General features: G+C 34.0%; 3 protein-coding genes and 1 long non-coding RNA gene across 5 annotated transcripts in view; 3 read left to right on the top strand and 1 right to left on the bottom strand.

Annotated features, from left to right (window-relative positions):
* Positions 1-1,450, bottom strand: part of LOC139886058 (uncharacterized) — a 4,621-nt gene extending 3,171 nt beyond the window's left edge. Inside the window, exons 1-3 of one of the 2 annotated variants that reach the window (XR_011772245.1) lie at positions 1,269-1,450; positions 1,061-1,109; positions 1-35 (exon numbers count right to left, since the gene is read on the bottom strand). The exon at positions 1-35 is cut by the window's left edge and continues 160 nt beyond it. This is a non-coding gene — a long non-coding RNA (uncharacterized lncRNA). Of the gene's footprint in view, positions 1,110-1,268 lie in introns of both variants that reach the window. The other variant, XR_011772244.1, reaches the window with a different exon arrangement.
* Positions 1,451-7,563: 6,113 nt separating this feature from the next.
* LOC139886060 (uncharacterized) lies at positions 7,564-17,379 on the top strand. The gene is made up of 2 exons (XM_071869797.1): positions 7,564-7,684; positions 16,666-17,379. Exons 1-2 carry the CDS (start codon positions 7,568-7,570, stop codon positions 17,161-17,163), a joined length of 615 nt encoding a protein of 204 aa, XP_071725898.1. The 5' UTR covers positions 7,564-7,567; the 3' UTR covers positions 17,164-17,379.
* Positions 17,380-21,735: 4,356 nt separating this feature from the next.
* LOC139852453 (uncharacterized) lies at positions 21,736-23,415 on the top strand. The gene is made up of 2 exons (XM_071841754.1): positions 21,736-22,007; positions 22,077-23,415. The coding sequence occupies exons 1-2, from the start codon at positions 21,736-21,738 to the stop codon at positions 23,413-23,415; spliced, it is 1,611 nt and encodes a 536-aa protein (XP_071697855.1).
* Positions 23,416-26,710: 3,295 nt separating this feature from the next.
* On the top strand, positions 26,711-27,343 carry LOC139852470 (heterodimeric geranylgeranyl pyrophosphate synthase small subunit 2, chloroplastic-like). Its single transcript, XM_071841769.1, has one exon. It carries the CDS (start codon positions 26,711-26,713, stop codon positions 27,341-27,343), a length of 633 nt encoding a protein of 210 aa, XP_071697870.1.
* The last annotated feature ends 44,746 nt before the right edge of the window (positions 27,344-72,089 follow it).

The following is a 72,089-nucleotide window of genomic DNA, read 5'->3' on the forward strand; positions in this document are numbered from 1 at the left end:
ACTTGCGCTCTGTATGAAGGCTTCGGTGGCTGCACCTAAAAAGTAAATTAAAACAAAAACTTTACAAATTACAAGTTTAAGATTAATTGAATGAATAAGCATACAACCTTCCAACAGTTTAGACATCGAATAAAGTGAATGGTTAACCAAATTAATCTAGATACAGGTTGGTTATAAGGCGTTCAAGCACAATATACACGAATTTTCAAAATTCCCTCTTTCTACATCAGACTTCTAAACTATCATATTCAGTAAATCATAAATCTCTATCTCCCAAAGATCCCAGTAAAGTTTACAGGAAGAAGTATAAGCAGTAACATCTCATAAATATGAAAAGAAAATTAATCACTACCTACGTCCCCTATCAGTCGCGTCACTTTATTCAGCAATGACTTTATTTAATATAATTGAGAAACAGAATTGTCGAAAGGTAATACAGGGCAGAAATCGCTTACCTATAAAGCTCGAGTTGAGGAAAGAATATGTCCTATCAAAAAATTGTGTACTACCATAATGAACAGACATGTTATGCATCTTGCAAGATGATATGATAAACCTTACTCTAGCATGTGAAAGAGATATTATAAGATGCATCATACATATACATCATATCCTCATCATCATTCTTTATGACAGATAACCGTGTTAAATTACTCCGTGTAAATATGACAAGTAGAAGAAGGCTCAACTACGTCTCGTTATGATACTTAACATGCAACCATCATTATATATCTCCCTTTCATCAGTTACATGAATTATCATCAGTTACGTGATGCTATGAAGAACCTCGTTGTAGCGAGTGAAAGAGATAAAATATGTTAACAGTTTGGGCTAGTATGCATCATACATAGATCATATCATCACCATCATTCTTTATAACAAATAACCACCTGAAGTAGAAGAAGGCTTCAAACTACGTCTCGTTTTAATATTTAACTTTTACCTAATAACTTCTAACCAACAAATCAAGTTTCAGAAGAACTAAAAAACAGAGACTTGATAAGGCAGGTTTTTAATAAACAAAAATAAATTACAGGACTCCAGGCACAAGTATCCCTACCATCATTATATATCTCCCTTTCATCAGTAATGTAAGAACTATACATGATCTGCAACAGATAGAAAGTTAGGCAGTTAGTCAGTTACTCATATAACATACAAAAACAATTTCAAAGATGTAAAAGTAAAGTAATGTGTAGCTCAATCATTTAAAACAATGACAATATGAGATACAACTCATGCAAGACTGACTAAGAAAAAAAGGTTACCTCTCGATTAGCATTTATCATAAACAAGCAACCACACAGTCTATTTCATTGAGATGGAAAATCTTTACTCAGCTTGAGTACCTAAATCAAACATCAAAAAATGAGATAAAAACAAAGACAACCAAAAATATACCAGATTATCAATTAAAGCAAGTAAACTAATGATGTGAACATCCTGATGGTCGAGTGGAATTTGTTCAGAGCCTAGCTAGAAAAATCATGTTTAAGATTATTTGAATAAATGAACAAATACAACATTTGTACAGTTCAGATATCAATAAACTCAATGGTCAATCAAATCAAAGTACATACCAATGTTAGAAAAATCAAACCTTTCTCATCAAGAACGATTGAATGTTAAAATACACATACTGTTTTATGCTATTGCGTGCAAGAATCTCCGAAAAATGAGGGAATAGAAAAATTACCAAAAAAATTATGATATCCTGGTTAGAGGGGACGCCAAGACTTAGCAACTGATAAAACGTTTTCATCAATAGTCGAGTGGAATTGGCATAAAATCATGAAGCTTAACTTATTTTGACTGAATTTGAGCTCTGTCAGCAGTTTTCAGCGGCTACATGAGCAAAATATAAAAAAACATATAAACTTCCTGCAGTTTAGACATCGATAAACTCAACGGTTCACCAAATCAATTTACATACCAATCTTAGCAAAGAAGTTACACAGAGTTACACATAGGCATTCAAGCAAGATATAAAAAAATTTTAGTGCATGTATCAACAAGCCAAATAATAGAGTAAATATCAGAGGAGAAAATAGGAGCAATAACATAAAACATGTAATGAATATATCAATAGTGTTAATCATTACCTACGTCACCTATCACTTTATTCAGCAACGAGTTCATTTACAAGTATGTACAACCCGTAATGAACGGCATAAAATACTTCGTCTCTGGTGAGCGGATGACATATAAAAAATGTTATCAGATTATGCTAGTATTGCATCATAATACATGTATATCACATCCTAATCATCATTCTTTAAAAACAAAAACTTTATTTTTTGGTGAAAATGAAATGTAGAAGACCGATTCACTCTATGTATCGTGTTAACATTTAACATTTATCTTATAACCTAAGACCTAAACATCAAGGTGTAAAAGAAAAACCAAACCAGATAGGCGGGTGTTCGAAGAACTGCGTTAAGCAAAAGATTAACAACAGACCTCTAGGCAAGAATATTCCTCCCATCATTATTCATCTCTCTTGCATCAGTTACTTGTATTATCATCAAGTGCACAGTCCTAGCAAGTATAACAGAGTTTATACAATCCCATACTCATTTTGATCGATCCCAATAGGCACCAATGGTGGAAGCAGGAATTTTTTTCAACGGGGGCGAAATTTTTTTTAAAAATGTAGCAACTTTTTTTGGGCAAAATATGGAGGCTTTGGGAGCAAAATATAGAGGCTTTGGGGGCAAAATATAGAGGCTTCTGGTTGGGGGCAAAATCAAAAAATTCAAAATTTTGGCACTAAAAAAACCCAAATCCACTGGGGGCCCCTGCCCCTACATATTTTCGCCCCTGCCAGTAGCCAAACCTGCTGAAAAACAAAGTTAAAAGTTCCAAACTATGATATTAATTTTTTATTAGTAATATAGTGAAGTTAATCTACAAGAAACACCTTACAAATTACAAGTATATGATTAGGTAAGTGAATGAACATACAGCATACCTACAGTTCAGGCATCAATAATCTCAAAGGTTAACCAAATCAATGTAAATACCAATCTTAGCAAACAAGGTTACGCACAGATATACGTTACTAGGCGTATAGAAATCAAGTCTTTCTCATCAACAACATCTGAATGTTAAAATATACAAACCTTTTGTGCTATTTCGTTCAAGAACCTCTGAAAAAGAAGAAGAAAGAATAGCAAAAAAAAAAAAAAAAAATCACAACTGTATGGTAACCTGGTAAATCTTTGATCTTTCTCATCAATAGTTAAGTGGAATTGGCACAGAAATCAGAAACCCTAACTTTGATTAACCTTGTGCTCTAAATGTTGTTACACATAAATACACTTAACAGGGGGTAGTGAAATCAAATATGTCTCATCAAGAATGTTAAAATAGATGAACCATTTAATGCTATTTCTCATGAAAAGACAGAACTTCAAGCTCATCATTTGCCAATAAAGTAATTGCCCTAGGTTTAGCGGAGAGATTCGCCGGTTCCGGTGACGGTAACGGTGAGTGAAGAAGCGGGAATGGTTTGGTCGATGGTGATTTATGAAGGCGTTTTTAAGAGAGTAGTTGCCTTAGGTTTAGCGGAGAGAAACTCCAGTGCCGGTTCCGGTGCCGGTGAAGGTGCCGATGTCGATGCCGGTGAGTAAGTAAGCGGGAAAGGTTTTGGTCGGTGGTGGTTTTTGATGGGTTTTTTTGTTTTAAGGGGGGTTTCTATGGCTTATATACGGAGTATATATATAGACAAAATTGTCAAATTCGTCCCTGTGTTCGTTCATTTTAGCGCAAATAGTCCCTTCCAATTATTTACTGCAATAATAGTCCTTATTTGTATTTTGGAATCCCAAAATAGCACCTGACCCTAACTGCGTTAAACATCCGTTAAACAATTGAGCTTCAAACTTTGGTGTAGAAGTTTCCAACTATGTGAGTGATAAACTTGGCATTCAATATCACCGCATATGACCTTCTAATTTTCTATAGCGCATAAAAAAGAAAATCCGTAAAGAATAGCACCGTATTTCTCCTGGACAAAGCAATCATATGAGTCATCACTTTGAAAGACCAGGAGAGCAAATATACGATGAAATTATAATTGTAACTGAAACTAATATATGAAAATTAAAGTGCTTACACGAGTGTATACATGCGTTAACCCATGTTGCCCACCAATTTACAAAATCCACTAACATCATCACAAGGTTCAATCGAGGGCTCTCAATTAAACGTAAAACGGTAGTCCACATCCACTAATTTTATTAGGAGTATTTATTTGGCAGGTACTAGATGAGGAGTCGCGTGTTACATAAGAAATCCAAGATCTCGGTACTGACAATTACTACACCGTCACCACAAAAAATCGGCCACATCATCTCCCCCCATTGTCCCGTCACCGGAAAACGGGATTCACTGTCTCGTCGTCTGCACTTCCATCTTCGCTAATAAATTCCACGACGTCTACGCTGCTACGTGTCTTACCCCAGCCGACGCGCGTCGGTGACTGTGAGATTCTTTGTCGGCGATTGTGAGATTTTCCGGCGAAAGTGTTGAACCGGTGCATCATCATAATTATTGGCATGACGTTATGGTGATGAAAGGGAGAAAAATTGTGTGGAATTTGAGTAAAAAAAGAGAGATACAAATTAGGTGTTGGTGATTTTTTTTATACACCTTGTGGTAATGTTCATAGGGAAGTATTTAGAATATACGTGGTTTTTTATAAGGTGGGATGGTGGTTGGTATATTGAGTTGAATTGATTTTGTTGGTGCCGAAAGTGTTCTTTAGACTAAATGTTATGTTGTTGATTTTATATTTTGTCAAACGGGAACAAAGAGAAGGAAATAAGAACGACTATATATGATTTGTGATTCCTTGTTCTGGTTAAGCATGTACAGTAATTGCAACTTTGAATTAGAGAGGGATAAATAATCATGTGCTATACATGTGCCTATACAGATAACGGACGTTTAGCACAATTATGTTCAGGGACTATTTTGGGACTCCAAAATGCAAATAAGGACTATTATTGCAGTAAATAATTGAGAGGGACTATTTGGACTAAAATGAACGAACACAGGGATGAATTTGGCAGTTTTGTCATATATATAAGTTAAAATATCCGCTTAACATCTAAGCTACATTAATTACCGTTAGGCTGCTCCCAACAGCTCGTCCAGGAGCCAGCCCAGGAGTCCGCCCAGCAAGAAGTTGATGGCACGAATCCGCCCACCACCCCGCCCAGCCCTTCGCCCAGCTCCCTCGTCTCTCCGTTCGTCTATTTTAATCACATTTCAGGACTGTGCTGAATTTTGTGGTACTTTTTGCTAGTGGTCTTGTACAATTGATTAATTAATTAATATGGTGGGTGAGGAAGGAGTGTCACTGTTGGGAGTGTTTAGTCCTCAGTTTAGTCCTGAGAATGAAGTGGGATGGAGGTGCTGATGTGGCGCTGAATGATTGGTTAGTCCTGGAAGAAACTCTGTCACCATTGGGAGCACTCTTAGAAGAAAAAAAATGTGATTTTAACAAGCTACGCGTAATTGCCTTTATAAAATTTTGTAAAATTAACTTTTTACGTGTTGTGTAATGTTTATTTATATAACCGTTGAGCGTAAACCAAATTAAATTAGTTAAGTTTTTTATAATTACATAATAGTTTAATATATATATATATATATATATATATATATATATATATATATATATATATATATATATATATATATATATATATATATATATATATATATATATATATATTTTTTAACAGCGATTGGGATCACCGGACGGGGACTAAACCACCCGTTGCGATCAACTTCCGTCTCGACTATGCCGATGCAGCAATAATAATCCCGTCCCCATCGCTGCCCGGGAGAAAACCTTGAAACCTCGAGAGTTTATCGCATTTCACATTAAAAGCAGTGAATTAACTGTGTATCTCCTTATTCCAACTAAAGATATAATAAAAGATATTAGTTAACTACTACAATATGCTTTTAAATGGGTACAATTTTTTTCACAATTTGATTCGAGACATGTTGTTACAGCAACTATTCAATTTAATTACCTTTAAGGAAAAAAAGACCAACTACATATGGTACAGGAGGCTTTAGTGGGTGTTCACGGGTTGAATAATAGTGGTCTTAGAATTGGTGTCGTTAAGGAGTTAGTCGGTTACTCGGAGGCTGGAGCTTAATATCAAGCAGATCCTTCTATTATGCTTGATAAATTAGATATGTGAGTATCGCTGGTGTTAGAAATTATTGTTCTTGTGTCAAGAAAACTGTGCAGAGACGTATTTAAAATATTGACTTAACTTACAACGTCTTACTATTGCGACATATAAGGAAATTGGTATTGGTAGCTTTTTTATGAATGGTGTTGTAAAGGGTTAAAAGAGGTCAAAAAAAGAAGAAGCAAACTGAAGGGATTCATTCGTTTACAATAGCAATACGAGGATGGGGTTTTAGAGGTTGGTGCCGAGGCGGGGTGTAAAGATGATGTTATATTAGGTGAAGACAATGGCTCGTTTTTTGCTTGGATTAGTGGGCTGTTGTCATCGGAGGCATCATATTCGAAAACAAATAAGGCGTTCGAGTTTTCTAATCCATCGGGTAAATCGGTCACGTTCGAACAAGTTCATGAAAAGCTTTCAAGGCTTAGAAAGTTGACCAAATAAGGTGTTCAAGTTTTCTAACTCGTCGTATTGGTAGCTTTCTAAAGCCTGGCGATTTTATCACATGATGAAAGTCTTGTAACCCTAAATTGACGAGAGTTCAATATGATAGGTACATATCGAAGTAAAGAAATATAGTTGTGTAACGTTCAATTGTTGATAGCAAATTAACACAATTAGCACCTTACGGTAGTTGTAAGGTTTAGGTTGTATTTATTTATAGCACAATTATATAAAGATTTCAATATAGTTTGGATTTTTTTAAAAAAAATAGGTCTTAAACACATTGTTTGAAATCGGATAAGAAAGAATACGAAGTTGAATCAGAGAATGAGTAAAATGACTATATTTTTTTTTAAAGGCAAGTCCCCCAAAGTGTAGAAGGTGGGGATTGAACCTAGGTACCTTTGGAACTTTCCAAGCATCTTATTACCAAGCCCCCTAGAGTTGTAAATTGACTATTTTAACCTGTCACATGACAGAAATCCAACATTAAAGTATACAGTCGTTAGTAGTATGAAAACTCAGCGAAACAATTGAACAATTGTATGCTACACAGATTCTCAATGTGAAAAAAATTTAGATTTCAATTGAATTTTTTGACATAGTATAGTGATTCAGTTTGTCATAAATAAAGCATAAAAAAATAAGATAATGTTTTGTCTTTTAGTTTTTTTGGATAACCCTCGTATATGCGGAAAATAAAATTCCATATACCCATTTCCATATATTATTATTATTTAATATTTAAATTTAAATTGGAGCAAACACACCCGCCACGTGACATCAACGTGGCGATGGTTTTTGATACGTGTAATAACCGAAACTCGACACAAATTCTAAGTTTTTGAAGTATCTATTTAAACTCGTCAAACAAACCACCTCAATTAAGGATTAAGTTCGCAACAATGTACGGAAGAGCTATCAAGTTGGTAACTAACAAAAGTGTTCAACAATCTACCATTAAACTTAGGTTTAATCCCTCCAATTTCTTTTCCTCTACATCCACCCAACATAATAACAAGGTACCTACATTCACTTTTACTTTTAAAACTTCATAAACATCATAATTGTATACGGAGTATACTGTATGCATAACACTATGTCACTGTATATATGTTGTTCCTACGTAGTTGTTGCAAAATGTAAATTATTTAGGCTACTGATTCTAAAAAAGTTGTTCACTTAGACCATATTTATCCCTGAAGGGGATGATGGGCGTGTTGCTGGGTGGGGTGGGGTGGGGTGGGGTGCTTGATGAGCGTGCTGTCATACCGGTGTATAATGGGGTGGAGTGTTAAGTGGTGTGTTGAGTGATGTGTTAAAATCTGATTGGAAGTTGTGTGAAAAGGGGGATAAAAATTAATTGAAAAATGGGAAAAAAATGCAACACACCTACAAAATGTTCGGTGCTCACTTGAAGCACGCAGCTAGCACATGAAGCACCACACCATGGTTATAGGCGTGTTAGGCCAATACATGACCCAACACGCTGTTGGAAATTTAGTGTAATTTTGGGTTTTAATCTACACTTGTAAATGGGTTTGGAGGTACGGAGTGTACACCCATTAAGTGATAGATTACCCGGACCCAAAAGTGGTTTTCCATTATTTACTATCATGACTTGGTCTACCTGAAATTTGACTAAGTGTTTTCAGTACTAAGTTTTCTTAGTAAGCTGAAATTTGGCTAAGTGTTTTGTGCTGGTTGTTCTGCATTGCTGGTCCTTGTGCTGGTTGTTCTGCATTGCTGGTCCTTGTGCTGGTTGTTCTGCATTGCTGGTCCCTGTGCTGGTTGTTCTGCGCAGCTGGTTGTTTTGCGCAGCTGGTCCCTGTGCTGGTTGTTCTGCGCAGCTGGTCCCTGTGCTGGTTGTTCTGCGCAGCTGGTCCTGTTTGCTGGTTCCTCTGCGCTGCTGGTCCTGTATGCTGACTTTTGCGCTGCTGGTCCTGTATGCTGACTTTTGCGCTGCTGGTCCTGTTTGCTGATTTTTGCGCTGCTGGTCCTTTTGCAGTGCTGGTTCTTAAGAGACAGCAGTAAGAAAACACTTAACACAATTTTGAGTGATTACGGAAGAATTATTCTTGCACCCACTTTTGCTTTAGTGGTTGAAGGAATAATACTTGTTTATTATAAAGTGATCACTCATGCTTTGATAGTTGTAAAATATAATATTTATTTATTGTAAAAGTAACAACTTTTACTTTAATGATGGAAGTGATAATATTTGTTTATAGAAATATTCTTCCTGTAACCACTTTTGAATATTATAGAAGATACTTTTATTAATCAATCGGCCAATTGATTTTAATAAAAGACTCTTTCATGATTAAGGGTGTATATAAATATATTAACCAATATGCATGAGAAAAACACACAAGTTATGAACACCAAAATATTCTTCTGCAAAAGGAATTCTTGTTTCTGCCAAAACAAGAATTTAATCTCTGTCTTATCCCAAAGTGATATTCGTGTAACCCAGGCTATAAGGGTCGAATAATTACTTTCGGAAAGTGATACCACGATTCAGTGATTTATCCGGCTATCGATTATTTTACCCTACACGAAAGAATTTTAATAAAACCTCCAACAATCGAAAGTAATTATTCGTTATAATCGATGGCGGCTACGATGAAACACATGACGGCGAATTTCTCCAAACTTGATAAGTTTGAGGGAATTGATTTTAGGAGATGGCAAAAGAAGATGCACTTCTTTCTGAGCAGCATGAGTGTGGTGTACGTACTCAGCACACCAATTCCTGAAGATCATGGTGATGATGCCACTATTGAACAAATTCGGAAAAGGTGCAAGTGGGAGAACGATGACTACATCGCTAGAGGTTTAATCCTCAATGGTATGACTGATTCTCTTTTTGATATTTACCTAAATCTTGAATCTTCTAAAGAACTATGGGACTGTTTAGAAACCAAGTATATGTCTGAGGATGCTTCTAGTAAAAAGTTCCTTGTGAGTAATTTTAATAATTACAAGATGGTCGATTCTAGACTGGTCTTGGAACAATACAATGAGCTCATTCGTATACTTGGTCAATACACACAACATAAGATGAACATGGATGAGTCTATTCAAGTCTCAAGCATAATTGATAAACTACCTCCATCTTGGAAAGAATTTAAACATTCTTTGAAACATAAGAAGGAGGAGTTAACTCTTGTTGAGTTGGGTAGTCATCTGCGTATTGAGGAATCCCTCAGGTTGCAGGATAATGACAAGCCAAAGAGCAACGAAGTTGCTGGTACGTCTGTTGTCAATATGGTGGAACATAAAAAGTTCACTAGTAATAATGACAAAAAGGGCAAACGTAAACATCAAGGTTATAACAAGGCTAATCCGAACAAGAAGTCTAAATTGACTTGTTGGAAGTGTGGTAAAACTGGACACATGAAAAAGGATTGCAAGTTTATTTTTGGTAATAATAATGCCAAAGGATCTAGCACAAGCGGTTCGGAAAATGGTTTAAACAACCACAACTCGAAAGGTCAGAATATATTTAATAATTCAAATGAGAATTATTATGTTTCATATATATCTGAGGCTTATTTTGTGCAGGATGATGATGTCGCGTGGTGGGTTGACTCGGGAGCCACCACCCATGTATGCAAGGATAGATTTTGGTTCAAGACTTACGAGTCCGTGACTGATGGATCAATTCTTCATATGGGAAATGAGTCAACAGCCTCTGTTCATGGACGTGGAAGTGTGGATTTGTGTTTTAGTTCTGGAAAAACTATTTGTTTGTTTGATGTTTTGCATGTACCACAAATAAGAAAAAATTTGGTTTTCCAGTAGTGTGTTAAATTGTTGTGGTTATAAACAAGTGATTGAATCTGATAAGTTTGTTTTGTCAAAACATGGTATGTTTGTTGGTTTTGGTTATTTATGCAATAGAATGTTTAGACTTAACATTAATCACTTGAATGTTAATTTTGCTTTTATATCTACTTCTAGCATAAATAATTCTACACTTTGGCATGCTAGACTAGGACATATACACTTTAAAAGAATGCAAGATATGTCTAAAGATGGATTAATACCGGCTTTTGACATGAACAATGAAAAGTGTAAAACGTGTATGTTAACAAAGATCACTAAGAAACCATTTCAAAATGTACATCGTGATACTGAAATTTTGGAATTAATACATAGTGATTTATGTGATTTGCATGCTACTCCTACTTTAGGGAACAAGAAATATTTTGTGACTTTTATTGATGATGCTTCTAGATTTTGCTATGTTTATTTGTTACATACTAAGGATGAAGCATTAGATAAATTTAAAATATTTAAAACTGAAGTAGAATTACAACAAAAGGCTTTGATTAAAAGACTTAGAACAGATAGGGGAGGTGAATACATTGACCAATCGTATTTCCAATCCGTTGGTATTATCCATGAGACCACAGCTCCTTATACTCCACAACAAAATGGTATATCTGAAAGGAAGAATAGGGTCCTTAAGGAAATGGTTAATTCCATGTTATCCTATTCGGGTTTAAGTGAAGGATTTTGGGGGGAAGCTATGTTAACAGCTTGTTATTTGCTTAATAGAGTTCCTAACAAAAGAAACAAAATTACACCTTATGAACTTTGGAATAAAAGGAAACCTAACTTGAATTATCTTCGGGTATGGGGCTGTAGGGCGGTTGTAAGACTACCTGATCCCAAGAAGAAAAGTTTAGGTGAAAGAGGTATAGATTGCATATTTGTTGGATATGTTGAACATTCCAAGGCATATAGGTTCTATGTAATAGAGCCTAATGAGTTTGTCTCAATCAATTCTGTGATTGATTCAAGGGATGCAATCTTTGATGAAAATCGATTTTCATCTATACCTAGACCAAAGGATATGATTCCAAGTAACAATGGAATCAATAAGGATTGTAATGATGAAGTCTCTGAAAAGGCTGTTGATCAGTCACTTGAGCTTCGAAAAAGCAAAAGAAAAAGGAAACCTAAATCATTTGGACCAGATTTTCAACTATACTTAGTTGAAGGTTCTAGGGATGATGTTTCTACCCAATATTCGTATTGTTTCAATGTTGATGATGATCCTAAAACATATGATGAAGCAATGAGGTCTCAGGATGTTGCATTCTGGAAAGAGGCAATTAATGATGAGATAGATTCTATCATGGGCAATAACACTTGGGTGTTAGCTGATCTACCTTCTGGTTGCAAACCTTTGGGTTACAAATGGATTTTCAAAAAGAAGATGAAGGTGGATGGAACTATTGAAAAGTTCAAGGCAAGGTTAGTCATTCAAGGCTTTAGACAAAAGTCTGGAATTGACTATTTTGATACTTATGCTCCCGTGGCACGTATCACTACCATTAGACTGCTGATTGCTTTGGCTACGATTCACAATCTAGTTATTCACCAGATGGATGTGAAGACAACATTCTTGAATGGTGAATTGGATGAGGAGGTTTATATGAACCAACCTCAGGGCTTTGTCATGCCAGGAAATGAAGGCAAGGTGTGCAAACTTGTGAAATCCTTATATGGTTTAAAACAAGCACCTAAGCAATGGCATCAAAAGTTTGATGAAGTGATTTTATCTAGTGGTTTTAAATTAAACCAAGCAGATAAATGTGTATATAGTAAATTTGATGATTCTGGTAAAGGAGTTATAATTTGTCTATATGTTGATGACATGTTAATCTTTGGGACTGACCAAAGTCAGGTTGATTTAACAAAAGAATTTTTGTCATCAAAATTCTCCATGAAAGATATGGGGGAGGCTGACGTTATCCTTGGCATTAGGATCAAACGTGAAAGCAAAGGAATTTCGATTTGTCAATCTCATTATATTGAGAAGGTGTTGAAAAAGTTCAATTGCTTTGAATGTAATCCTGTGAGTACCCCTGTTGATCCAAGTGAGAAGCTTATGCCTAATCAAGGTGAAGCTGTATCACAACTTGAGTATTCTCAGGTGATTGGCTGTTTGATGTACGCCATGACTTGTACAAGGCCGGATATTGCTTTTGCTGTGGGAAAACTGAGTAGATATACTAGTAATCCTAGTACTCATCACTGGCAAGCAATTAGGCGGGTACTGAAGTACTTGAAGAAAACTATGGACTATAGTTTATCTTATAATGGGTTTCCTTCGGTAATAGAAGGATATTCTGATGCGAGTTGGATAACCAATATTGAAGATCATTCTTCAATGAGTGGTTGGGTGTTCTTGCTTGGGGGAGGTGCTATTTCATGGGCTTCTAAGAAGCAGACATGTATTACCAACTCAACGATGGAATCTGAGTTTGTTGCTTTAGCTGCTGCTGGTAAAGAAGCAGAATGGCTTAGAAACTAGATCCATGAGATACCATTATGGCCTAAACCTATAGCACCCATGTCTATCCATTGTGATAGTGCTGCGACATTGGCAAAGGCTTATAGCCAGATGTACAATGGAAAGTCTAGACACTTAGGTGTCAGACATAGCATGATTCGTGAACTCATCATGAATGGGGTGATTTCTATAGTGTTCGTGAGGTCACAACAGAATTTAGCTGATCACTTGACGAAGGGATTGGCAAGAGACTTGGTGAACAAGTCTGCTGTGGGGATGGGTTTAAAGTCCGCATAAATTTCTAATTATAAGATACCCAATTCCCTTCTGATGAAAATTAGAAGTTGAATTCAATGTGGAAAGCTTATACTTAGAAATTTGGAGTACAAAAAAAAAAAAAAAAAAAAATTTGTATCATCCCAAGGTAAGGTATGTACTCGGACCTGTTGAATGTGAGGATGAAGTTTAGCTTCTTAATGGTTTATTTGAAAAAGTGCAATAGCAGGTGCATGACTGAAATGAACTACCTATGTGAATGTGAAGTTTTGCCGCTTCAACAAAGCTTGGACTTTTGCTTTAGATACATTCATGAATGGATATGGACACATGGCTTGTAAAGTGTCAGGATAGCTTTAAAGTATTTGAAAACTTATGTGTATGTTATTTTCAGTTATTCAAATGGGTTGAAGGGTTCAATTCTTAGAACACCCCGATTCTCGAATATTTGGAATGTGTAATGTACTAAGGTGAAAATTCAATCTTCAAGATATTTTCATTTATGCATGAGTTTTGTTTTAATTTGTTTAATTCTCATGAAACGAATTGCACTAAATTGGGGAGGATTGTTGGAAATTTAGTGTAATTTTGGGTTTTAATCTACACTTGTAAATGAGTTTGGAGGTACGGAGTGTACACCCATTAAGTGATAGATTACCCGGACCCAAAAGTGGTTTTCCATTATTTACTATCATGACTTGGTCTACCTGAAATTTGACTAAGTGTTTTCAGTACTAAATTTTCTTAGTAAGTTGAAATTTGGCTAAGTGTTTTGTGCTGGTTGTTCTGCATTGCTGGTCCTTGTGCTGGTTGTTCTGCATTGCTGGTCCTTGTGCTGGTTGTTCTGCATTGCTGGTCCCTGTGCTGGTTGTTCTGCGCAGCTGGTCCCTGTGCTGGTTGTTCTGCGCAGCTGGTTCCTGTGCTGGTTGTTCTGCGCAGCTGGTCCCTGTGCTGGTTGTTCTGCGCAGCTGGTCCTGTTTGCTGGTTCCTCTGCGCTGCTGGTCCTGTATGCTGACTTTTGCGCTGCTGGTCCTGTATGCTGACTTTTGCGCTGCTGGTCCTGTTTGCTGATTTTTGCGCTGCTGGTCCTTTTGCAGTGCTGGTTCTTAAGAGACAGCAGTAAGAAAACACTTAACACAATTTTGAGTGATTACGGAAGAATTATTCTTGCACCCACTTTTGCTTTAGTGGTTAAAGGAATAATACTTGTTTATTATAAAGTGATCACTCATGCTTTGATAGTTGTAAAATATAATATTTGTTTATTGTAAAAGTAACAACTTTTACTTTAATGATGGAAGTGATAATATTTGTTTATAGAAATATTCTTCCTGTAACCACTTTTGAATATTATAGAAGATACTTTTATTAATCAATCGGCCAATTGATTTTAATAAAAGACTCTTTCATGATTAAGGGTGTATATAAATATATTAACCAATATGCATGAGAAAAACACACAAGTTACGAACAACAAAATATTCTTCTGCAAAAGGAATTCTTGTTTCTGCCAAAACAAGAATTTAATCTCTGTCTTATCCCAAAGTGATATTCGTGTAACCCAGGCTATAAGGGTCGAATAATGGTTCTTAAGAGACAGCAGTAAGAAAACACTTAACACAATTTTGAGTGATTACGGAAGAATTATTCTTGCACCCATTTTTGCTTTAGTGGTTAAAGGAATAATACTTGTTTATTATAAAGTGATCACTCATGCTTTGATAGTTGTAAAATATAATATTTGTTTATTGTAAAAGTAACAACTTTTACTTTAATGATGGAAGTGATAATATTTGTTTATAGAAATATTCTTCCTGTAACCACTTTTGAATATTATAGAAGATACTTTTATTAATCAATCGGCCAATTGATTTTAATAAAAGACTCTTTCATGATTAAGGGTGTATATAAATATATTAACCAATATGCATGAGAAAAACACACAAGTTACGAACAACAAAATATTCTTCTGCAAAAGGAATTCTTGTTTCTGCCAAAACAAGAATTTAATCTCTGTCTTATCCCAAAGTGATATTCGTGTAACCCAGGCTATAAGGGTCGAATAATTACTTTCGGAAAGTGATACCACGATTCAGTGATTTATCCGGCTATCGATTATTTTACCCTACACGAAAGAATTTTAATAAAACCTCCAACACACGCCAGGGTTAAAGAGGGTCTTAGTATGTTATCTTTCTCTTAACTAATTATCGCGGAGTAAAACATAATTACTAATTTACTAATTATCGTTAGATATCTTGTTGCTTGTGGTAAGGGTTTGGTGTCGTTGTAATTCTTGTTAGCTACATGGTTGTTTGTTATCTGTTGCTGTATTTATTAGCTTCTTTCTAATTTTTTCCTTAATTTATACAACTCTTGCCTTTCAAGAAGAATTACACATTTTTTTGTTTTTTTTTTGCTCTCAATAATTTTTTTACTCCATATTAATGCCCCATTTGTTTTTCTTTCTTATTAAGTCATGTTGTTTAAATTTATATAAAATATATACATGAGAAATAAGTGATAGATAAATAGTCATTATTAGTTTAATTATGTACTGAATTACTGACTAAAAATTGAAATTACTAAATTAACCTTTTTATTGGAGTTATAGAAGCAATTACTTATTCATTTTCAAAAAAAAACGACTAAATGTATATTTTGTATTAAGACACAACTTATTAATAAGTCTATTAATAAGTCAAAAAAAAAAAACAAACACCCCATTATTACTCTTCATTTTAACTTTCATTCTATTTAGTTCAATAAGTCCAAATCAAATATAAATCAAACATGACCTTAGTCTTATTAATAACCTCCTTAATATATGTCAAGACTTGAAAATTGTCAAATATATTTTTTATTAAACAAAAATTTTTAATGGATAATCTCTTTGGAAGGAGTACAATTTTTTCGTCTTTGATTCTTATATACATGTGGATATCTACATCTTGATTTTTTTTTTTTTTTTTTGAAATACTCTTTAGTAATAATACATTTAAATGTTACAAAAATAGAAATGTTGAAATTTGTTTTACAAAAATAATAAAAACCGAAGTTTGGAACTCCAGATTGTCACTTTTTACCCGAAATCGGAGTTTGAAACTCCGGTTTGCGTCCAACCTCCTTAGATTTCTGCAATTATGATCATTGAAAACAAACCATCGGTACGCAAACCGGAGTTCTTTTTTCAACTGGGTGAAAAGTGACAAACCGGGGTTCCAAACTGAGGTTTTATTATTTTTGTAAACTTTCAACATTTCTATTTTTGTAACATTTAGATGTAATTATTACTAGTCCAAAAAAAATCAGACGTGCATTTTGATATAGTTTTTGTTGCAATTTAACTCAACGTAAGTGCACATTTCAACCCCATATATAATTTGGTCTTGACTGTAACTTTAATTATACTTGTAGGATTCGAACTTAGTTGACGATATTAGGAGCTCGGCATCAGGCTTGCCATCAGCGGGTTCCTCGGGTGCCGCAAGTTCGAACATAGTTAACGATATTAGAGACTCGGCATCAGGGTTGCCTACAGCACGGTCATCCGGTGTTGAACCAGCGTCAGCACCAAATGACCGTGTCAACGTTGTAAAAACAATTACAACACCATCAACGTCACCACCAACCTTCGATGATAGAAGGGAGGACGACAATGGTGGTGACATGGGGAGTTTTGTGGCGGATACAGCGAAACAAGGTGTCGCGAAAGCTATCGAAACCGGTTTGGATATAGGAGAAATGGCTAAACAGACATTAGATAATGTGTGGGATGCAACCAAGGGTACTGGTCATGCGGTGAAGGAGGCGGTGACAGGTGACGAAAAGGCGAAAAACGATGTGCCACCTACCGATCGGTTTGTTGATGATTTGAGGAAGCGTGATGATGGATATGATTTGAGGAATAAATAAGCACACGTACTGGGCAAGTGGAAGTTCATATTTCAGGAGCACAATTTCTGGAACGTTTGGAGTGGATGATATTGTTATTTGTTTTTTAGTTAGTTTGTTAGTAATTTGCGTTACTAAATGACTGATATATTATACGGAGTAATGTATTTAAATAACCCTAATTTGTGTTACTAGGTTTTGGATGACGAAATCCGTTTTAACAATTATGTTATGTTAATCCGTTTTAATTTAAACTTTTTTCTCCATTGGTTCCTATATTATATTTCATATTGTTAACAGTGTCCACCGACTTTTAATCTTCATCGATTAAGTCGATGGTTTCCGTCATTTGTTCAATCAATCGTGTAGATTCGATTTGTGTTACCTAAACTTCGACCATCAACCATCAGATGCCCATGGTAAGTGCTTTATATTTGATTCTTTCGATTGGTTTAAGGAAACCTATAGCTCATGATGATGTAGAAAATCTCGATTTGTAGATATGAGTTAAAGTTTCAAGCATATGTTTTAGCAAATTGATTTTTGTTTTATTACTTATTTTAATGTGGAATAACACAATGGATATGAAAGAAACTCTTTCAATGATATTTGAGTTTTAATTTAATTTGGTGAAGAAATAATTAGGATTCATGATTTTGTATGATGAAGATGAATGTTGCTAAAAAAAAAAATAAAGATGTAGTTAGTGGGTGATAAAAACATAGTGAGAGAGAGTATGAGGAGAGAGAGAGAGTCATCGTATGGCGACACGACAAAGGTTCGAAATCGGTACATGATGTGTGAAGCGGAGGGGTACGAAATATATTATATTTTACTACGAAATACGATGAAATATAATACAAGTTACACAAGTTTTATTTATTTACAAATGTGATATACCTAAACTCTACTACAACACTATAGGCAGTGTACCTAATCGTAGAGTAGTATAGTTTTTAGTAAGTCCGGTTCGTTCCACAGGGAGACGACTTATTTACACTATATTTTAAACAACTATATTTGTACAAAATATATATATATTACAATTATTATTATTATAAAAGGGGGTTTTTACCTTTAATGACCGGTTTGTCGATTTTATAAAATAAATAACAATAATTAAAATGACAATAAATAAAAGTACGAGGAAATATAAAATAAAATATATTATGCTTATTTAAACTTCCGTACTCATGATGTTTGACGTTTTGATTTTAATTTATTACTCTGGGTTAATTGTGCTTTGTCCTGGATTTATTTGAAACCTATCTGGTTTGTGCCCATAATAGTTCATCGGTCATAATTATAAAATGCTCGTCAAATTAACCTAAATTCCGAAGTCAAATATTCCAACTAATTAGGGATTCGAACTGTAACAAGGTTTTAATACTTTGTTAATAATTACACCAGGTTATCGACTGCGTACAATCCAAGGTTTTAATACTTTATTAACAATTACACCAATTACCCTTGTATGTAATCCGCCCCTGTTTTAATGAGTCCATTAACTATTAATCCATCCCCGTCTCCGGTCAAATGAACAATTATTAGTATTTATAAATATCCCGCTCACCGTACCCGATCGAGCGTATGTGGCTATTTATAAATACGTCAATTTGTAAATCTCTATATTAATCAAATATAAAGTCCATTAATAACCCATAGTCCCATTTTCACAAGTGTCGGTCTTTTGTCCAAACACTAATTATGGTCCAAAGTTCAATAACCCCGTCTTAATATTTAGTCCAACATCATGATTACTTCGACTCAAATAAGCATAATAATAACTTAAATACGAGACATTAATTTAAAAAGGAAGAACATAGCTTACAGTGATTATTAATCGCGTAGCATTACACGGACATAACTCCGACTTTAAAAACCATAAATAAACATTACATTACCTAATCTAAACTAATATAAAACTAAACCAATTTATATATATATATATATATATATATATATATATATATATATATATATATATATATATATATATATATATATATATATATATATATATATATATATATTATATCAGAGAGAGAGATTGATATGGTGCAGGTTGATCGAGCAGAAGGCTGGAGTATTTATAGGCGAATTTGAGTCCTGGTGTGCTCCGCGATCGTGGAGGTTTTACCCTTTGCAGCTCTGCGATCGTGGAGTTTCCAGTTCCAGCTCACCATTTGAATTCAAAACGTGGGCTGCTGATTTTTATAATATATATATATATATATATATATATAATATATATATAATATTATGTAATTATACATATATTATATTATATTCTTGTGCATAGTTGACTTGTAATTTTATTTCCGTTGACTCGTACGTTGATACTCGATTTATGTCTCGGTTCCGGATTTTCGAACGTCTTTTCGTATGCTTAGATATCTTGTATTTTGCGTTCCGCGACTTGTACTCTTGTAATTTTTAGACGTTTCTCATCAATAAATTGAACCACTTGGATTGTATCTTGTACATTTGAGTTTTTTGGACGTTTGCGTCTTCAAATCTTCGTTTTCTTCTTTTGTCTTCGCACTTATTTATTTAAACGATTATTACATAAAAATAGAATAATAGTAACTAAAAGCTTTACATATTGGAAGGATATTGTGCCTAAATATATGTTCATTTGGAGCACTATCAGTACAATGGAGGGCTCCAAGATCATTTAGCAAGGTTATTCGGAATTCACTTGACATCGTACATGTTTTTCAACTTCCCGGATAGTTGGAAAGTGACCGATTTGTGGAAATCATTCAAACCATTTGGAGATCTTAGGGATATTTATGTGGCAGGAAAAACATTACGTAACGGTAAAAGATTTGCCTTTGCACGGTTCTGTAATGTTAGTCACCCTGACCACCTCTTATCTGCACTTGATAAGATTAAGTTAGATGATATGCCAATAAGAGTGTTCAAAGCTAAGGAAAGAGAGGAGAATTATCATATCAGATACAAAGATCAGAGGCCATATGCTGGTGTTAGGCAAGCTCACTCAAATGCGTTCATCGATGAGCGTAAATTTAGTGATGTAGCTGGACACCATGTGGAAGACCTAAGACACAAACTCAATAGCCTGAAGATGGAGAAAGAAGACTTGAGAAGTATGCTTAATGAGTTGAAGACTGTGAAGGGGTGTAGTTAGTGTCATAAAAAAGAAAACATCTACCACACGGCTGAAAGATCCATTAACATTAAAGACCAGGTATGCAATCAAAAACTAGCGGGGAGGGCTATTGTATGTGAAGTGAAGGGATTAGATATATTCCACCAGTTTGAAGGGCTGTGCAAGGCAGAAGGAATGTGCAACTTCACCATTAAATACCTAGGGGGATTAACTGTACTTGTGGTCTGTGATAATTCTACAATTGTGGATTCAATAATTTCAAATGAAGGACATGCAATTCACAAATGGTGCAGTGGTACTAGAGTTTTCGTCAACACTCATCGCTTTCCTGGAAGATTAGTTTGGTTGGATATTGTTGGTGTGCCTGTTGCAAGATGGAATGAAGACACGTTTCGAAGGATTGCAGGATGGTGGGGTAGAATACTTGATATGGAAAATTGTAACATAGTTGATGGTGCTAACCAAAATCTAGTCTCTGGATAGGTCCTTATACATCTACGTAACAGTACAACTAGAATCGATAGTTGGGTTAGAATAAGTGATAATGATGGCCTAACTTATGTCAGTATTAAAGAGGATAGTAATCGAGCAATCTTGTTTCCTTTTGATGTCACTAATAAATCGAATGGGGATAACTCTACCACATCTGACTCAGAAGATGATGACGAGTATGTTAATGATACATTTGACTTCACGAATGATGATGAAAAATATTCAGTCTAGATCCAGAAGCAGATAATAATGAAGATGAGGCCAATAAGAGTCATGATGAAAATATCAAGTCAGTTGAACACAGCCCTGTAGCTAATGAATTTCCCGGAGAAGATGATCGGAACCAGGAAATTAGGGTTGAAGATGAGGAGTCGGGTTGTGGATATCAAGGCAAGCCTTCCCAAGGTAATCATGATGAGGTTGGCACAGAGAAAGTAAACGTTTCAGTTTCCAAGAAAAAAGTTAGTGATGATGGCAGTTGTCAAGGTACGGCTAGGAGTTTTGATGAGTCCCAAGATGTAGGGCGTGATTCAGTGGATGAAACTATAGCAGATGTGAACGAAAATCAAAGTCATGAAATTAACACAAATTCTGCAGTATTCAGTCCAATTCGAGCTATGGGCCCAATCATGGATAATGGATTAGAACATATGGCCTAACACATAGGTGAGAAAACATGTAATGGGCCTATATTAGTGGATAATGACACTGATCCTTTAAATAATGAGGTTAGGCCCAAATCTGGCAATATTGGCGTGACACACTCAAGTCCAATTGTTAACAACTCCTTTGGGCTCAAAAACTCTACATCCAAGTTCAACAACAACGCCAGAAAAGTCAAGGGGGTAATAGGCAGATTCAAGGTAAATCAAAGAATGAAAAACAGAAAGCAGCAAGAAACACTGAAATAAAGAAAAAGGATTGCTGTTGGGCAAAGCATTAGGCAATGGAAAACCTCGTCACGAATGTTAAAAATCAAGAACTCGGCCAGGAAGTTAAAACCAGACGGTAAACCTCTTCGATCGAGATGCACCAATTGTGCTAGTTCCAGTCAATCTCATTTAGGCCAGAAGAGAAGTAGATCGCAAGAGGAGCGAAGCAAACAAAACAATTCACTCCTGCAAAGCAGCACTCCTAATAAGGAAGGCTCATGTTCCTTTAATTCCATCAATTCAGATGGGGTATATGAATTTGGATGCCGTTTGGGATTAAAATGGCAAAAGAAACATACTTTACAGTGAGCTTTATCCCTTCTCCTTTCATTTTTTTCTCTATTTTCAATGAAGTTTATCTCTTATAATATTAGGGGTTTTGGGTGTGGAAAGGATAGCAAATTTGGCCCGATTAAAAAATTGATAGCTAAAGAAAAACTCGAAGTTATAGCACTTCAGGAAACAAAATTAAACGCTGTCAATGATACGTGGATCCAGTCTCTCTGGGGTTCAAATGACTGCGAATTTATTCAACAAGAAAAGATTGGGAAGTCTGGTGGCCAATTATTAGTTTGGGATTTGAACGTTTTCGAGGCTATTGACGTTATTAGGTTTGATCGGGTTATTGGTGTAAGAGGAAAATGGAAAAGTAATCGGTCCATCATCAATATACTTAACATCTACGGGCCACATGATGATTCAAAGAAAAAAAGACTGTGGGATTCACTATCGAATATGCTAAAGGATAATGATGAGACTTGGATTCTATGCGGCGACTTCAATGAAGTTAGGGAACAAACCGAACGATTCAATTGCGTGTTTGTGGAAAGTAGGGCGAGGTTGTTTAATAAGTTCATTCAATCCAACAATCTAATAGACTTACCACTTGGTGGAAGGCTATACACGCGTGTCATTGATCGCTTTCTCGTGACGGATAGTATCCTATCATTATGGAATAATTTATCCGTGGTAGCACTAGATAGAAAGGAGTCGGACCACTGTCCTATTGTGTTGAAAGATGGCGAAAAAAACTATGGTCCGAAATCGTTCAAAATATTCGACGCATGGTTGGATGAAGAAGAGATTATGCAAATCATTACTGATGCATGGCATAAGGCTGATGTATGTTCGCAGGTACGCAAGGATCGTTACTTTATGTTGAAGCTTAAAAGTGTTAAGGATGTTCTTAAATCATGTAATAATAAAAAGTACAGGCAGCTTGATTGTGAAATCGATATGCATAAAAATGTGGCTCGAAATTTAGAATTGAAGGCAGAAACATGTACCTTAACCGTGGGCGAGCTTGAGACATGGAAAAATGCATGGAAGTGTTGGTTGGATAAAGAAAAAACTAAAGCGAGTATGTTAAAACAAAAAGCACGGGTTAGATGGATGCTAGAGGGGGATGAAAACACCAAGTATTTTCATTCGGTTATCCGAAACAATTACAATAAACGCAACATTCGAGGATTAATTATCAATGGGGCTTGGAATGATAATCCGGAAAAAGTCAAGTATGAGGCTTTTCGTCATTTCAGTTTGGTTTTTAAAGAACCCTCTAATGTGAGGCCATCATTGGAAGAACTCTCATACCCGTCTATCACAGTGGATGAAGCAGCAACACTTGAAAGCACCTTTACTGAGGATGAAATCTTAGAAGCTGTGAATGAATGTGGGAGCTCAAAGGCACCCGACCCCGACGGTTTAATTTGAGGTTCTATAAGAAATTTTGGGGCTTAATAAAAGGCGATCTTGTCGATGCAATCTCTTGTTTTTGGGAGAAGGGAGAATTCTCGAGAGGTTGCAATGCCTCATTCGTCACTCTTGTGCCTAAAAAAAGGACCCATTAAACATGTGTGATTATCGACCTATCAGTCTAATAAATAGCTACTACAAGATAGTCGCTAAATTGCTTGCAAATCGTCTAAGGAAAGTCCTACCTTCGCTCGTGGGATTGGAACAGAGTGCCTTTCTAAAGGGGTATTTCATAATTGACGCGGCATTAATCGCAAATGAAACGGTGGAATTTCTTAAATGCAACCGGGGAAAAGGCATCATTTTCAAAGCGGATTTCGAGAAGGCCTTCAACAGTCTTAATTGGAATTTTCTACTTGAAGTTATGAAGTCGATGGGATTTGGTGAAAAATGGAGAAAGTGGATATTGGCGTGTCTTAAATCGGCTTCCATCTCTATTCTTGTTAACGGTGTGCCCACAAAGGAATTCAATCTAGAAAGGGGTGTATGACAAGGTGATCCTTTATCACCCTTTCTTTTTATTTTGGTGGCGGAAGGATTAAATATCATTACTAAGGCGGCATTAGAAAAAGGCCTCTTTAAAGGAGTGGAGGTTGGTAACGATAAGGTGTTAATTTCGCATCTCCAAAACGCGGATGACACTATTTTTTTCGGGGATTGGAGCCGTTTAAATGCCTTCAATTTAATGAATCTCCTTAAGTGTTTTGAACTAGTGTCGAGATTAAAAGTCAACTTCCAAAAGAGTTGTTTGTACGAAGTAGGGTTGGATTTAAGTGAGCTTAATTCGGTAGCTCATCTCATGGGTTGTCAAATAGGTAAATTCCCTTTCACTTACCTTGGGTTACCCATTGGTTCGAAAATGAAAAAGTTGAATGATTGGAACGCGGTAATTGAGAAATTTAATAAGAGGCTTTCGGATTGGAAATCGCGTTCTATGTCATTTGGAGGAAGATTGACTCTTATTAAATCGGTCCTAACGAGCCTTCCATTGTACTACTTTTCTTTCTTTCGTGCCCCGCCATGTGTAAGTAATCTCCTAGAAAAAGTGAGGCGTAATTTCTTTTGGGGTGGGTCGGGTCCAGGTAATAAAATTTCTTGGGTCAAATGGGATTGTGTCATTAATACTTATGATAATGGGGGGTTAAACATCGGGTCTTTGAAGGGCAAAAACCTAGCCCTTTTGGGGAAATGGTGGTGGAGGTATAAAACCGAAACCGATTCGCTGTGGGTTAAAGTCATTCGGAGTATTTATGGTCAATTTGGCGGCCTAATGTCGGAAAGTGGGTCTCCCCATGCTTCGGCATTAGGTGATTGGCATAATGCTATTTTCGCAGGTAACCTAATTGAAGAAGCACAAGTACAATTTAAATCTTCATTTGTTAAATGTATCGGGGATGGCGGTTCTACGTCCTTTTGGCACGAGAAGTGGATTGGGGTTGATAATCTGAGCAAAATGTTTCCAAGAATTTATAGACTCGACGCTCAACCTAATGTTTCAACCAAAGATCGTATGGTTGCTGGTACTGCTGCACCGTACAGTAGGTGGTCCTGGAACTGGAGGCGTAATCCTTCTGGGCGAGCTCTTGGCAAACTTGGGTCACTTTCTAATTTGTTAGCATCTTTCGAACCTAATATCAACAGGGCTGACTCGTGGCGCTGGACCTTAGCTTCTGATGGAAAGTTCAAGGTGAAAATGTTGTCTGATGCAATCGACTGTAATCTCCTAGCTTCAAACAACTCCATCCAAGGAACGTTAAGGAATAATTTTGCACCAAAAAATATTGAAAAATCGTGTGGCGGGCTCTAAAAAAGAGGCTCCCGGTGAGACTTGACTTGGACAAAAAAGGCATTGACCTCCATAGTGTTCGGTGCCCGCTGTGTGATGATGATTTGGAATCGGTGGAACATACACTTATATTTTGCAAGCACGCGCTAGATGTGTGGGACAGAGTCTTCAAGTGGTGCAATATGGGTAGCTTTTCCTACTTTAGCATCCCTGAAATTTTCTCATGCAGTAGCTTACCATCATTCTCGAGTTGCGGTAAGAAATTATGGCAAGCCATGATATGGGTGTGTGCGTATCTCATTTGGAAAAATCGAAATAATAAGGTGTTTCAGGGCAAACATTGGAGTGCCCCGGTTGCTCTTAATGAAATACAAATCAAGTTGTTCGAGTGGATCTCATATAAAGTAAAAGGAAAAGTTCTCGATTGGTACACGTGGTTAACTTGCCTGAATAAGTATCTTGCTGATCTATAGTCGTGTGGATGGTGGAGTTGCACTCTCTACAGCTGTGTTCACCAAATTTTTGTAAATCTTGTCGTGTTATGTTGTTATGTTAATAGTTCAGTGTGCATTTGTTTAGTGTAATTTGATAATGTCTGTACAGCATAGGGATCTCATGTTGTAGTGTTTCCTCCTATGCTTTCTCTAACTGTTTCATTATTAATGGAATTTGGCTTTTTTTTTTAAAAAAAGTTAGTGGGTGATGGTTGTGAATAAATGATTAATGATGTTAAAAATAAATATAAATGACTAACATATAATATCTTATAAATATGAGGGATCAATGATGTAATTTTGTCTAGAAATAAAATTGAGGTGATTTGAAATTTACATGTTATCACACATTTAATGCATATAATATAACAATTCACATAGTTGAATGCACATAGAAGATTTAAAAGTTTAATATAGTTGAATGCACATAGAAGATTTAGAAGTTTAATGCATATAACAAGAATTTAGTAAAAGTTAATGCATTTTCAAACTATTTTCGTTTTTGTAATCATGTTTTTAAGACGTATTATTATATTTTATTCAATAAATTGTCATTATCTCTACTGTACTTTGTTATTCTTACTATGTTATTTATTTACTTATTCATTACGTAGCACCCCGATTTTGAAGATATTGCATTCTCTATGCTTAGTAGCACATCTTTGACGTGTTAAAATAGTTTATATTTATACTATATCTATATTTTATATGGAGTATTATATTATATATAGTCTTAGATTGATCGCATGCAGCCCCTAAAAGTGTATTTTAAATTTTTAATAGGCAAATTCAAAACATTGACTATGGCGACTATACTCTCTAATAATACATATACTAGCTCATAGATGGACCTCATCATTTACACGTTTTAATACTTAGATTAATGGTCGGAGCTAACCTTTGCCTAACTAGAATAAATTTCAGCAGATCATCTACCTCGTTGGTACCATTGACCTATCATAGACGTACGATCATGGTCAGTGTGGCACAAAGCATTAACATATCTTATGTTGATTCCGTACAATCCTATATCGACTCTCACTTGAAAAAAATAATCACCACCCGTGAGCCCACCTCTGTGTACGAGCCGATGCATCAACTAACATTTGCGCCACCAAAATCCACTGCATCGGTCTTGTGTGTGGCGGCATGTGAACTAGTTGGCGGAAGCCGAGAAGATGCCATTGTGGCGGCGTCATCCATTCACCTCATGCGTGCTGCCATGCACTTACATGAGCGTTTGTTAATAGGCCAACATAAGAACAAGTCAGAATCTGAGCCCAAAATTAGCAGACATATGTTGGGCTCGAATATCGAGCTTCTAATTGAAACTGGAATAATATCGTCAGCGTTTGGGTTACTGGTAGGATCTATTAATCCTACCAGTAACAACTCTGACAAAATACTAAGAGTGATCATTGAGATCACCCGAGCTGTGGGTGCACAAGGGATGGTCGAAGCTGAAGCTAATGAAGCCGAGTTTGACCAATTAAGAGATCAGAGATCACAACGGCTACATGAATGTGGGGCTATTTGTGGGGCCATATTAGGAGGTGGGAATGAGGAAGAGATTGAAATATTGAAAATGTTTGGAGTATATGTGTGATGACCCGGAAATTTCTGACCAAATTTAAACTTAATCTTTGTATGATTAACATTTCCAACACGATAAACAAAGTCTGTAAAACTAAATCTCAAAATTTTTGAACTACTTTCATATATTCAAATACCTTTCGATTGTTCTTGACGATTCGCGAACAATTATATGTATATAGATACATATATATATACTATAACTTGAAAGCGTAACAATGTATTAATTGTTTGATACCGTACATTAAACTTATTGGTTTAAATATTTATTTGAATATATATGATAAGTTGGAATATTAATTATATGAATAACTTGCGACGTATATTTAAAACGTGTTTATGAATGTTGAAAATATATATTAACTTGGTCATAAAATGATTTGTTATTATATATATATTAACAAATAGCGAGACAATGATTTATAGAAGTAAATGACCAAAACACTCAAAAGTTTAAGATACACTTTGAATGATATAGTTTATTGATAATTTAAGACTATATTTTGATAAAGGTACGAGTCACAAAACGTAAATTACGAGTTTTCTAAGCGTACGAAAATGCGTTCGAGAAACCGGAACCGGAACATAAGTCGAGTGACAACGTACGAGTCATCGGAACGAAAATTACAAGTCAACTATGCACGAGAATATAATATAATATATAGTTAATTAATATAAATTATATATATTATATATTAATAAATAAATATGTCGATGATAATGCTAAAAACGAACATATATTTCATAGCATTATTCCTCAAGAAAGACAAGCTTTTAGTTGCAATTGTTCTATTTACAAGTGATATTCGTTTAAATAATAAAAGGTGAAGACAAAAGACGGATTCGACAAATTGAAGACAAAAAGGTCCAAAGAGCTAAAAAGTACAAGATACAATTAAAAAGGTTCAAAATATTGATGAGGAACGTCTCAAAACGACAAGAGTACAAGTTACAAGACGCAAAGTACGCGATTTAAAATAATACGCAAGGACGTCCGAAAATCCGGAACCGGGACCTGAGCCAAGAAGAAACGCCCGACGCAACGGACCAAAAATATCTAGTCTACTATGCACAAGAATATAATATAATATATATATAATTATATATTATATATATTATTATTATTATATTACGTCGGCAAGAAGAAAACAAAAGTAGTTGGCTGAATCCAGGGTGGCCATGCGACTCGCATGGCCAGAAGCACAAAACCATGCGAGTCGCATGGTGTGAGATTGTTGGTCAGGTCCTATAAAAAGCCAGTTTTCTGACGAGTTTAACACATCTTTTTTCTCTTCTCTTCATACGAAGTAATATATTTATATTTATAATTTATATTTTAATTTTAATTATAATTCTAATAATAAGGGTATGTTAGCGAATGTTGTAAGGGTGTAAGTCGAAATTCTGTCCGTGTAACGCTACGCTATTTTTAATCATTGTAAGTTATGTTCAACCTTTTTATATTAATGTCTCGTAGCTAAGTTATTATTATGCTTGTTTAAAACGAAGTAATCATGATGTTGGGCTAATTACTGAAATTGGGTAATTGGGCTTGGTACCATAATTGGGGTTTGGACAAAAGAACGACACTTGTAGAAACTAGGCTATGGGCTATTAATGGGCTTTATATTTGTTTAACTAAATGAAAGTTTGTTAATGTTAATATAAAGATTTACAATTGGGCGTCCCTATAATTTACCATATACACTCGATCGGACACGATGGGCGGGGTATTTATATGTACGAATAATCGTTCATTTAACCGGACACGGGAATGGATTAATAGCCACTAGAATAATTAAAACAGGGGTGAAATTACATTCAAGGGTAATTGGTGTAATTGTTAACAAAGTAGTAAAACCTTGGTTTACACGCAGTCGATAACCTGGTGTATTCATTAAACAAAGTATTAAAACCTTGTTACAATTCGAATCCCCAATTAGTTGGAATATTTATCTTCGGGTATAATAATAATTTGACAAGGACACTTGCAATTTATATTTATGACTGATGGACTGTTATGGACAAAAACCAGACGGACATATTGAATAATCCAGGACAAAGGACAATTAACCCATGGGCATAAAACTAAAATCAACACGTCAAACATCATGATTACGGAAGTTTAAATAAGCATAATTCTTTTATTTCATATTTAATTTCCTTTATTTTATATTTAATTGCACTTTTAATTATCGTACCTTTTAATTATCGCAATTTTATTTTATCGCATTTTTATTCGCAATTTCATTATCGTTATTTACTTTACGCTTTAATTTAAGTCTTGTATTTATTTTATATTTTACATTAGGTTTTAACTGCGACTAAAGTTTTAAAATCGACAAACCGGTCATTAAACGGTAAAAACCCCCCTTTATAATAATAATATCATTTATATATATATTTGTATTTTTATAAAAGTAAACTAATATAGCGTTGAGCTTTGTTTAAAGATTTCCCTGTAGAACGAACCGGACTTACTAAAAACTACACTACTGTACGATTAGGTACACTGCCTATAAGTGTTGTAGCAAGGTTTAAGTATATCCATTCTATAAATAAATAAATATCTTGTGTAAAATTGTATCGTATTTAATAGTATTTCCTGCTAAAATTTAATAGTATTTTATACCCCTCTGCTTTGACATCAAGTATTTTTGGCGCCGCTGCCGGGGACCTCTTCGCCGAAGCGAAACACCATATTTTTAATTTTTAAGTTATAATTAGTTTTTGTAAAATTTATATTTTTGTTTAAAAAATTAAAAAGATATAAAAAAAAAGCTTTTAAAATCGAAAAAAAAAAAAAAAAAAGAGTATTTTAAAGTGTATTTTTAAGTTTTTCTTTTCTTTTTACAAAATTATAAAGTATTTTAAGTTTATTTTTAGTTTTAAAAATTAAGTTTTATTTTAATTATATATATATATTTATATTTTAAATATAAAACAGAAAAAAAAGAAAATAAATATTAAATATACGTGACCTGTCAAATTGAACCTGTCCAGTTGAACCGGTCCAGTTAGTCATGCGACTCGCATGACCTACCCTTTTAAATCATGCGACTCGCATGAAGGGTCTGACAGGGCCACATTCAAACCCTAATTTCGCATTTAATGCGTATTAATTTATTATTATTATTTAAACCCTAGTTTTATTTATTATTATTAATTAAGTTTTAGTTATTTAAATTAATTATTACTTTTAACTAGTTTTAATTATATAATACTTAATACTTTAAATTATAAAATATAAAAATAATATTTTTATAAAATCTAATATTTTTATAACTTTTAATAACTTTTAATATTTTGTCCCTTTTTAATCGTTGTAGCGTAATATTTATATTTTTCGCTCATATTTAATTTTAAACTTAGTTTTTGCTATAGTTATTTTTACTTCTAGATTTTTAGGCTTTGCCGTAGAATTCCTTAAGTGCTTTTTCTTTAGACTAAGATTTAGGTGCTTTAGAATTTTGCGACGCCTTTTTAAGTTTTAGTTTCTTTTTAAGTTATTTCCATTTGGGATTTAGTTTTTCCTGTAAGCTTTAATATTTTTAGACCTTTTACTATGTATCAATTATCATTCCAATTAGTAATTTCAATTTGCGATTATAATTTTAAGTTAGTTGTAGTAATAAGGTTAAATTAGTTAAGTATTTTTAAGTTTTTTTTAAGTTTCTTTTATTTTTCCGTCACCTTTTATTTTTCAACCATTTTTCTTTTTCGACATTTTTCGACGCGCAATCTTTTTCTCTCTTATTTCTCGCCATTCTAGTTTTAGGACTTAGAATTTTATTCTACTTCTTATCTAAATTTCTTAAAATTACGAAAATTTATTTTAAGTGGTTAAATTGATAGACATCAAAATTTTCTGGTTCGTAGTAATAGTTGGATTTGTACGTGGACCGGGTTATTGGAGCCAAACAGTCCTCAATTATATTGAGACCAAACGAATCCTGCCCCTCTGCTGCATCTTTTGGCTATTCGAAACGTGGGCAAAATCAGAAAAGTCTATTGATTGGATAACTTATTATAATTTTTCTTTCCTTTTTAAAACTAATAGGATATTCTGTGAATGCACCGAGCAAGACGTTCATCACCTTTTGTACGTTCACCACCTGTAACTCGATCAAGACATCGTTTAACAAATATAACCGCCGTTGATTTTTCTTTAGAATCGTCATCCAGTCGACCAAGTACTTCAGTTCAAATTTCCGATAATCCAGTTTTTGAAACAAACCTCACAATTGAGAATCCAGAAAATATTCAGGAACGGTTCATAGATCCTGAACCATTAAACTTTCCTCCGGAACCACCAATCATTCAAACAGAGATTGTTGAGGAACGAACTATTAAATCAGAATCATTCAGTGATACCGATTCAACAAATTCAATTATGGAGAATCTGGAACCTTTAAGTATGGAAGACCGAATGAGAGCTAAACGCACTGGCCAAGGTCACGCAATTACTCATCCAGACATTAATGCGCCAGATTATGAAATCAAAGGACAAATTCTACACATGGTGACTAATCAATGCCAATTTAGTGGTGCGCCGAAGGAAGATCCAAATGAACATCTACGTACCTTTAATAGGATCTGCACACTATTTAAAATACGAGAAGTGGAGGATGAACAGATATATCTCATGTTATTTCCCTGGACTTTAAAGGGAGAAGCCAAAGATTGGTTGGAATCGTTACCTGAAGGGGCGATCGATACATGGGATGTTTTAGTTGACAAATTTCTTAAACAATTTTTTCCTGCATCTAAAGCCGTAAGACTTCAAGCAGAAATTGTTACGTTCACACAGAAGCCAAATGAAACTCTATATGAGGCGTGGACAAGATATGGAAAATTGTTAAGAGGATGTCCGCAACATGGTTTAGACACCTGTCAAATAGTACAAATATTCTACCAAGGATGCGACATCACTACAAGAAAAGACATAGATATAGCAGCTGGTGGTTCGATTATGAAGAAAACCGAAACTGATGCTTACAAAATTATTGATAATACTGCTTCCCACTCACATGAGTGGCATCAAGAAAAAGATATCATTAGATCATCTAAAGCAGCTAGAGCCGATTCTAGCCATGACTTAGATTCCATTTCCGCAAAGATAGATGCTTTCGAGAGACGAATGGAAAAGATGACTAAAGATATTCATGCTATACGAATTAGTTGTGAGCAGTGTGGAGGACCACATTTGACAAAAGATTGTCTAAATATTGAATTAACAATGGAACAAAGAGAGAATATTTCATACATAAACCAAAGGCCTGGAAATAATTATCAGAATAATTATCAACCGCCAAGACCGATTTACAATCAAAACCAGAACTATAATCGAAATATTCCATACAACAACCAACAAGGTCCTAGCAATCAACAAGTATCCAATAATACTTATAATCAGCAAAGACCGAATTTTCAAAACAAACCACCACAACAAACCGATGATAAAAAGCCGAATTTAGAAGATATGATGACGAAGCTAGTTGAAACTCAAACGCAGTTTTTCACATCTCAAAAACAAACCAATGAACAAAATGCTCAAGCATTTAGAAATCAACAAGCTTCTATTCAAAATCTAGAACAAGAAGTAAGTAACCTAGCAAGGTTAATAGGTGAAAGAAAACCGGGAAGTCTACCAAGCGATACAAATGCTAACCCCCGGAATGAAACAGCTAAAGCTATTACCACAAGAAGTGGTACAACACTTAAACCACCTGAAATACCTGTAACTTCTGATGAAACTATTCCTACTCCACAAGAACCAAAACCTGATCAAGATAAGGAAAAAGAACCGGTAGTTGAAAAGATTAATGAAGATAACACAGTTAAGGATAAACCTTATGTTAAACCATACCAACCACCACTTCCTTATCCGAGTAAAATGAAGAAGGAAAAACTTGAAGCCGAGCAATCCAAATTCTTGGATATGTTTAAACAGATAAATGTAAATCTTCCTTTCATTGACGTAATTTCAGGAATGCCAAGGTATGCTAAATTCTTGAAAGATCTAATCACGAATAGAAAGAAAATGGAAGAACTCTCGGCTGTTACTATGAATGCTAATTGTTCAGCAGTGCTGTTGAATAAGATACCAGAAAAACTATCTGATCCAGGAAGTTTCACAATTCCATGTTTTCTGGGTAGTCTTAGTTCAATAGAAGCATTAGCAGATTTAGGTGCTAGTATAAATCTAATGCCGTATTCACTATACGCTAAACTAGACCTTGGAGAATTGAAACCAACCAGAATAAGCATACAACTAGCCGATAGATCAATAAAATATCCTAGAGGGATAATGGAGAACATGCTAGTTAAAGTTGGTACTTTAGTATTTCCAGTAGATTTTGTTGTTTTAGACATGGAAGAAGATTCTCAAGTTCCTCTCATATTAGGAAGACCATTCTTAAACACGGCTAAAGCAATGATAGACGTGTTCGGTAAGAAACTGACCCTAAGTATAGAGGATGAGAGTGTTACCTTTTCAGTTGATAGAGCAATGCAACAACCACAATCTGCAGATGATACATGTTATTATATTAAAACTATAGATGCACATGCAGAATTATTAGAAGAATTTCCAGAATTACAAGGAACGGGAGAATGTTCTTTAGGAGAAGGAAATGAACCAATTGATGAAGCTGAAATGTTAGCTACACTTATAGCTAATGGATATGAACCAACAACAGAAGAAATTCAAATGCTAAAAGAAGACAGATATCGATATAAATCATCGATAGAAGAACCTCCGAAATTAGAGTTAAAGCCACTTCCAAACCATTTGGAATACGCTTATTTACATGGTGAATCTGAATTACCTGTAATAATATCGTCTTCTCTTACTGAAAATGAGAAATCACAGCTCATTTCTGTGTTGAAAGCTCATAAACCAGCCATTGCATGGAAGATTCATGATATTAAAGGAATAAGTCCTTCGTATTGCACACATAAAATCCTTATGGAAGAAGGTCATAAAACGTATGTGCAACGTCAACGAAGACTAAATCCTAATATGCAAGATGTAGTTAAGAAAGAGATTATTAAACTGCTAGATGCAGGTTTGATATATCCAATCTCTGATAGTCCATGGGTAAGCCCAGTTCAATGCGTGCCTAAGAAGGGTGGCATGACTGTCATTACAAATGAGAAAAATGAGCTTATTCCTACTAGGACTGTAACAGGATGGCGTGTATGTATTGATTATAGAAAATTAAATGACGCCACCAGAAAAGATCACTTTCCCTTACCTTTCATAGATCAAATGTTGGAAAGATTAGCCGGAAATAGTTACTATTGTTTTCTAGATGGATTTTCCGGATATTTTCAAATTCCAATAGCACCCGAAGATCAAGAGAAAACCACATTCACGTGCCCTTATGGTACTTTTGCTTACAAACGCATGCCATTTGGACTTTGTAACGCCCCTGCAACCTTTCAAAGGTGTATGATGGCGATTTTTCACGACATGATAGAAGAATGCATGGAAGTATTCATGGATGACTTTTCAGTCTTCGGTGATACATTTAAATCATGTCTAGTTAATCTGGAACGAATGCTAATTAGATGCGAAAAATCAAATCTAGTACTTAATTGGGAGAAATGCCATTTCATGGTTAAAGAAGGCATAGTTCTTGGACATAAAATTTCAAAAGAAGGAATTGAAGTGGATAGAGCTAAAGTAGATGTAATTGCTAAACTTCCACATCCCACCAATGTTAGAGGAGTTAGGAGTTTTCTAGGGCATGCCGGTTTTTACCGACGTTTCATAAAAGATTTTTCTAAAATTGCCACTCCTATGAATAAACTCCTAGAAAAGGATGCGCCATTCATCTTTTCAGATGAATGTATCAAATCTTTTAATATTCTTAAAGAAAAACTCACTAATGCGCCGATCATGATAACACCAAATTGGAATCTACCATTTGAACTAATGTGCGATGCAAGTGATTTTGCAATGGGAGCCGTTTTAGGACAAAGGATTGAAAAACGATTTCAACCTATATATTATGCTAGTAAGACATTACAAGGAGCACAAACGAACTATACAACTACTGAAAAAGAACTCCTTGCTATTGTCTTTGCTTTTGATAAATTTCGATCATATCTCGTTCTAGCAAAAACGGTGGTCTATACCGACCATTCTGCTCTTAGATACCTATTTTCAAAACAAGATGCTAAACCAAGATTAATCCGTTGGATCTTACTCTTACAAGAGTTTGATATTGAAATCCGAGATAAAAAAGGAGCAGAAAATCTCGCCGCTGATCATCTTTCTCGTCTTGAAAATCCCGAATTAGAAGTTTTGAATGAATCAGCCATACAAGACAACTTTCCTGATGAATATCTATTGAAGATAGATTATAAAGAAATCCCATGGTTTGCAGATTATGCAAACTACTTAGTTTGTGGATTCCTTGAAAAAGGATTATCGTACCAAAGACGAAAGAAATTCTTCAGTGATATAAAAAACTATTTCTGGGAAGATCCACATCTGTTTAAAAGTTGTCCCGATGAAATAATACGCCGATGTGTATTTGGAGATGAAGCGAGTAAAATTTTAAACCATTGTCACACAGGACCAACAGGAGGGCATTATGGGCCTCAACTAACAGCAAGAAAAGTTTATGAAGCTGGATTCTATTGGCCTACAATTTACAAAGACGCACACCTTCTTTGCAAATCCTGTGATGCATGTCAAAGGGCCGGAAAAATAAGTCAACGTGATGAAATGCCACAAAATGTCATCCAAGTATGTGAAGTATTTGACATTTGGGGTATTGACTTTATGGGTCCATTTCCAAAATCTCATAATAATCTATATATACTCGTAGCCATTGATTATGTATCTAAATGGGCGGAAGCACAAGCTCTCCCAACTAACGATGCACGAGTTGTAGTCAACTTTTTAAAACGTCTTTTTGCAAGGTTTGGAACACCGAAAGCTTTGATAAGTGATCGGGGTACTCATTTCTGTAATAATCAACTTGAGAAAGTTCTTAAAAGATATGGAGTAACTCATAAAATCTCCACCGCATATCATCCACAAACAAGTGGACAAGTTGAAAATACCAACCGAGCTTTAAAACGTATTCTAGAGAAAACCGTAGGATCAAATCCAAAGGAATGGTCCATTAAATTGGAGGATGCACTCTGGGCTTTTAGAACAGCCTACAAAACTCCAATTGGAACCACACCTTTTAGACTTGTTTATGGAAAAGCATGTCATCTTCCAGTAGAAATTGAACACAAAGCATTTTGGGCTTTGAAGACATGTAATCTTGATTTACATGAAGCCGGACGTCTACGATTAAGTCAACTAAACGAATTAGAAGAATTAAGACATGAAGCATACGAAAATTCGTTAATCTATAAAGAAAGAACGAAGAAATGGCATGATAAAAGAATCAGAAGTTCAAAAGAATTTAAAGAAGGAGACAGAGTTCTTCTTTTCAATTCACGATTCAAGCTATTTCCTGGAAAATTGAAATCAAGATGGTCTGGACCATTCATAGTCAAAAGAGTTTTCCCATACGGAACGATAGAATTGATAAATTCAAATGGGATTGAATTTAAAGTTAATGGTCACAGAGTTAAACATTACATACAGGGTCCAATGGAAGTCGACAACGAAGTTAATCACAATTTCGACACCACAGCTAACTAAGTGTGGGGAGAATCAAGTCTTTAAAGGATAATATGTATTTCTGTTAGAGTTAGATTGTCTGTTTTCGTGTAGTTCTCGAAAATGGAACACGTATGGTCTTTCCCTAGCAGACCCTAAAGAACTAGTCTTCTCCCCCCATTCTGAATTTTTATTTTTTTTTTAGGTTTTTACGAAATGAAGACTGCCTGTGAACTAAACCATGGTCTAATGCTACACGCTTTGATCACTAAAAGAAATAATGACATATTACCGAGTGAATTAGTATCAGTAATCAGAGAAAGAATGGACGGAGTTAGAAAAGGATCCAGATGCGAAGATAATAAGTTACAATTTGGTAAAGGAAAATCAAAATCCGCAGCGAAAAGAAGAGCACGACACCTAGAAAAATGTCACAAATGCGGAAAATGGTCACATGGAGGTAAATGTTCAAATAATCAAACCTATTCAAATACCGAATTTGTTACTTTATGCAGAGACGGACCGTTCATATGTTTAGAAGAAAAGACAATGAATGCTCGAGGTTACGCCTATGCAGCCATGGAAGACCAATTAAACCGACTATCTTATGAATATAATAGATCATATAACTAAGAAATCTATTTCACAGGTATGTCTGTACAGTTTTTATTTTTATTTTTAACCTTTTGATAATAAACGCTAATTTGTTCGCTAAAAAGTATTAAATTGGTATTAAATAAAATTAGGTTTGGCGACCGAAATTATTGATATCGTTCAAAAATTTATTACATCACTGCGAAATTTAACGTTTATTCTTAAGGTATAAATATCTTTAATCAAATCAAACCAAAATATTTCAAAAATTCGTCATGAGTTAAATTAGGTCTTGGAACCGAAATTACTTTACCGAAAAGAGGGGCGCATATTTTTGATAATATTTGATTGATTAGAGTGGGATAAAAAGAAAAAAAAAAAAAAGATTTTTAAATTTATTTTTACCATGTTTTTAAAAATTAATATTTAAATCTTAAATTAATATTGTAAACTTTATAAAAACAATATATTTAAAATTGTAAATATTTGAAAAATTAATATAAGTTTGATATGAATTTATAAATTTTTAAATTAAGTTTGGTGTGAATTTTTAATTTTTAAAATATTAATTTTTAATTTTATGCATTTCAAATTTTAAGTTTGGTGAGAATTTTTAATATTAATTTTGAATTCTATATTTAAGTTGTGTGAATTTAAAAACAAAAAAATTTACTTTATCTCATTAAGTTAAGAATATGATTTTTAAAATTCGTCGTAAGTTGAAGACTAGGTCTTTGAACCGAAATTGCTTTACCCGAGGGAGGGACGAGAACTTTTATTATCATTATTTTTAATCTTATTAATTTAAAGTATGCCAAAAACATTAAAAAAACCCAAAAATCTTAGCTTTTAAAACAATCGCTACAAAAAGACAAATTTTAAAATTTTGTCGAGGGACGGACTAGGGCATAGTCCCGAAACGACCTCGTCTTAAAAAGAAACAAAATTTTTAAAATTTTATTAAATTTTATGTTCTAAAAAGTTTAAGGTTTATATATAAAAAAAAAAAAAAAAAAAAAAAAAAAAAAAATACCTGATAATTGACCCCCATGCGAGTCGCATGGGGATGGGCAGAAGGCCATGCGACTCGCATGGCCATAAAATACTGGACAGGATCAAAACTTCCAGCGAGCTGCTCTGTCTCTCACATTACACACACATATACACGAACCATCTCCAAAACCCTCTCAATTTTTCACCAATTTTCACCAAATTTCTTGCAAAACTTCACAATAATCATGCCTAGATTCAGTAGTCTCAACCCCTTCAGGAGAAAGGTAAAGATTTCACCCCTAATCTCTTTAAATTCGAATTTTTGTGTTCTTGAGCTAGAAAATTTATATTTTGATTTTGTTAAATTTAGGTGTAATTAGAGCTAAATTGATGTTATATTATGCATGTATATCCTAGATAGAAGCTATTTAACATGAATTGAAGCTAAAAACTTCAAATTTTTAAGAATCTAGGGTTTGTGTTCTTGAGCAATTTGGGGCTTTTTGATATAAACAGGTTATGGCCGATTTTTGTCATGAATTGTTGCTAAATTAAGTAGTGTAACATGTTTAGGTAGTTAATTGATCCAAACTTTGAGCCTAAACATGTTTTTGAGAATTAAAGTAGACTTTTTAAGTCTAAAAATTCATGAACTTGGATAATTTGATATAAAGGCCATTTGAAACTTGTCTCATTGCTAGTAGTGATTATTTTGGCATGTTATTTGAGATAAATGCTTATGAACTTGATGTACATTTTTCGTATAGGCTTATTTGACAAAGTGTAGACTTGACAAAAATATGAAAATGAACACTAGTTTGATTTGAATGCCATGTAACAAGTGTTTAATTGCTATAATGATTATTGTTGACATGTTTAAGAGTTTAAATGTGATAAAACATTGTACACATTTTCGTATGTAAAAGTGTAGAATTGTTATTGTTAAGAAAATGTGTATAAAATGTGTTATGAATTGAACAGGTCATCATAATTGTTTCAAGTTATTATTTTGCTAACACTAATGCATATTTGGATGCACAAATTTTGTGTTTAATGTGTTTTGCAGAAAGCCGATACTGGAGGTTCAGGAGCATCATCGTCCAGGCAACCAGAGCCCGAACCGCAAATGTTTCATGAACAAGAACAACATATGCAACAAGAAGAAGAAGAACAGGAGGAGCAACATATTCCTTATCACGATCAAGATCAATTATTCGTGAATCAGTTTCGTCAATTCGCTCCACATCAAAGGATTCTGAGCTTAGACATTAATGAAGATCAGTTACACCCAAATCTGAGATTTGATCGATGTTGGATAGAGTATCCAGATTATCAAAAGAACATGCACATTCTCTACAATAAGGTTGTTGAAATGCCAAGGGCAATTGACTGGGTACCTTTGGAAACAGTTGACCTTGCCGAACCGATTCGGCAATTATTGGTGCAAAGGTATGGTAATTCTCAGTTTAACGATTGGATGCGTCTATTTTCCATTCGTAGAACCATATATAGGGAATGGTGTATAGAATTACTTAGTACTATTAAGTTGAACAGTGATGTTAGGAGGATAGATGATAGAAGCTTTATTAGATTTCTGTTAGGTGGACGCATGTACAGAATGTCCATGATAGATTTAGCTAGGGCCTTACAGATTTACACCCCTGCTGAACTTTTGAGCCCCGACTGTAATAGCCTGATTGCCCAAGGAGAAAGGGTAGATAGGGAATTCGATGTTAACGCTGTCTGGAGGCGTATGTCACACTTTAATGAATTTCACGCCAGTGGAAATCATACATACTTAGATATAGACAGAGCTGAACTCCGGGTGATTCATAGATTCTTAGCAAACACAATTACACAAAGGGGTAGGAATAAGGAGAAATTGACCGTAAACGATTTGTTCTACCTTAAGTGTATTAGAGACCCGAGGAGTTTCGTTAACATTCCCTATTGTGTTGGTTATTATCTCGCTAATGTAGTTTCGGGGATGAAATCGGGGAGTATTATAGGTGGTGGTATTTTCATTACTCTCATTGGAGAGTATTTAGGTGTAGATAAGCACCAAGGGGGTCCAATGAACGAAATAGAGGACGGAGGTGAAACTATAAGTTCAAACCTTTATCACGGTGCAAGGGTATTATTGATGAGACGTGGTCGGGTATATCGATACGAGGGACCTCAGCGACAGGTAGAGAGAGGTTCGGATGACGAGATGGAGGAGGCGAACAACATTATAGGAGTTGTTCGGGAGACTGCTCTTGATTTAGGTATTCGTATGGAGGATGAATACATGACGAACTATGATAGGCATATGCAGTACGAGGCATGGCAACGCCGGAATGACTACGAGCATTCCCGGCAACGAGAGCATGGCCGATGGGATTATCATCAGCGCCAAATTATAAGCCAGTTGCAGCCTGGCGAGATGTATTATCCGACCCGACCCGCATACTATCCCGCACATCAGCCAGAGATGAGACCACCCTATGATTCATATGATTATGACGCAGCATACCAGTACACCTATAATCAGCCATGGAACCCGGACGCGAACATGAATTGGGATCCATATCCTAATTTTCCTCCTAACCCACCTCCTGATCAGTAGAGATAAGTGGTAATTTTTATTTTTATTTTAAACACTTAACATTTTATTATGTTTATGTAATGTTGGATATTTTATTATTATTGTGTACTAATATTTTTCTTAGTGGGATGCCAAAGTTCCATTTCAAATTGCATGTATGATTATATTTGTATTGTATGTATTCTATTTTATGCACAAAACAGGGTAAAACAACGCGTTTTCAAAGACTGGCATTAAGTTCAGCAAAAGCAAGTAATTTTGACGACAATGATGCAAAATGTATGTGAAATAACAACAAGACGGAATGAACAAATGACGTGCACCATTTATCATTCAGCAAACAAACGCCAATATATTTGGAAACTTTGGTAAAAATTTAATCATTTTCACACAAATCACCCTCAATAATTTAAATTGTTACTGATTTCTTGCAAATGAGGGCATTGCAAGATCTTAAGTGTGGGAAGGGGTTAAATTCTTTCGGATTTTAAAATTTTTATATTAAACACTTGGTTACCATTAAAAATACTAGTAAAGCAGTAGTTGTATTAGAATCTAGTGCTCTCTGATAAAAAAGAACAGCCCTAGTCTTATATACTGACTACCCAATTCTAGTAAAATTTTTCAAAATTTTCAATTAAATGAATTCAAAATCATGTTTATACATATTTATGAACGATAAAACTAGGTTTTAACACCGAAATTATTGTTACCTCGGAAAGGACATAAATTGAGAAACAAACTAAAATGTTAAAATTCATTTAAAATGGAATAGAGGACGATAAAAAGGAAAATAAAAGCCAAGTGTGGGAAAATTTACCAAGTTATTTTAAACATATGTCACATATATTTGTAACAAATAACTGAAAATACTTTTGCTTTGGACTAAACTAAACTGTTTTACCCGATGAAAGAAAAGAAGAGATGGATCTACACGATGAATCAATTCCATCATTAAAAGGAAGTAAAGTCTTCCGAAAAAGACACGCGCTTCTTGATTTAGGTCATGAAGTTGTCGTTCAGACCAGCTGTAGGTTGACGAAAAATCTAGAAAAGTCATCACTAAAATCAGCAGGAAATCCACGGACCTCAGCATCAAACAGGGTCGCCAAGTGGTCAGATTTATCCTAACCATGAGAAGGATTTATCTCGTACAATGGGGAGGCACCGTGCAAATTAGCTGGATAAGACTAATGAATCAGATCCCCAGAAAGGATAATCTCCTTAAAGATTAAAAATCAGCTTTTAAGACTGATATTACTCAATCCTAGAGATTGACCTTAAAGATTGAGAATTACAAACTCATGGAATTCGATGATATCTAAACTCGAGCTTGAACGAGAAAATATTTTGATCAAAATTATAAACCGATTTGTTTTCTGAAAAACCCATTTTCAATGCGTTCATTACCATTGAACGTAAAATCCTAGGAATTCACCTGGAATTCATTAGGTCACCTGAACTAAATCGGGTGTCAACCGTAAGAACGGTGGTTGCATAGCATGGTCAAAGACAGGACCTTGTGCCAGACCGAAAAATTATAAGGGTGAGCTTTACTATTGCTCCTACCAAGGATAGTAATTGCGTCCGACACGTTATAGACCATAATCAAAAGCATGTCACGGGACATTGCCTTAACAGTTGCTTGTTCAACGCTTTCCTTTACAACCGGACGGTAGTTTGCCGAAAGGTAATATACGGGACAAGTAAACTGGACGTGTTGCTTTCCTAATACAAGGTTAGCAAGTGGGTGACACAAAACCGCAAGATTTGAGCTAAAATTTTCAAATCTGAAACCCACCAAACCCACAAAAATATTTTGCAAACACCGGTAAAGGGTTATTCCGGAAAACTTATCTAGGGTAAAAACTAGATTTCGAAAGATCAAATGTTTTCATAAAGATCCAATTTCCTTAATGGATCTAAATTTTTATAGTCATGTGGGACTGTAAACCATATCGTTACTACCATTGTTTATACCGCCGTATAGAAATCACTGATGTACAAAGTGTGAAGAATAAAGAAGTGATTCTAGTATTTCAAGACAATATTGCTTGAGGACAAGCAACGCTCAAGTGTGGGAATATTTGATAATGCTAAAAACGAACATATATTTCATAGCATTATTCCTCAAGAAAGACAAGCTTTTAGTTGCAATTGTTCTATTTACAAGTGATATTCGTTTAAATAATAAAAGGTGAAGACAAAAGACGGATTCGACAAATTGAAGACAAAAAGGTCCAAAGAGCTAAAAAGTACAAGATACAATTAAAAAGGTTCAAAATATTGATGAGGAACGTCTCAAAACGACAAGAGTACAAGTTACAAGACGCAAAGTACGCGATTTAAAATAATACGCAAGGACGTCCGAAAATCCGGAACCGGGACCTGAGCCAAGAAGAAACGCCCGACGCAACGGACCAAAAATATCTAGTCTACTATGCACAAGAATATAATATAATATATATATAATTATATATAATTATATATTATATATATTATTATTATTATATTACGTCGGCAAGAAGAAAACAAAAGTAGTTGGCTGAATCCAGGGTGGCCATGCGACTCGCATGGCCAGAAGCACAAAACCATGCGAGTCGCATGGTGTGAGATTGTTGGTCAGGTCCTATAAAAAGCCAGTTTTCTGACGAGTTTAACACATCTTTTTTCTCTTCTCTTCATACGAAGTAATATATTTATATTTATAATTTATATTTTAATTTTAATTATAATTCTAATAATAAGGGTATGTTAGCGAATGTTGTAAGGGTGTAAGTCGAAATTCTGTCCGTGTAACGCTACGCTATTTTTAATCATTGTAAGTTATGTTCAACCTTTTTATATTAATGTCTCGTAGCTAAGTTATTATTATGCTTGTTTAAAACGAAGTAATCATGATGTTGGGCTAATTACTGAAATTGGGTAATTGGGCTTGGTACCATAATTGGGGTTTGGACAAAAGAACGACACTTGTAGAAACTAGGCTATGGGCTATTAATGGGCTTTATATTTGTTTAACTAAATGAAAGTTTGTTAATGTTAATATAAAGATTTACAATTGGGCGTCCCTATAATTTACCATATACACTCGATCGGACACGATGGGCGGGGTATTTATATGTACGAATAATCGTTCATTTAACCGGACACGGGAATGGATTAATAGCCACTAGAATAATTAAAACAGGGGTGAAATTACATTCAAGGGTAATTGGTGTAATTGTTAACAAAGTAGTAAAACCTTGGTTTACACGCAGTCGATAACCTGGTGTATTCATTAAACAAAGTATTAAAACCTTGTTACAATTCGAATCCCCAATTAGTTGGAATATTTATCTTCGGGTATAATAATAATTTGACAAGGACACTTGCAATTTATATTTATGACTGATGGACTGTTATGGACAAAAACCAGACGGACATATTGAATAATCCAGGACAAAGGACAATTAACCCATGGGCATAAAACTAAAATCAACACGTCAAACATCATGATTACGGAAGTTTAAATAAGCATAATTCTTTTATTTCATATTTAATTTCCTTTATTTTATATTTAATTGCACTTTTAATTATCGTACCTTTTAATTATCGCAATTTTATTTTATCGCATTTTTATTCGCAATTTCATTATCGTTATTTACTTTACGCTTTAATTTAAGTCTTGTATTTATTTTATATTTTACATTAGGTTTTAACTGCGACTAAAGTTTTAAAATCGACAAACCGGTCATTAAACGGTAAAAACCCCCCTTTATAATAATAATATCATTTATATATATATTTGTATTTTTATAAAAGTAAACTAATATAGCGTTGAGCTTTGTTTAAAGATTTCCCTGTGGAACGAACCGGACTTACTAAAAACTACACTACTGTACGATTAGGTACACTGCCTATAAGTGTTGTAGCAAGGTTTAAGTATATCCATTCTATAAATAAATAAATATCTTGTGTAAAATTGTATCGTATTTAATAGTATTTCCTGCTAAAATTTAATAGTATTTTATACCCCTCTGCTTTGACATCAGTCGACAAACAAGAAAACAAAAGTTTGTGAGCTGGATCAGAGGGCCATGCGATCGCATGGCCTTGAAGCACAAATCCCATGCGATCGCATGGGGTGCTTTTTCAGAAAAGGTTCTATAAATTGCACGATTTCAGTTCTGTTTTTCTCACACTCTTAATATTACTCCGTAAGTATTTATTTATTTTATTTATATTATTATTATTATTATTATTATTATTATTATTATTATTAAGATTAATATTATTATTAATCTTATTATTATTAGTATTATTAATTATTAATTAGTATTATACATAAAATACTACGACGAGGTTATGAGCGTGTCACCTTCAAAATGGGTTTTCGAGCGGGATAGAACTAAGGAAATTATGAGTTATAGCTATGGAGGTTATGGGTAATCTTCGTGGGTATTGTTCGCAAGTCAAACCTAGTGTTTATCATCTCTGTTACGTCTACGTACTGTCCTACAATATTGAATCTCAATATTGATACGTAAGCACTCATATTTTATCTTTTATATATTAATTGTGTATCCATGTCTAGTGCTCGAGTATATATATTTGTGCATGCTTGTATGCTAAATTTCGTCGTTAAACAGTTTATGATGAATCACGAATTAAATACATATATTACTGATAAAAGGTATATGATATGCATGTATTTGGAAAGCTGGCGAAAAATCAATAACTTTTCATTTAGATATCAAATAGTTTCGATGAACGGATTAAAAGATATGATCAACTGAATTATGATTGACATTAATTGAAATTTCTTTTGAATCTGCAATTAATATTTAAACAACTTATTTACGAGATTGATAAAATGGATTTTTGAATATTACCAACCGAGTAAATGAATCATAATATAAGGCACGTCTCTTTTGTTGAACAATTGTCAAAACTGATTGTTTTATCATATATAAAAGCCTTATAAAAACTATAGTTTAATTTTACAAGAATTGGGAAACTATATAAAATATTAAAATGGTTCGATTGCCATGATCATTCAACTATTGTATTGAGTCAGATTGACTTTTTGAAATGACTTTGGATAACTTTTGTATGTCGATATCGAGCATTAGGATTGTGATACACTATGACCTGACCTAGTTTGATAGACATTTATTGACCAACATATGATCTCTAGGTTGCGATCTACGGTTATTTGATATTCCGAGTTTCGGTCACATTACGATGAACAACTTTATGTGCTGCTAAGGTGAGTTTCATTTGCTCCCTTTTTAATTGCTTTTGCAATCTATATTTTTGGGCTGAGAATACATGCACTTTATTTTAAAAGCAATGGACACAAGTACATACTTAATTCTACACTGAGTTTGAATCGAAAATCCCTTAGCTTTGGTAACTAGTAACTGCCGGTTATAAGAACTGGTGGGCGCTAGTAGTTATATATGGATCCATAGGGCTTGACATCCCCGTCTGTTCCAGGTATAGAAACCCTAGCCTGAACTATAAAACAGACGTATGCTATTTGAGTTTAGTACACGTTGGTTTGCGTGTATTGTACATGTTGGTTGCATGTATGTTAAAACAGGGGTACTTATTATATATACTTTAAGTTTAGTTACTAGGGTGCTCAATCTTGTAGAATATTTTGATAAACGTTTCTGGATGAAACAACTGAAATCTTGTGATCCACCTTTATATACAGATTATGCGAAACACTAAAACTATGAACTCATCAACCTTTGTGTTGACACTTGTTAGCATGTTTATTCTCAGGTTCCCAAGAAGTCTTCCGCTGTTTGCTTATATGTTAGACAAGCTATGTGCATGGAGTCTTACATGACATATTTATCAAGGAAACGTTGCATTCACCAAATCATCACCATGTATCTTATTTTGACTGCATTGTCAACGGAATTACTATTATAAACTATTATTTACGATGATTGTCTATATGTAGAAATTATCAGATGTTGAAAACCTTTGATTTAAATATTCATTTATGGTGTGCCTTTTCAAAAGAATGCAATATTTACAAAACGTATCATATAGAGGTCAAATACCTCGCAATGAAATCGATGAATGACGTGTTCGTCTATATGAATTTGGAGCGATCGTCACAGTTGGTATCAGAGCGTTTGTCCTAGCGAACCAGGTCTTGCATAAGTGTGTCTAACTGATAGTTGTTAGGATGCATTAGTAAGTCTGGACTTCGACCGTGTCTGCATGTCAAAAGTTTTACTTATCATTTCTTGTCGGAAATTACCTGCTTATCATTCCTAGTCTAGACACGTTTTACTGCATTGATTGCATGAATAGTTGATAATGCTAAAAATGAACATATATTTCATCGCATTATCCCTCAAGAAAGACAAGCTTTTAGTTGCAGTTGTCCTATTTACAAGGAATATTTGTTTAAATATTAAAAGGTGAAGACAAAAGACAGATTCGACGAATTGAAGACGCAAACGACCAAAAAGCTAAAAAGTACAAAGTACAAGCAAAGAGGTTCAAATTATTGATGAGAAACGTCTAAAAATGACAAGAGTACAAGTTGCAAAACGCAAAGTACAAGATATTAAATTATACGAAAGTACGTTCAAAAATCCGAAACCGAGACATGAACCAGATTTCAACGTACGACGCAACGGACCGAAAGTTACAAATTAATTATGTATATAAATATAATATAATATATAATTAATTATATAAATTATATATTTATATTATATTTATATAATTAAATCCGTCGGTAGACTAAGATCCAAACTTGTGTGAGCTGGATTCCACAGCTCCGCACTCGCGGAGCTTTAAAGACCAAAAAGGCCGCACTCGCGGAGCACTCTCTGGCTATAAAAGAACATGCATTTCGACGATTTATAGATACCTTTTATATTTTATATATATTTTTCTTTCCCCATTTTTATGTATCAAGTATCACTCCAAATCGTAATCTCAATTTGTAATTTTAATTTTAAGTTAGTGATAATAATAAGGATCGATTAGTCGAATGTTTTAAGGTTTTGGAAGTCGAAACTCTGTCCGTGTACCACTACGCTAATAACACCCACTGTAAGTTATGTTTATGTTATTTTCATTAATGTCTCGTAGCTAAGTTATTATTATGCTTATTTAATGCCGAAGTAATCATGATGTTGGGCTAAATACTAAAATTGGGTAATTGGGCTTTGTACCATAATTGGGGTTTGGACAAAAGAACGACACTTGTGGAAATTAGACTATGGGCTATTAATGGGCTTTATATTTGTTTAACTAAATGATAGTTTGTTAATTTTAATATAAAGATTTACAATTGGACGTCCCTGTAAATAACCATATACACTCGATCGGACACGATGGGCGGGATATTTATATGTACGAATAATCGTTCATTTAACCGGACACGGGAATGGATTAATAGTCACTAGAATTATTAAAACAGGGGTGAAATTATGTACAAGGACACTTGGAATAATTGATAAAAAAGTATTAAAACCTTGGATTACACGCAGTCGATATCCTGGTGTAATTATTAAACAAAGTATTAAGACCTTGTTACAGTTTAAGTCCCCAATTAGTTGGAATATTTGACTTCGGGTATAAGGATAATTTGACGAGGACACTCGCACTTTATATTTATGACTGATGGACTGTTATGGACAAAAACCAGACGGACATATTGAATAATCCAGGACAAAGAACAATTAACCCATGGGAATAAACTAAAATCAACACGTCAAACATCATGATTACGGAAGTTTAGATAAGCATAATTCCTTTATTTTCATATTTAATTGCACTTCTAATTATTGCACTTTTATTTATTGTTATTATATTTAATTGCACTTTTAATTTTCGTACTCTTTAATTATCGTAATTTTATTTTATCGCACTTTTATTTATTGCAATTTCATTATCGTTATTTACTTTACCCTTTAAATTAAGTTGTATTTATTTTTAATATTTTACATTAGGTTTTAACTGCGACTAAAGTTTTAAAATCGACAAACCGGTCATTAAACGGTAAAAACCCCCTTTTATAATAATAATATTACTTATATATATTTGAATTTTTATAAATTAAAACTAATATAGCGTTAAGCTTTGTTTAAAAGATTTCCCTGTGGAATGAACCAGACTTACTAAAAACTACACTACTGTACGATTAGGTACACTGCCTATAAGTGTTGTAGCAAGGTTTAGGTATATCCATTCTATAAAAAAATAAATATCTTGTGTAAAATTGTATCGCATTTAATAGTATTTCTTAGTAAAATATAAGCTATTTCATATACACCTCGCATAACATCAAGTATTTTTGGCGCCGCTGCCGGGGAACATAAACGCCGAAAGCGCAACGCTAAAAATAAAAAAATAAAAAAAAGTTTTTATAAAAGTTTTTGTTAAGTTCTTTTTATAAATATAAGTTTTAAAAATAATAAAAATATAAAAATTCAAAAAGAAAGAAAAATACATTTATATTTTTAAGAGTTTATAATATTTATAAGTATTTTTATTTTAGTTTTAAAATTAAATTTTTATTTAAGTTATATTTATATTTTATGTATAATATAAAAAGTAAAAATATAAAAATATAAAAAAAAAACTGAACATGTAAAAATCGACCCCTTTTGAGCTGAAATTGAACCCTCCGCGACTTGCGGAGCATTTGAACTGGACCATACCGCACTCGCGGAGGTCTTCTGACAGGTCAAACCTAGGACTGCAATTAATACGAAATTAGGGTTCAAAATTTTATTATTATTAATAATTAGGGTTTTAATTAAATAAAATTAGTTTTAGTTTTATTTTAATTTGTATTTTTAAGTTATTTTAAGTTTTAATAAATTATAAAATTAATAGTTTTATAAAATAAATAATATAAAAATTATATTTTTATAAAAATTATATTTTCATAAACTTTAGTTTTATTTTTTATATTTCGTACCTTTTTAATCGTTTCTTATAATATTTTTAAATTTTTTTTCGCTCGTATTTAATTTAAGACATAGTTTTTTGCCGTAGTTATTTTATTTCTAGATTTTTAAGATTTGCCGTAAAATCTCTTAAGTGCTTTTTCTTAGACTAAGATTTAGGTGCTTTAGAATTTTACGACGCTACAAATTTTAGTTTCTTTTTAAGTTTCGATGCGCTACTTTCTTATCTTTTATGCACCGACATTTTTCGACGCGCTCTTTTTCTCTCTTATTTCTCGCCATTCTAGTTTTTAGGACTTAGAATTTTCTCTATTTCTTATCTAATATTTCTTTAAATTTCAAACGAAAAATTGTTTTAAGTGGTTAATTTGATAGACATCAAAATTTTCTGGTTCGTAGTAATAGTTGGATTTGTACGTGGACCGGGTTATTGGAGCCAAATAGTACTCAATTATATTGAGACCAAACGAATCCTGCCTCTCTGCTGCATCTTTTGGCTATTCGAAACGTGGGCAAAATCAGAAAAGTCTATTAATTGGATAACTTATATAATTTTTCTTTCTTTTTAAAAACTAATAGGATATTCAGTGAATGCACCGAGCAAAACGTTCACCACCTTTTGTACGTTCACCACCTGTAACTCGATCAAGACATCTCGCAAATATTGTCGCCGTTGATTTTTCTTTAGAATCGTCATCCAGTAGACCAAGTACTCCAATTCAAATTTCCGATAATCCATTTTTTGAACCCGACCTCACAATTGAGAATCCGGAGAATATTCAGGGACAATTCGTAGATCCTGAACCATTAATCTTTCCTCCGGAACCACCAATCATTCAAACAGAGATTGTTGAGGAACCAACCATTAAATCAGAATCCTCTAGTGATTCAGATTCAACAAATTCAATCATGGAGAATCTGGAACCTCTAAGTATGGAAGACTGAATGAGAGCTAAACGCACTGGCCAAGGTCACGCAATTACTCATCCAGACATTAATGCACCAGATTATGAAATCAAAGGACAAATTCTACATATGGTGACTAATCAATGTCAATTTAGTGGTGCACCGAAGGAAGATCCAAATGAACATCTTCGTACCTTTAATAGGATCTGCACTCTATTTAAAATAAGAGAAGTGGAGGATGAACAGATATATCTCATGTTATTTCCCTGGACTTTAAAGGGAGAAGCCAAGGATTGGTTAGAATCGTTACCTGAAGGGGCGATTGATACATGGGACGTTTTAGTTGAAAAATTTCTTAAACAATTCTTTCCGGCATCTAAAGCCGTGAGACTTCAAGGAGAAATTGTTACGTTCACACGAAAGCCAAATGAAACTCTATATGAGGCATGGACCAGATTTGGAAAGTTATTGAGAGGATGTCCGCAACATGGTTTAGACACTTGTCAAATAGTACAAATATTCTACCAAGGATGCGACATCACTACAAGGAAAGACATCGATATAGCAGCTGGTGGTTCCATTATGAAGAAAACAGAAACTGATGCTTACAAAATTATTGATAACACTGCTTTCCACTCACATGAGTGGCACCAAGAAAAAGATATCGTTAGATCATCTAAAGCAGCTAGAGCCGATTCTAGCCATGACTTAGATTCCATTTCCGCAAAGATAGATGCTGTCGAGAGACGAATGGAAAAGATGACTAAAGATATTCACTCAATAAGAATTAGTTGTGAGCAGTGTGGAGGACCACATTTGACAAAAGATTGTCTCAGTATTGATCTAACAATGGAACAAAGAAAGAATGTTTCATACATAAACCAAAGGCCTGGAAATAATTATCAGAATAATTATCAACCGCCAAGACCAATTTACAATCAAAACCAGAATTATAATCGAAATGTTCCATACAACAACCAACAAGGTCCTAGCAATCAACAAGTATCCAATAATACTTACAATAAGCAAAGACCTAATTTTCAAAACAAACCACCACAAACCGATGATAAAAAGCCGAATTTAGAAGATATGATGACGAAGCTAGTTGAATCTCAAACGCAGTTTTTCACATCTCAGAAACAAACCAATGAATAAAATGCTCAAGCATTTAGAAATCAACAAGCTTCTATTCAAAATTTGGGACAAGAAGTAAGTAACCTAGCAAGGTTAATAGGTGAAAGAAAACCGGAAAGTCTACCTAGTGATACAAATGCTAACCCCCTGAATGAAACAGCTAAAGCCATTATCACGAGAAGTGGTATTACACTTAAACCACCTAAAATACCTGTAATTTCTGATGACGCTATTCCTACTCCACAAGAACCACAACCTGAACAAGATAAGGAAAAAGAACCGGTAGTTGAAAAGGTTAATGAAGATAACACAGTTAAGGCTAAACCTTATGTTAAACCATACCAACCACCACTTCCTTACCCGAGTAAAATGAGAAAAGAGAGACTTGAAGCCGAGCAATTCAAATTCTTGGATATGTTTAAATAGATAAATGTAAATCTTCCTTTCATTGATGTGATTTCAGGAATGCCTAGATATGCTAAATTTCTGAAAGATCTAATCACGAATAGAAAGAAAATGGAAGAACTCTCAGCTGTTACTATGAATGCTAATTGTTCTGCAGTGCTGTTGAATAAGATACCAAAAAAACTATCTGATCCCGGAAGTTTCACAATTCCATGTTTTCTGGGTAGTCTTAGTTCAATAGAAGCATTGGCAGATTTAGGTGCTAGTATAAATTTAATGCTGTATTCACTATACACTAAACTAGACCTTGGAGAATTGAAACCAACAAGAATAAGCATACAACTAGCCGATAGATCAGTAAAATATCCTAGAGGGATAATGGAGAACATGCTAGTTAAAGTTGGTACTTTAGTATTTCCAGTAGATTTTGTTATCCTGGACATGGAAGAAGATTCTCGAGTACCTCTCATATTAGGAAGACCATTCTTAAACACGGCTAAAGCAATAATATACGTGTTCGGTAAGAAACTGACCCTAAGTATAGAGGACAAGAGTGTTACCTTTTCAGTTGATAGAGCAATGCAACAACCGCAATCTGCAGATGATACATGCTATTATATTCAAACTATAGATTCACATGCAGAATTGTTAGAAGAATTTCCAGAATTACAAGAAACAGGAGAATGTTCTTTAGGAGAAGGAACTGAACCAATTGATGAAACTGAAATGTTAGCTACACTTATGGCTAATGGATATAAACCAACAACAGAAGAAATTCAAATGCTAAAAGAAGAAGACAGATATCGATATAAATCATCGATAGAAGAACCACCGACATTAGAGTTAAAGCCACTTCCAAACCATTTAGAATACGCTTATTTACATGGTGAATCTGAATTATCTGTAATAATATCGTCTTCTCTTACTGAAAATGAAAAATCTCAACTCATTTCTGTGTTGAAAGCTCATAAACCAGCTATTGCATGGAAGATTCATGATATTAAAGGCATAAGTCCTTCGTATTGCACACATAAAATCCTTATGGAAGAAGGTCATAAAACGTATGTGCAACGCCAACGAAGACTAAATCCTAATATGCAAGATGTTGTTAAGAAAGAAATTATTAAACTGCTTGATGCAGGTTTAATTTATCCAATTTCTGATAGTCCATGGGTAAGCCCAGTTCAATGCGTCCCTAAGAAGGGTGGCATGACTGTCATTACAAATGAGAAAAATGAGCTTATTCCTACTAGGACTGTAACAGGATGGCGTGTTTGTATTGATTATAGAAAATTAAATGACGCCACCAGAAAAGATCACTTCCCCTTACCTTTTATTGATCAAATGTTAGAAAGATTAGCCGAAAACAGTTACTATTGTTTTCTTGATGGTTTTTCCGGATATTTTCAGATTCCAATAGCACCCGAGGATCAAGAGAAAACCACATTCACGTGCCCTTATGGTACTTTTGCTTACAAACGCATGCCATTTGAACTTTGCAACGCCCCTGCAACCTTTCAAAGGTGCATGATGGCGATTTTTCACAACATGATAGAAGAATGCATGGAAGTTTTCATGGATGACTTTTCAGTCTTCGGTGATACTTTTGAAACATGTCTAGTTAATCTTGAACGAATGCTTATTAGATGTGAACAATCAAATCTAGTACTTAATTGGGAGAAATGCCATTTCATGGTTAAAGAAGGCATCGTTCTTGGTCATAAAATCTCAAAAGAAGGAATTGAAGTGGATAGAGCTAAAGTAGATGTAATTGCTAAACTTCCACATTCCACCAATGTTAGATGAGTTAGGAGTTTTCTAGGGCATGCCGGTTTTTACCGACGTTTCATAAAATATTTTTCTAAAATTGTCACTCCTATGAATAAACTCGTAGAAAAGGATGCTCCATTCATCTTTTCAGATGAATGCATCAAATCTTTTAATATTCTTAAAGAAAAACTCACTAATGCGCCGATCATGATAACACCAAATTGGAATCTACCGTTTGAACTTATGTGCGATGCAAGTGATTTTGCAATGGGAGCCGTTTTAGGACAAAGGATTGAAAAACGATTTCAACCTATATATTATGCTAGTAAGACATTACAAGGAGTACAAACGAATTATACAACTACTAAAAAAGAACTCCTTGCTATTGTCTTTACTTTTGACAAATTTCGTTCATATCTCGTTCTAGCAAAAACGGTGGTCTATACCGACCATTCTGCTCTTAGATACCTATTTTCAAAACAAGATGCTAAACCAAGATTAATCCGTTGGATCTTACTCTTACAAGAGTTTGATATTGAAATCCGAGATAAGAGAGGAGCAGAAAATCTCGCTGCTGATCATCTTTCTCGTCTTGAAAATCCTGAATTAGAAGTTCTAAATGAATCGGCCATACAAGACAACTTTCCTGCTGAATATCTATTGAAGATAGATTATAATGAAATTCCATGGTTTGCAGACTATGCAAACTATTTAGTATGTGGATTCCTTGAAAAAGGATTGTCGTACCAAAAACGAAAGAAATTCTTTAGTGATATAAAACACTATTTCTGGGAAGATCCACATTTATTTAAAAGTTATCCCGATGGAATAATACGCCGATGTGTATTCGGAGATGAAGCTAGTAAAATCTTAAACCATTGTCACACAGGACCAACAGGAGGGCATTATGGGCCTCAACTCACAGCAAGAAAAGTTTATGATACTGGATTCTATTGGCCTATAATTTACAAAGACGCACACCTTCTTTGCAAATCCTGTGATGCATGTCAAAGGGCCGGAAAAATAAGTCAACGTGATGAAATGCCACAAAATGTCATTCAAGTATGTGAAGTATTTGACATTTGGGGTATTGACTTTATGGGTCCATTTCCAAAATCTCATAATAATCTATATATTCTCGTAGCCATTGATTATGTATCTAAATGGGCGGAAGCACAAGCTCTCCCAACTAACGATGCACGAGTTGTAGTCAACTTTTTAAAACGCCTTTTTGCTAGGTTTGGAACACTGAAAGCTTTAATAAGTGATCGGGGTACTCATTTTTGTAATAATCAACTTGAGAAAGTTCTTAAAAGATATGGAGTAACTCATAAAATCTCCACTGCTTATCATCCACAGACAAGTGGACAAGTTGAAAATACCAACCGAGCATTAAAACGTATTCTAGAGAAAACCGTAGGATCAAATCTGAAGGAATGGTCCATTAAATTGGAGGATGCACTCTGGGCTTTTAGAACAGCCTACAAAACTCCAATTGGAACCACACCTTTTAGACTCATTTACGAAAAAGCATGTCATCTTCCAGTAGAAATTGAACACAAAGCATTTTGGGCTTTGAAGACATGTAATCTTAATTTACATGAAGCTGGACGTCTACGGTTAAGTCAATTAAACGAATTAGAAGAATTGAGACATGAAGCATACGATAATTCATTAATCTATAAAGAAAGAACGAAGAAATGGCATGATAAAAGAATCAGAAGTTCAAAAGAATTCAAAGAAGGAGACAGAGTTCTTCTTTTCAATTCACGATTCAAGCTATTTTCTGGAAAATTGAAATCAAGATGGTCTGGACCATTCATAGTCAAAAGAGTTTTTCCATACGGAACTGTAGAATTAATAAATTCAAATGGGATTGAATTTAAGTTAATGGTCAAAGAGTTAAACATTACATAGATAGTCCGATGGAAGTTGACAACGAAGTTAATCACAATTTCGACACCACAGCTAACTAAGTGTGGGGAGAATCAAGTTTTTAAAGGATAATATGTATTTCTGTTAGAGCTAGATTTTCTGTTTTCGTGTAGTTCTCAAAAATGGAACCCAAATGGTCTTTCCCTAGCAGACCCTAAAGAACTAGTCTTCTCCCCCAATTCTGAATTTTTATTTTTTTTTAGGTTTTACGAGATGAAGACTTCCTGTGAATTAAACCATGGTCTAATGCTACACGCTTTGATCACTAAACGTAATAATGACACCCTTCCAAGTGAAATAGTATCATTAATCAGAAGTAAATTGGACGGAGTAAGAAAAGAATCCAGATGCGAAAATAATAAGTTACAATTTGGTAAAGGAAAATCAAAATCCGCAGCGAAAAGGAGAGCACGACACCTTGAAAGATGTCAAAAATGCGGAAAATGGTCACACGAAGGAAAATGCTCGACGAATCAGACATATTCCAATACCGAATTTGTTACTCTATGCAGAGACGGACCGTTTATATGTTTAGAATAAAAAACGTTAAATGCTCGAGGTTACGCCCATGTAGCCATGGAAAACCAATTAGTTCGACTATCTTATGAGTGGGCTAGAGCATATCATTAAGAATTTTATCTCATAGGTAAGTTTGTACAGTTTTTATTTTTATTTTTATTTTTAACCTTTTGATAATAAACGCTAATTTGTTCGCTATAAAGTATTAAATTGGTATTCGATAAAATTAAGTCTTGTGACAGAAATTATTGATATCATACAAAAATTTATTACATCACTGCGAAATTTAACGTTTATTCTTAAGGTATAAATATCTTTAATTAATCAACCCAAAATATTTCAAAAATTTGTCATGAGTTAAATTAGGTTATGAAACCGAAATTACTTTACCGAAAAGAGGGGCGTATATTTTTGATAATATTTGATTGATTAAAGTGGGATAAAAGACCAAAAAGATTTTTATTTTATTTTTACCATCTTTTTAAAATTAATATTAAAATAATATTGTAAAATTTTTAAATCAATATATTGTAAATATTTAAAAAATTAATATTTTTAATATAAGTTTGTATGTATAAAAATAAAAATATAATTTAAGTTTGGTGTGAATTTTTAATATGAATTTTTAATTTTATGCATTTTAAATTTATGTTTGGTGTGAATTTAAAAACAAAATTTACTTTATTTCGCTAAGTTAAAAATATGATTTTTAAAATTCGTCGTGAGTTGAAGACTCGGTCATTGAACCGAAATTGCTTTACCCGAGGGAGGGACGAGAACTTTTATTATCATTATTTTTAATCTTATTGAACTAAAGTAAGCCAAAAACATTAAAAAACCCAAAAATCTTTGCTTTTAAAACCACGCTTAAAAATGTCAAATTTTTAATTTTTTTCGAGGGACGGACTAGGACATCGATCCGAAACGCCCTCATCCTAAAAAGAAACAAAATTTTAATTTTTAAATTAATTTTATGTTTTATAAAGTTATAAGGTTTTATATAAAAAAATAAATAAAATAAAATAAAATAAAATAAAAAAACCACCTCAACTCGCGGATGTTTAAATGGCCACACCACCGCACTCGCGGAGGTCAAAAAACCCAGAAAAAAAATAAAACTGATCGAACAGACCAGTTTGTACACACACATACCCATTTTCTGTGAAAAACCCACGAAAAAAATCGCCCAAATTCGCAATTTTTCACCATTTTTCATCAAATCTTTCATAAAATCACAATGAGGAGACTATTATCAAGGAATTACTCAAGGAAATCGGTAAATTTCTACACCTAAACACCATTTAATCCAAATTTTTAGTGTTCTAGAACAATTTTATGCCTAATTCGATTTTGATGCTTTCTAGTGTAATAATGCTTCAATTGTTTGTGTATTATGCTTGTATAACCTAGATTGATGCTATTTAACATGATTAGAAGCTTTGAACTTCAATTTTTAAATAATCTAGGGTTTGTGTTCTTGAGCAAAATTAGGACTTTTTGATATAAACAGGTTATGGCCGAATTTTGTTGTTAGTTTATGCTAAATTGAGTAGTGTAACATGTTTAGGTTGCTAAATGATCAAAACTTTGATCCTAAACATGATTTATGAAGATTAAAGTGGACTTTTTGAACCAAAATTGCATAAACCTGATTTAATTGATATGAATGCCATGAGGAACTTATTTAATTGTTATAATGATTGTTTTTGACATGTTTTAAAAGATAAATGCGAAGGAACTTTGCATACATTTTTGTAAAAGTATATTTGTAAAAGTGTAGAATTGTTAATATTTTGAAAATGTGTATAGAGTTTAATATGGATTAAACATGTCATTGAAATTGTTTAGATTTATGATTTTGCTAAAACTAATGCATATTTGGATGCACAAAAATTGTGTTTGATATATTTTGCAGACTGAAAGGGGTGAATCTTCATCCCAGGCTCGCAATGCTCCTCCGGAAGATGCAGATCAACAGGAAATTAATAACCAATACCGACAAGATATGCCTCACCCAATTGTTTCATATTCAAACATTCATGAGGCAGATTTACATCCGAATTTGAGATTTGATAGATATTGGATAGACTATCCAAAATATCAAAAGTACCTGCACAACCTTGTGTCTAATAATGTTGAGGTACCCAGAGTTATAGATTGGGAACCATTAGAGGTAGTGGAATTGGCCGAGCTAATCAGGGAATTACTTACTCAAAGGTATGGTAATTCTACTTTTAGTGATTGGGTAAGTTTATTCAACATGCGTAGACCTGTGTATAGAGAATGGTGTATAGAGTTATTATGTACTATTGAAATAAATGATCGGGTAGATACTTTAATCGATCGTAGTTTTCTTAGATTTTTATTAGGAGGGGAGATGCGCCATATGTCTTTACTAGATATGGCTCGGGCTTTACGTATATATACGCCCGAGGAGCTAGCATCTTATGATTGTCAGAGGTTAATAGTTTATGGTAGGAGGGTGGATGAGAAATTTGATACGAATGACGTATGGAGTAGGATGACTAGCCATCGCCGATTCCAGGGGGGATTATACTCTTATCTTGATATTGATAGAGCTGAATTAAGAGTAATCCATAAGTTTTTAGCCAATTCGATTACACAACGAGGTAAGAATAAGGAAAAGGTAAATGAACAGGATTTGTTTTACCACATGTGTATTTGAGACCCACAGAGCGCTGTAAGTATACCTTTTTGTGTGGGTTATTATTTATTGACTATGGTTAGGGGTATGAGGCGTGGTAGCATAATAGGAGGTGGTATATTTATTACTTTAATTGCTGAATATCTTGGTGTGGATAGAAGTTGGGGGGAATATTAATGGCAGAACCAGAACCCCGCGATAGAATAGATTTACGTGTTTATCATGGTGCTAAGGCATTAAAGAAACGAAACAATGCGGCCAAATGTTATGATGGCAGGCATCCACAGGTTGAGAGAGATCAACAGCAAGGTCAACCGAGAAGGGGTAATCCAATGACGGAAATGCAAATTTTTATGGCTCGACACGAGTATGAAATGGCTAGACAAAAAGCATTTCAAGATTGGCAGTATCATCAAAGCCAAATCATAAGTCATTGTACACACGTAGGTAGAGACTACATTCCTACCGTTATGCCCGAATTTGCTCCTTGGACTTTAGAGAGCCGACCACCATATCCTACATATGACCCGGCCCAAGCATTTTACAGCATCCATGGATACGCTTGGGACCCATACTGGAACCATCCTCCTCATCCGTAATTTTCTATTTTTGTTTATTTTATTGTAATGTTACTAATTCTTAATTTTCTTATTTCTTATTTCTTATTTTATTATTATAATAGCTTTTATAATTTTTTAACTTTATTAGATTTTAATAATTTTTGAATGTGGTGTGGAAACCCAACTTCAAAAATATGTATATATGTGTTTGTAGTTTATCTCATGTACAAAACAGGGTAAAACAGCGCATTTTCAAAGACTGGCATTAAGTTCAGCAAAAGCTAGTACTTTTGACGACAAAAATGAAAAACAAATGTGATGTAACAACAAGACAGAATGAACAAATGATTTGCACCATTTATCATTCAGCAAACAAACGCCAATATATTTAGAAACTTTGGTAAAATTTAATTATTTTTCTACGCTAATCACCCTCAATAATTTAAATTGTTACTGATTTCTTGCAAATGAGGGCATTGCAAGATCTTAAGTGTGGGAAGGGGTTATATTCTTTTGGATTTTTAAAATTTTTAACTTAAACACTTGGTTACCATTAAAAATACTAGTAACGTAGTAGTTGTATTAGAATCTAGTGCTCTCTGATAACAAAGAACAGCCCTAGTCTTATATACTGACTACCCACTTCTAGTAAAAATTTTCAAAATTTTCAATTAAATGAATTCAAAATCATGTTTATACATATTTATGAACGATAAAACTATGTGTTAACACCGAAATTATTGTTACCTCGGAAAGGACATAAATTGAGAAACAAACCAAAATGTTAGAATTCATTTAAAATGGAATAAAGGAAAATAAAAAGGCAAATAAAAGAAAATAAAAGCCAAGTGTGGGAAAATTTACCAAGTTATTTAAAACATAAGTCACATATTTTTGTAACAAATAATTGAAGATACTTTTGCTTTGGACTAAACTAAACAGTTTTACCCGATTTACTGTAAGAAAGATGGATCTACATGATGAATCAATTCCATCATTAAAAGGAAGTAAAGTCTTCCGAAAAAGAAACGCGCTTCTTGATTTAGGTCATGAAGTTGTCGTCCAGACCAGCTGTAGGTTGACGAAAAATCTAGAAAAGTCATCTCTAAAATCAGCAGGAAATCCACGGACCTCAGCATCAAACAGGGTCGCCAAGTGGTCAGACTTATCCTAACCATGAGAGGATCTGTCTTGTAAAATGGGGAGGACGGCGTGCAAATTAGCTAGATAAGATTAATGAATCAGATCTCCAGAAAGGATAATCTCCTTTAAAGATCAAAAATCAGCTTTTAAGACTGATATTACTCAATCCTTGAGATTGACCTTAAAGATTGAGAATTACAAACTCATGGAATTCGATGATATCTAAACTCGAGCTTGAACGAGAAAATATTTTGATCAAAATTACAAACCGATTTGTTTTCTGAAAACCCATTTTCAATGCGTTCATTACCATTGAACGTAAAATCCTAGAAATTCACCTGGAATTTATTAGGTCACCTGAACCAAATCGGGTGTCAACCGTAAGAACGGTGGTTGCATAGCATGGTCAAAGACAGGACCTTGTGCCAGGCCGGAAAATTATAAAGGTGAGCTTTACTATTGCTCCTATCAAGGATAGTAATTGCATCTGACACGTTATAGACCATAATTAAAAGCATGTCAGGGGACATTGCCTTAACAGTTGCTTGTTCAACGCTTTCCTTTACAACCGGACGGTAGTTTACCGAAAGGTAATATACGGAGCAAGTATACTGGACGTGTTGCTTTCCCAATACAAGGTTAGCAAGTGGGTGACACAAAACCTCAAGTTTTGAGCTAAAGTTTTCAAATCTGAAACCCACCAAACCCACAAAGAGAATTTTCAAACACCGGTGAAGGGTTATTCCGGAAAACTTATCTAGGGTAAAAACTAGATTGAATTTTCAAAAAGATCAAATGTTTTCATAAAGATCCAATTTCCTTAAAGGATCTAAATTTTTATAGTCATGTGGGACTGTAAACCATAACGTTACTACCATTGTTCATACCGCCGTAATGAAATTACTGATGTACAAAGTGTGAAGAATAAAGAAGTGATTCTAGTATATTTCAAGACTATATTGCTTGAGGACAAGCAACGCTCAAGTATGGGAATATTTGATAATGCTAAAAACGAACATATATTTCATCGCATTATCCCTCAAGAAAGACAAACTTTTAGTTGCAGTTGTCCTATTTACAAGGAATATTTGTTTAAATATTAAAAGGTGAAGACAAAAGACAGATTCGACGAATTGAAGACGCAAACGACCAAAAAGCTAAAAAGTACAAAGTACAAGCAAAGAGGTTCAAATTATTGATGAGAAACGTCTAAAAATGACAAGAGTACAAGTTGCAAAATGCAAAGTACAAGATATTAAATTATACGAAAGGACGTTCAAAAATTCGGAACCGAGACATGAACCAGCTTTCAACGTACGATGCAACGGACCGAAAGTTACAAATTAATTATGTATATAAATATAATATAATATATAATTAATTATATAAATTATATATTTATATTATATTTATATAATTAAATCCGTCGGCAGACTAAGATCCAAACTTGTGTGAGCTGGATTCCACAGCTCCGCACTCGCAGAGCTTTGAAGACCAAAAAGGCCACACTCGCGGAGCACTCTCTGGCTATAAAAGAACATGCATTTCGACGATTTATAGATACCTTTTATATTTTATATATATTTTTCTTTCCCCATTTTTATGTATCAAGTATCACTCCAAATCGTAATCTCAATTTGTAATTTTAATTTTAAGTTAGTGATAATAATAAGGATCGATTAGTCGAATGTTTTAAGGTTTTGTAAGTCGAAACTCTGTCCGTGTACCACTACGCTAATAACACCCACTGTAAGTTATGTTTATGTTATTTTCATTAATGTCTCGTAGCTAAGTTATTATTATGCTTATTTAATGAAGAAGTAATTATGATGTTGGGCTAAATACTAAAATTGGGTAATTGGGCTTTGTACCATAATTGGGGTTTGGACAAAAGAACGACACTTGTGGAAATTAGACTATGGGCTATTAATGGGCTTTATATTTGTTTAACTAAATGATAGTTTGTTAATTTCAATATAAAGATTTACAATTGGACGTCCCTATAAATAACCATATACACTCGATCGGACACGATGGGCGGGATATTTATATGTACGAATAATCGTTCATTTAACCGGACACGGGAATGGATTAATAGTCACTAGAATTAATAAAACAGGGGTGAAATTATGTACAAGGACACTTGGCATAATTGATAACTGATAATGCTAAAAACGAACATATATTTCATAGCATTATTCCTCAAGAAAGACAAGATTTTAGTTGCAATTGTTCTATTTACAAGTGATATTCGTTTAAATAATAAAAGGTGAAGACAAAAGACAGATTCGACGAATTGAAGACGCAAACGACCAAAAAGCTCAAAAGTACAAAAGACAATCAAAGAGGTTCCAATTATTGATAAGAAATGTCTCGAAATTACAAGAGTACAAGATTCAAAACGCAAAGTACAAAATATAAAATTGTACGCAAGGACGTTCGAAAATCCGGAACCGGAACCAGAGTCAATTCTCAACGCTCGACGCAACGGACTAAAAATTACAAGTCAACTATGCACATAAATATAATATAATATTTAAATAATTCTTATAATTATTTATATATTATAATAAATAATAAAAACCGTCGGCAAGAAAGACTCCAAACCAGAGTGAGCTGTAATTGCAAACTCCGTGACTCGCGGAGTTTGAAGGCAAAAATGCCGCGAGTCGCGGAGCCCCAAAAGTCGAAAATCCCTATAAAGCTCGCGCATTCTGATCGTAAAAATTAACCAAAAATATATCCATCTCTCTATCTATATCGTATATATTTATATTTATATTTTAATTTTAATTTTAATTTTAATTTTAATCCTAATAATAAGGGTATGTTAGCAAATGTTGTAAGGGTGTAAGTCGAAATTCTGTCCGTGTAACGCTACGCTATTTTTAATCATTGTAAGTTATGTTCAACCTTTTTATATTAATGTCTCGTAGCTAAGTTATTATTATGCTTATTTAAAACGAAGTAATCATGATGTTGGGCTAATTACTAAAATTGGGTAATTGGGCTTTGTACCATAATTGGGGTTTGGACAAAAGAACGACACTTGTGGAAATTAGACTATGGGCTATTAATGGGCTTTATATTTGTTTAACTAAATGATAGTTTGTTAATGTTAATATAAAGATTTACAATTGGGCGTCCCTATAAATTACCATATACACTCAATCGGACACGATGGGCGGGGTATTTATATGTACGAATAATCGTTCATTTAACAGGACATGGGAATGGATTAATAGTCACTAGAATAATTAAAACAGGGGTGAAATTATGTACAAGGACACTTGGTATAATTGATAACAAAATATTAAAACCTTGGGTTACACTCAGTCGACATCCTGGTGTAATTATTAAACAAAGTATTAAAATCTTGTTACAGTTTAAGTCCCCAATTAGTGGAATATTTAACTTCGGGTATAAGGATAATTTGACGAGGATACTCGCACTTTATATTTATGACTGATGAACTGTTATGGACAAAAAATAGACGGACATATTAAATAATCCAGGACAAAGGACAATTAACCCATGGGCATAAAACTAAAATCAACACGTCAAACATCATGATTACGGAAGTTTAAATAAGCATAATTCTTTTATTTCATATTTAATTTCCTTTATTTTATATTTAATTACACTTCTAATTATCGCACTTTTATTTATTGTTATTTAATCGCACTTTTAATTATCGTACTTTTTAATTATCGCAATTTTATTTTATCGCACTTTTATTTATTGCAATTTCATTATCGTTATTTATTTTACGCTTTAAATTAAGTCTTTTATTTATTTAATATTTTACATTAGGTTTTAACTGCGACTAAAGTTTTAAAATCGACAAACCGGTCATTAAACGGTAAAAACCCCCCTTTATAATAATAATATTACTTATATATATATTTGTATTTCTATAAAAGTAAACTAATATAGCGTTAAGCTTTGTTTAAAAAGATTCCCTGTGGAACGAACCGGACTTACTAAAAACTACACTACTGTACGATTAGGTACACTGCCTATAAGTGTTGTAGCAAGGTTTAAGTATATCCGTTCTCTAAATAAATAAATATCTTGTGTAAAATTGTATCGTATTTAATAGTATTTCCTGCAAAAATTTAATAGTATTTTATACCCCTTAGCTTTGACATCAAGTATTTTTGGCGCCGCTGCCGGGGACTCTCTTAAAAACCGGAAGCGCAACGCTACATAAAAAAAAAAAGAGATTTTTAGTTTACTTTTATTAAAATTTTTTTTTATAAAAATACGTTTTAAATATTCAAAAATATAAAAAGAAAAACAAAAATTTATATATTTTTAAGAGTTTGTTAAAAGTTTTATAAGTTTCTTTATTTTTATTTTAGTTTATAAAAATATAAGCTTTATTTAAATATCTTTTATTATTATTAAAACAGAAAATTAGAAAACATAAAATAAAATAAAAAAAAAACGCGTAAATTTCCTGTTCCAGAGTTGAAAACTGGAACCCCGCGACTCGCGGGGTTTGCAGCTTTGAGAACCGCGACTCGCGGAGTTTCTCTGACACCGACAGAAACCCTAAACTGCATTTATTACGGATTATTATTAATTATAATTATTATTAACCCTAATTATTATTATTATTATTATAATTAGTTTTATTTTAATTTAAGTTTTATTTAATTTATATTTTAGTTAAATTAGTTTAATTAAATTTTAAAATTAATAGTTTTAATAAATAAATAATATAAAAATAATATTTTTATAAAAATTGTAATTTTTACAACTTTTTGTATATTTTTATATTTTGTCCCTTTTTAATCGTTTTAGCGTAATATTTGTATATTTAGCTCATATTTAGTTTTAAACTTAGTTTTTGCCATAGTTATTTTTACTCCTAGATTTTTAGGCTTTGCCGTAGAATTTCTTAAGTGCTTTTTCTTTAGACTAAAATTTAGGTGCTTTAGAATTTTGCGACGCCTTTTTAAGTTTTAGTTTATTTTTAAGTTATTTTCATTTGGGATATAGTTTTTCCTGTAAGCTTTAATATTTTTAGACACCTTTTACTATGTATCAATTATCATTCCAATTAGTTATCTCAATTTGCGATTATAATTTTAAGTTAGTTGTAGTAATAAGGTTAGGTTAGTCAAGTATTTTTAAGTTTTATAAGTTTCTTTTATTTTTCCGTCACCTTTTATTTTTCAACCATTTTTCTTTTTTGACCTTTTTCGACGAGCTCTTTTTCTTTCTTATTTCTCGCTATTCTAGTTTTTAGGACATAGATTTTTATTCTACTTCTTATCTAATTTTCTTAAAATTACGAAAATTTATTTTAAGTGGTTAAATTGATATACATCAAAATTTTCTGGTTCGTAGTAATAGTTGGATTTGTACGCGGACCGGGTTATTGGAGCCAAACAGTCCTCAATTATATTGAGACCAAACGAATCCTGCCCCTCTGCTACATCTTTTGGCTATTCAAAACGTGGGCAAAATCAGAAAAGTCTATTGATTGGATAACTTATTATAATTTTTCTTTCCTTTTAAAAACTAATAGGATATTCAGTGAATGCACCGAGCAAGACGTTCACCACCTTTTGTACGTTCACCACCTGTAACTAGATCAAGACATTTAGCAAATATTACTACCGTTGATTTTTCTTTAGAATCGTCATCCAGTCGACCAAGTACTTCAGTTCAAATTTCCGATAATCCATTTTTTGAACCCGACCTCACAATTGAGAATCCGGAGAATATTCAGGAACGGTTCGTAGATCCCGAACCACTAAACTTTCCTCCGGAACCACCAATCATTCAAACAGATATTGTTGAGGAACGAACCATTAAATCAGAATCCTCTAGTGATTCCGATTCAACAAATTCAATTATGGAGAATCTGGAACCTTTAAGTATGGAAGACCGAATGAGAGCTAAACGCACTGGCCAAGGTCACGCAATTACTCGTCCAGACATTAATGCGCCAGATTATGAAATCAAAGGACAAATTCTACACATGGTAACTAATCAATGCCAATTTAGTGGTGCGCCGAAGGAAGATCCAAATGAACATCTACGTACCTTTAATAGGATCTGCACACTATTTAAAATCCGAGAAGTGGAGGATGAACAGATATATCTCATGTTATTTCCCTGGACTTTAAAGGGAGAAGCCAAAGATTGGTTGGAAACGTTACCTGAAGGGGCGATTGATACATGGGACGTTTTAGTTGACAAATTTCTTAAACAATTCTTTCCTGCATCTAAAGCCGTAAGACTTCACGCAGAAATTGTTACGTTTACACAGAAGCCAAATGAAACTCTATATGAGGCATGGACAAGATATGGAAAGTTGTTAAGAGGATGTCCGCAACATGGTTTAGACACCTGTCAAATAGTACAAATATTCTACCAATGATGCGACATCACTACAAGAAAAGACATAGATATAGCAGCTGGTGGTTCTATTATGAAGAAAACCGAAACTGATGCTTACAAAATTATTGATAACACTGCTTCCCACTCACATGAGTGGCACCAAGAAAAAGATATCGTTAGATCATCTAAAGCAGCTAGAGCCGATTCTAGCCATGACTTAGATTCCATTTCCGCAAAGATAGATGCTGTGGAGAGACGAATGGAAAAGATGACTAAAGATATTCACTCAATACGAATTAGTTGTGAGCAGTGTGGAGGACCACATTTGACAAAAGATTGTCTCAGTATTGAATTAACAATGGAACAAAGAGAGAATATTTCATACATAAACCAAAGGCCTGGAAATAATTATCAGAATAATTATCAACCGCCAAGACCAATTTACAATCAAAACCAGAGTTATAACCGAAATATTCCATACAACAACCAACAAGGTCCTAGCAATCAACAAGTATCCAATAATACTTACAATCAACAAAGACCTAATTTTCAAAACAAACCACCACAACAAACCGATGATAAAAAGCCAAATTTAGAAGATATGATGACGAAGCTAGTTGAAAATCAAACGCAGTTTTTCACATCTCAGAAACAAACCAATGAACAAAATGCTCAAGCATTTAGAAATCAACAAGCTTCTATTCAAAATCTGGAACAAGAAGTAAGTAACCTAGCAAGGTTAATAGGTGAAAGAAAACCGGGAAGTCTACCTAGTGATACAAATGCTAACCCCCGGAATGAAACAGCTAAAGCTATTACCACAAGAAGTGGTACAACACTTAAACCACCGGAAATACCTGTAACTTCTGATAAAGCTATTCCTACTCCACAAGAACCACAACCTGATCAAGATACGGAAAAAGAACCGGTAGTTGAAAAGGTTAATGAAGATAACACAGCTAAGGATAAACCTTATGTTAAACCATACCAACCACCACTTCCTTACCCGAGTAAAATGAAGAAAGAGAAACTTGAAGCCGAGCAATCCAAATTCTTGGATATGTTTAAACAGATAAATGTAAATCTTCCTTTCATTGATGTGATTTCAGGAATGCCTAGATATGCTAAATTCTTGAAAGATCTAATCTCAAATAGAAAGAAAATGGAAGAACTCTCGACTGTTACTATGAATGCTAATTGTTCAGCAGTGCTGTTGAATAAGATACCAGAAAAATTATCTGATCCAGGAAGTTTCACAATTCCATGTTTTCTGGGTAGTCTTAGTTCAATTGAAGCATTGGCAGACTTAGGTGCTAGTATAAATCTAATGCCGTATTCACTATACGCTAAACTAGACCTTGGAGAATTGAAACCAACCAGAATAAGCATACAACTAGCCGATAGATCAATAAAATATCCTAGAGGGATAATGGAGAACATGCTAGTTAAAGTTGGTACTTTAGTATTTCCAGTAGATTTTGTTGTTTTGGACATGGAAGAAGATTCTCAAGTTCCTCTCATATTAGGAAGACCATTCTTAAACACGGCTAAAGCAATGATAGACGTGTTCGGTAAGAAATTGACCCTAAGTATAGAGGACGAGAGTGTTACCTTTTCAGTTGATAGAGCAATGCAACAACCACAATCTGCAGATGATACATGTTATTATATTCAAACTATAGATGCACATGCAGAATTATTAGAAGAATTTCCAGAATTACAAGGAACAGGAGAATGCTCTTTAGGAGAAGGTAATGAACCAATTGATGAAGCTGAAATGTTAGCTACACTTATAGCTAATGGATATGAACCAACAACAGAAGAAATTCAAATGCTAAAAGAAGAAGACAGATATCGATACAAATCATCGATAGAAGAACCTCCGAAATTAGAGTTAAAGCCACTTCCAAACCATTTGGAATACGCTTATTTACATGGTGAATCTGAATTACCTGTAATAATATCGTCTTCTCTTACTGAAAATGAGAAATCACAACTCATTTCTGTGTTGAAAGCTCATAAACCAGCCATTGCATGGAAGATTCATGATATTAAAGGAATAAGTCCTTCGTATTGCACACATAAAATCCTTATGGAAGAAGGTCATAAAACGTATGTGCAACGCCAACGAAGACTAAATCCTAATATGCAAGATGTAGTTAAGAAAGAGATTATTAAACTGCTAGATGCAGGTCTAATTTATCCAATTTCTGATAGTCCATGGGTAAGCCCAGTTCAATGCGTACCTAAGAAGGGTGGCATGACTGTCATTACAAATGAGAAAAATGAGCTTATTCCTACTAGAACCGTAACAGGATGGCTTGTGTGTATTGATTATAGAAAATTAAATGACGCCACCAGAAAAGATCACTTTCCCTTACCTTTCATAGATCAAATGTTGGAAAGATTAGCCGGAAATAGTTACTATTGTTTTCTAGATGGATTTTCCGGATATTTTCAAATTCCAATAGCACCCGAAGATCAAGAGAAAACCACATTCACGTGCCCTTATGGTACTTTTGCTTACAAACGCATGCCATTTGGACTTTGTAACGCCCCTGCAACCTTTCAAAGGTGTATGATGGCGATTTTTCACGACATGATAGAAGAATGCATGAAAGTTTTCATGGATGACTTTTCAGTCTTCGGTGATACATTTGAATCATGTCTAGTTAATCTGGAACGAATGCTTATTAGATGCGAACGATCAAATCTAGTACTTAATTGGGAAAAATGCCATTTCATGGTTAAAGAAGGCATCGTTCTTGGTCATAAAATTTCAAAACAAGGAATTGAAGTGGATAGAGCTAAAGTAGATGTAATTGCTAAACTTCCACATCCCACCAATGTTAGAGGAATTAGGAGTTTTCTAGGGCATGCCGGTTTTTACCGACGTTTCATAAAAGATTTTTCTAAAATTGCCACTCCTATGAATAAACTCCTAGAAAAGGATGCTCCATTCATCTTTTTAGATGAGTGTATCAAATATTTTAATATTCTTAAAGAAAAACTCACTAATGCGCCGATCATGATAACACCAAATTGGAATCTACCATTTGAACTAATGTGCGATGCAAGTGATTTTGCAATGGGAGCCGTTTTAGGACAAAGGATTGAAAAACGATTTCAACCTATATATTATGCTTGTAAGACGTTACAAGGAGCACAAACGAACTATACAACTACTAAAAAAGAACTCCTTGCTATTGTCTTTGCTTTTGACAAATTTCGATCATATCTCGTTCTAGCAAAAACGGTGGTCTATACCGACCATTCTGCTCTTAGATACCTATTTTCAAAACAAGATGCTAAACCAAGATTAATCCGTTGGATCTTACTCTTACAAGAGTTTGACATTGAAATCCGAGATAAAAAAGGAGCAGAAAATCTCGCCGATGATCATCTTTCTCGTCTTGAAAATCCCGAATTAGAAGTTCTGAATGAATCGGCCATACAAGACAACTTTCCTGATGAATATCTATTGAAGATAGATTATAAAGAAATCCCATGGTTTGCAGACTATGCAAACTATTTAGTATGTGGATTCCTTGAAAAAGGATTATCGTACCAAAGACGAAAGAAATTCTTCAGTGATATAAAACACTATTTTTGGGAAGATCCACATCTGTTTAAAAGTTGTCCCGATGGAATAATACGCCGATGTGTATTTGGAGATGAAGCCAGTAAAATATTAAACCATTGTCACACAGGACCAACAGGAGGTCATTATGGGCCTCAACTAACAGCAAGAAAAGTTTATGATGCTGGATTCTATTGGCCTACAATTTACAAAGACGCACACCTTCTTTGCAAATCCTGTGATGCTTGTCAAAGAGCCGGAAAAATAAGTCAACGTGATGAAATGCCACAAAATGTCATCCAAGTATGTGAAGTATTTGACATTTGGGGTATTGACTTTATGGGTCCATTTCCAAAATCTCATAATAATCTATATATACTCGTAGCCATTGATTATGTATCTAAATGGGCGGAAGCACAAGCTCTCCCAACTAACGATGCACGAGTTGTAGTCAACTTTTTAAAACGTCTTTTTGCAAGGTTTGGAACACCGAAAGCTTTAATAAGTGATCGGGGTACTCATTTCTGTAATAATCAACTTGAGAAAGTTCTTAAAAAATATGGAGTAACTCATAAAATCTCCACCGCATATCATCCACAAACAAGTGGACAAGTTGAAAATACCAACCGAGCTTTAAAACGTATTCTAGAGAAAACCGTAGGATCAAATCCGAAGGAATGGTCCATTAAATTGGAGGATACACTCTGGGCTTTTAGAACAGCCTACAAAACTCCGATTGGAACCACACCTTTTAGACTTGTTTATGGAAAAGCATGTCATCTTCCAGTAGAAATTGAACACAAAGCATTTTGGGCTTTGAAAACATGTAATCTTGATTTACATGAAGCCGGACGTTTACGATTAAGTCAACTAAACGAATTAGAAGAATTAAGGCATGAAGCATACGAAAATTCGTTAATCTATAAAGAAAGAACGAAGAAATGGCATGATAAAAGAATCAGAAGTTCAAAAGAATTTAAAGAAGGAGACAGAGTTCTTCTTTTCAATTCACGATTCAAGCTATTTCCTGGAAAATTGAAA

This window comes from Rutidosis leptorrhynchoides, chromosome 1 (genome assembly GCF_046630445.1).
Source record: "Rutidosis leptorrhynchoides isolate AG116_Rl617_1_P2 chromosome 1, CSIRO_AGI_Rlap_v1, whole genome shotgun sequence".
Classification (NCBI taxonomy): Eukaryota; Viridiplantae; Streptophyta; class Magnoliopsida; order Asterales; family Asteraceae; genus Rutidosis; species Rutidosis leptorrhynchoides.

Excerpts from the sequence above, each read along its gene's own strand:
- LOC139852470 (XM_071841769.1), top strand. The coding sequence starts at position 26,711 with ATGGTCAGTGTGGCACAAAGCATTAACATATCTTATGTTGATTCCGTA.
- LOC139852453 (XM_071841754.1), top strand. The coding sequence starts at position 21,736 with ATGTTAAAAATCAAGAACTCGGCCAGGAAGTTAAAACCAGACGGTAAA. Across the intron at positions 22,008-22,076 it reads CAAAAGAAACATACTTTACA|GGGTTTTGGGTGTGGAAAGG; the intron begins GTGAGCTTTATC and ends TTATAATATTAG.
- LOC139886060 (XM_071869797.1), top strand. The coding sequence starts at position 7,568 with ATGTACGGAAGAGCTATCAAGTTGGTAACTAACAAAAGTGTTCAACAA. Across the intron at positions 7,685-16,665 it reads CCACCCAACATAATAACAAG|GATTCGAACTTAGTTGACGA; the intron begins GTACCTACATTC and ends TTATACTTGTAG.